At 41.0% G+C, this 72,089-nt stretch overlaps 2 protein-coding genes across 5 annotated transcripts; one reads left to right on the top strand and one right to left on the bottom strand.

Annotated features, from left to right (window-relative positions):
* The first annotated feature begins 30,113 nt into the window (after window positions 1–30,113).
* On the top strand, window positions 30,114–33,916 carry LOC105042423 (uncharacterized). Its single transcript, XM_010919624.3, has one exon. The coding sequence runs from the start codon at window positions 31,012–31,014 to the stop codon at window positions 33,772–33,774; it is 2,763 nt and encodes a 920-aa protein (XP_010917926.1). The 5' UTR covers window positions 30,114–31,011; the 3' UTR covers window positions 33,775–33,916.
* Window positions 33,917–38,925: 5,009 nt separating this feature from the next.
* LOC105042366 (disease resistance protein RGA2) lies at window positions 38,926–58,422 on the bottom strand. 4 transcript variants are annotated; one of them, XM_010919534.4, is made up of 2 exons: window positions 54,932–58,422; window positions 38,926–39,885 (listed from the first exon to the last, which is right to left on the bottom strand). In XM_010919534.4, exon 1 carries the CDS (start codon window positions 58,264–58,266, stop codon window positions 55,078–55,080), a length of 3,189 nt encoding a protein of 1,062 aa, XP_010917836.2. In that variant the 5' UTR covers window positions 58,267–58,422; the 3' UTR covers window positions 38,926–39,885; window positions 54,932–55,077. The 4 variants fall into 4 exon arrangements, with proteins under 4 accessions (XP_010917836.2, XP_029119563.2, XP_010917835.2 ...); XM_029263730.2 differs by lacking the exon at window positions 38,926–39,885 and adding an exon at window positions 53,443–53,621; XM_010919533.4 differs by lacking the exon at window positions 38,926–39,885 and adding an exon at window positions 53,668–54,098.
* Between the last annotated feature and the right edge of the window lie 13,667 nt (window positions 58,423–72,089).

Below are 72,089 nucleotides of genomic sequence, written 5' to 3'. Positions count from 1 at the left end.
GCCACTGAGTTAGCGGGATAGTTCAGAGCCTGAACTTAAATTGATAGTGAAGGGAGATCGAACTTTGAACTAGATCCTAGGTTGGCTTAAAGAGAGAAAAAGAGAGATTAGAGAGAGAGAGTCACATTTTCTCTGTCTTCTTTTTTTTTTTTTTCTTTTCATTCTTGGAAAAATGGGAGAAAGGTTGATGGTCAATGGTTCGGCAGGATACGATGGTATGGTCGGACATATAGCGATAGGTGGGAAGATATAATTGGTGATGGTGACAAGGAAGAGATAGAAACTAAGTCAAAAACAGGGCTGAACACTCTTTTCTTGATCTTTTTTGAGTCCCAACCCACTCGCTGATGGTTAGGGCTCTAGCTTCGACCAGCGGTTGGTGGGTTGAGGTAGTTGGCGAGGGATGCCAATAGAAAATGTGAGAAGAACTTGGTCAAAATGGGGTGGATCATATGGGCTTTCTTCTTAGTGGATTTCTAGCGAAACCGGCAGCCAGCAATAGTGCCTAAGGCCATGCAAAAAAGGAGAAGAGAAAAAGAAAATAAGGCCGGGGCTTTACCTTGATTCCAATGATGTCTCCAACTCCGATTTCCGACGAGTGCAAGAATGGAAACCGTGAACTAAGATGGGAGAAAGAGAGAGGAGGAGGCACAATGATCGCCAGTGGAGAGGGGAGAGGTGTCCTACTATAGAGAGCCCTGGGGTCCTCACAACCGGCTTCGCTCCAGACTCATTGGAGAGGAGGAAGACCGCCAAGGGGAGTCTTTCACTGCTGGTCACGCGCAGAGCACACATGGCTAGCCTATTGGAACAGGCATGGGCCGGTCTAGCAGACTGGGCCCAGGCCATCACACGGAGAGCAATGGGAGGCTCCTCTTCAACTGACCTTTCTCAGCGTGAAGAAGTTGTTGGCGAGCCGAGGTGCATCTCAAGTAAAGTCAGGCCTAGGGATGAGGACCGATGGGGATTTGTTGGCGAGCCTGATGGCACCATGACAACCAAATGGAGAACCTAAGATATAAAGAGGTGAGTAATGGTTTCCTTCCTGGCTCTATATAATGCACACCCTGTGCTTATGTTCCAACCTTCTTTTGGAGAACGGAGTCTGTGTACATGGGGAGATGGATCAGATGCTTGGTGCATGTACCCCTAAATAACATTGCCTTGTTTGATCTCAGACATGTGTTCATATAAATGCTTTTTATTAATATAAGCTCTTATTGGTTTATTTTAGTTCTGAGTTCAGACGATGGAAACAGCATGCTATTCTCAGAACATTCAAAAGAAAAAGAAACTTCAACAGAAAGGGCAACGACTATCCATCTCAAGTCCGTACCATTCAGTCCATTGAAATCACAGAATATTTGACATTTTCAGGTCAATGAAATGGGCACGCTTACTGAATCCAGTAAAGCTGCAGGCGGGGGAGTGGTGGTGAGTCACCATAGTGGTGAGACAGAAGACAATTTCATTGGGGATCTCTCTGTTGCCTCTAGTCTCGGCCCATCTCTCCTTGATTGGGGACGACCGTGCAGTGGTGGAGCTCATCAGCCGGAGGACTTGGGTCTGTGAAAGCTTAGAAGCCAGAACCCGAGTCACCCAACAACATCCCTTTGTCTATTACTAGTTTCGTATCCTTATCTGCTTGTATGGTAAGAATTAATATGACCCTTTCTGGGTTATAATATAAGAAAATGGGCGAACCCAATGCTGTCACGTCCTTTTGGAACGAAATATAGACGCATTTGGTAATGAGTGCAAGTTTAAGGTAATCAAATACCCCTTTTTGTACCAATCAAGTAACATGCAAAAGACCTTTAAATAAAATCTCTCCCCCTTTCAACAATCTCTTTTCCCCTCTTTCACGGGATATAGACGCATCCTCTTTACATAGGACTTCATTATCGGCACTCTTTTTCTGTAACGCTCCTAGATTTGGTGCACTGAACATCAATTCACAACATCACCAGCGTTCATCTGGACCACGCGTTTACGGCACATCAAATCAGAAAGTCAAATCAGAGATATCCAACCGTAGATTGGTTTGCAAAGCGCACAGAACTCTATTAATATGCAAGCTGAAAGGCTTCCTTGGTTCCACCAAATTAGAGTGCCAAGAGTAGGAGGAGCAAGGTAGGGAGGAGGCAGAGACCAATGGGAGGGTCCTCTTCCAAAGCCTCGTTTTACAACTGCTTTTCGTATCAGCGTGAAGAAGCTGACGGTGAGGCTGGGCGCACCACCGGTAAAGTCAGGCCCAGTTACGAGGGCGGCGATCCGGACATCGACAAGAAAGCCTCAGCCTTCATAGCTAAATTCTATGAGACACTCAAAGTGGCTTAGCTTCTGATTTCATATCCCTAGCTATCCTTGCAGCAGCTTATTACCATTTTATATATTTAAATGTTGCTTCCTTTCATTTGTAGTAGGTTGATGTTCTCCGTGTATGCTGTTATATTGTGAGATGTTGTTCTGTTGGCATATTATGCATTCGCTTTTAGACTCTGTAATAGGGAAAGTTTGGAAATAAATTTAGATACATGCTCCAACTGGTATTTCGTTTGTTAATTGGTAGCATCAGGATGGTGATCGCCTGTTGGACTTTTTTTTGGTTTTGATAACTTGATATAGTTGTTTTCATGATGTTGCTATCAAAAAGGTTGCCGTTTTTTGCATCAAGTTTGAACCATTTTGGCGAAGGAAGCAAAGGCTACTCGACTTACCAGCAAGCATGGTCGTTTCCACTAAAAAAAATCAGGTGCGGTTGTTAAATAAATAATAAAATGATGGAACCATAACAAGCACACATGGAGCAGCTAAGATACAAAGTACTTAATTCTCATCCTAAGCCGTATCTCCCATTTCGGATTTTCCTTTCTATACAGGTATTGGTAAAACTAAAGTTAATCGTTGCGTTGAAGAAGATGATAGTGGTATTGATAAAGGATAATAAATGATTGCATTCATAGTTGAATAATCCAGCATGTCAACTTCAAAGAAAATTCTGATAACTCAATCTTCACTGGATTTGCGGATTCAACATGAAAACGAAGCAGAAGATCTTTACTTTGAGACCGGGTCCATGGTTCCATCAACCTGACTTCTGAGCTGAAAGATTTGGTGAATCTTTTCTTGTGAGAAACAAATGATAGTTTCACTATGTGTTTTCTTTTTAAATCATAAGTTATTAAGACTCAGCAGGTGAAGCTCATCCAGTGTTTAAGCTGGCTCAGCCTATTGTCAGACTTCCATGAAGTTTGCATGAAATTAACTGTGATAGGGTGGTTTATAGGCTTTTAGCTGTAAGGGAGATCTTCATATCAAAACAGATGGATTAATTACTTACCTCTAAGCTTCAGGTTTTCCTGCTTTGTCATTTTAAATTAAAACTATTCGTCCTTTTTTGGCATTTTCTTCTTTCTACCAACCTTTGTCCTCTCTTCTCACTTGCTTTTCATCATAACTACTTTTATGGCTAAGAAAGAATCAATGACTTTCACCTACTCAGGAAAATCAATTAAGATATTTGAACTTTACCTTTCCAGCATGGCTTTGATCTTAAAATTACACTGCTCGTGCTGATTACAAGAATGCACGTCACAACTTTTTTTATCTTTTTTAAAATTTGCAGTGGTGGATGATACTAAAATGATTTTTGGAAGAACTGGTTGAAGACTTGTGGTGGGGTTGAAATCCCCACTTCTAATCCAAGGTGTTCTGAAAACCAGAGGCGAGTGTATCCCAGATGTTCCTGAAAAGGCCGGGTTGTATTTTTTTAATTCTTTACCGCAACACCAGAAGCAACATTGATGAATATGAAATATTGTTATAGCAGACATATTTATAGATATTTCAAATTCGTTGGAGCTTATATTTTTACAACCAAATCTCTACCTCATAAAATCATAACAAAAAAACAGGATCTCAGTAACAGATCGAAAATAGGTATATCAAATCACAATAATAAAGCCGTGCACATTAAAATGTTTTGCAATTCAGGGTGGACGATGGTCTTCTAACTGTTTTAAACCAACGAGCAACAAGCCAGGTTCTGGGTATTTCCATTGTTACACAAGGAGAAAGCAAACTTTTGTTTCCAGGTTTCTGTGTGTTATCTGCGTCCAATTTAACGATTTAATTGTTCCCACCCTAAAGGGAGGCTAGTTGTGAAAGAATTATGATATTTTACTTTTACCGAAAAAAGGAATTGTGATATTTTTTTTTAGAGATCCTCGTTTCGTCTTTGAACCATTGGCCGGTTAAATAAAAAATTTCTGTCTCTTTCACTTCGATTGTATGCCGGCCTGGAAGTTGGCCTGCCCATACCTGCAGTGATTATTGGATGGACGAGGTCTAAAGGAGGGGAGCCATCAAACAGAAAAGGTTCTCCTTTTCTTGTCGGGGTCCAATAATTTGTAAACTATGCATTACTTTCGTGAGAATCTCCATCAGTTTTACTTATTATGACATGGTTCATTCAGGTTCAGAATGGTACTAGAAAATTAAGAAATGATGATGACATCTATGCCCACCATCACGGCAACCAAGACATGGTAACTTCGATATGATCTCAAGAAGACTGAAAAGGCAAGCATTTTTTAATTATTAATTGTTAAGTCTGATTCAGCATGCTTTAAGATAAGGAACCTAGTTCCATCAAACTGGCTTCCTCTCAGCGAATGGATGAGATAGTGAACAGCCGATATGGAATTTTACATTTGTTAATGATATCCTATGAAAAGAAGAATCACCTCGAACGCTCCGCATGCATGCAAACATAAAATCCTAAAAACGTAGGGGATTATGGAGAACCAAAAGAATCAAGCTGACGGTGCGGTGGGGATATGTTGGCTGCTGCAATTTGAAGCTGAAAGTTGTCAGTTATCAGCTTCTGCAATTTTTGCTGGCGACAAATTTATGTCTATTTTGTTTTTTTAGAGCATGTTTGTTTTTATTTCTGAGAATTTTATGACCTTAATGAAAATTTAATGGTTCCCAATTTTGCGCTCCATCTTTCTCCAACGAAAAAGCAAGACTTGCTTGTGGCCTTTCCTGCTCAAGATGGGTTACGGGATTGTTCCCCAGACTTTAGCAATTTTTGATGGCATATATATATATATGGAAAAAAACTAAAAGCGAATAAATAGTGTCCATATTCCATAGGCTAATTTAATATTAATATATAGGCTAAAATTATCATCTGTATCCATATCAATACTCCCGCATGACTGATGTATATGGTAACAGAATAAAACGTGCAGTTTGGGAGTAGTAAACGATAACAAAAAACATTTAATTAAAAAAGTCACATTCAGTGAAGAAACAGGAAAAGGAGTTGAAACATATTCATCCTTCCAATGTTTCATTCTGCTTCCGTGCTATCAATAAGTGAAATGAAGGCCCACTTAGGGTTTGTAAAATGTTGTGATCAATTGAAGAGAAAATTGCATATTACATTGAGAGGTGGCTCTACGATAAATTTCAGGAGTATATATGCCTCTTTAGATGATAATTTTATGGCATCAATTCAATTCAACTGCAAGCAACTCAAATTCAGGAATATAATGTCATAAAAAAATATTTAGCTATCTAGGACATATCAATATAAGCAATAAAGATTGAGTAAGCAAAATAACACTTCAATAGGAGGAAGCATCCCAATAGCAAAATAATGGTGTGATAAGTATTAGAGGCATATGAATAGGAAAGGTAGAAGAACTAATTAGATATCACATGAGAAAAATAGAGTTTTTGTACATAGAGTAGGTTACATGGACGAGAGCTGCCCCCCTTGAATAACATTCCTCATATGGCAAATTTTTTTTGATTAAAAATAAATATGTAGAGGATAGGATTGCAAAGTGGATGATCTAAGAGAATTCCAGCATCGATATGGATCAGTTTAGCTACTGCGAGTAGGGCTGTATAGGATCTAGGAGTAAGATCTGTCATATTGGAAAGCCAAATCGCAAGCCAAACTTTTGAATGCTATAATTTAGTTTTATAATTTTTGATTAATGATCATTTTAAAAAAATCGAATATTTTTTGATATTTATGTTGTGATGGGTCCAGATCCCATCATTTGGCATCTAAAATGAGCCGATCAAATCTAAAACTTTTTTTGGATAAGATTTTGATCAGACATATTTGTTAATTCGAGAAAAAAATCATGTGAAGCGATAGAAGACAGAATTGATGTAGAAATCAAGATATATCTTCTAAAAATTTTATTTTTTTGAGTTTATTTTTATTATTCATATCTATTTCAATTATAAAAGTCCTATTTATAATAAAAAAAAAAATCTGATCCGAATTGTACAAGAAAAGACCAAGCAAATGAGACATGCACTACTTTCATAATTCTTCCATCTTCATTTAGTTTTTTTTTATAAAATTCGAGTTGAATTGGTTGAGAAAAATCTTTTTTCTCATCAATTAGATTAGTAGACATCCATATCACTTTAGCTACATAGTAGATATGTAGGAACATGATTGTAGAACCAAATATTCAAAAAAAAAGTTTTCAATTCAAATAGAGAATTTGGCAATAGACAAAATATTAAGGGCTTTATTTGAAGTTCTAACTATAGTGGGCATCTTCACTCTCATTACCTCAAAATCTAGAGAAAAAGAAGAAAGCGATTACACTTGAAAAGCCTCAGCAATATTGTAAACCTATATCTTAACCTAACAATAGTTATAACCTCTTCTACTGGAGTGTCCGTAAGAACACTGGTATAGCCTTATCAATAGTCACATGTAAGATGATGGTTAAATTAATAAAAGACATAATATACATATATCCAGAAAAAGTCGAAGTTGCATTGCCAACAGATGTGGGAATGCAGAATTTTTCATGTGATATTAAGAGAGAGGCATAGAAGAGGTTGCATTGAGTGACCAAGAGAGATTGCAAGGATGGCATGACTACTAGTTGCTTCATGGAAGAAGGTGGCATGGTGAGATGGACAACAACAGCACAACAGCATTTTGATTAGAGAAAGAAATTATCAATCGAAAAAAAAAAAAAAGAACCAGTGCAAATGAGAAGAAAACAAAAGAAGCCTATCTTGGTCTTTCCATCCCCTACAAACTTTTGATTCCCCGCATTCACACATGCACACAAGCATATAAGTACATACATAAACATACCAACAACTGTGATACTCCCATACTTGATATTACATAGTATATACTGGGGTCCATGGATTTGCTAGAGAGAGAAAGAGAGAGAAAGGAGAGGAAGGAGAGAGAGAAGAAAGAGAGGAGAGATACTTTACCATCTCTCTTAGATGGGGAAGGAGAAGCCATGGGTTCATGGTCAGTGGCTGGAACGGGTGAACAAACAGCAAAGGTGACCAATTGATGAGAAAAAAACCAAAGAAAATCATCAAACAAGGAATTTACTTGGCTTTATTTTGGGCATTGGGCCATTCATTGGCGGCCACAATTTCCAAGGAGCTCAACCAGGGTTCTTGTATTACGAGACAACAATAGTGCCCATGACCAAAATAAAGGGAGAGAAATCAAGTAAATCGAGAGCAAAACTGGGGCGATTGTTCTTGGTCACTTTCCCTAATTATTCAAGGCTTAAAAGAAGATAGAGTAAGCAAGAAAAAGAAGAATTAGAGCTTTATCTTTGGCTCTGATGAGCAGCACAACCCCAATTTTTGATGGCCACAATAATGGGATGCATTAAACTCTAGTGGGATAAAGAGGGGGGAATATGTGTTTTGCTCGGTGGTGAAGAGTTATGGAGGGCTGTAGAGGCATTTTTATAGTGGCCCTAGGACTCCTATTCCATTCAGAATCTTCGGAGAGGAAGAAGACGCTCTGAGTCTTCTACTGTCTTCACATATAAGCACGCATAAGGCTACTGATGGGCCAAGCATAGGTCGGGCCAGTCAAGTAGATGGGCCCCTAACTAGGCCTTCAGGAATATTATCTTACTTGTTGATCTTACTTATGAGTAATTCTTTGTGCACCGTATGTGGTGCAATAAAAGCGCATCGTCCAATAATATTGTAGTATGTAGCGTATTTAGATGGAATGGACATTTAATACCATTTAGCTTTTTTTAAAAATTTTTAAATAATAAAAATATCCTTCTCTCTATAGAATAAAGAAAGAATAGTATTATTACTTTTTGATATCTTATATGACTTTCTATGAATATATATGATGTCTTAAATGATGTATATGACTTTCTATATCTTTACGATATTTTAAATAATATATATGACTTCCTAATATCTTATATAACTTCTTATGAATATATATTATATCCTGAATAATATATATGACTTTCTGATACTTCATATAACTTCTTGTGAATATATATGGCATCCCGAATAACGTATATAACTTTTTAATATCTTATATGACTTCCTATTAGTTATAATAATAAACAGAAAGTCATACAATGCATCAAAAAATTATATATATAGTTCAAGATGTCATATATATTGATAGAAAATCATATGTATTATTTAAGATATCATATATATTAACAGAAAATTAGATAAGACATGAGGAAGCCATTTATATTATTCAGGATATCATATATATTCACAGAAAGTTATATATATTATTTAAAATATTATATATATATATATTTATAAAAAGTTATATAAGGCATTAGAAAGCTATATATATTATTCAGGATGTCATGCACATTTATAGAAAGTCATATATATTGTTTAGGATGTCATATATATTCACAAAAAATCATACAAGATATCAAAAAGTCATATATATTGTTCAAAATATTATAAATATGCAAAAAGTCATATATATAATTTAGGATACAATATATATTCATGAAAATTCATACAAGACATTAAAAAGTAATAATACTGTTCCTTCTTTATCATATAAAGAAAAAGATATTTTTGTTACTAAAAATTAGAGAAAGAAAAAGCTGAGTAGTATTAAATATCTATCCCATCATTAAGTATGCTACCTGCTCCAATGTGATTGGACGATGCACTCTACATCAATTTTATTGCACCGCATGAAAGACTTTCTCCTTATTGATGCCATAGAAAAGGCTAGTTAAACCTATGGCTGGAATAAAGCTCGAGCTGGTCTTGGACATATCATTGGCATATCACGGGCTGGAAATGAGAGAGAGAGAGAGAGATGAATGCAAGGTGGATTTGGCATAGCTTGTGATTGGCTTGTCTATATTTTGAATATAAAATTCTAGCTTAAGCTCAGCTAGTTTATCACATAGCCAAGCCTCTATATAGTTTGATCCTGCGTATAGGGATTCTCTCTATTCGGCAACGAATTGGCTATACCTTCATCTAGAGTGTTGGACTTAATGGTTTGTGAAAGCTTAGAAGCTAGAATCAAAGCAAGAATGGGAAAGGACTAACATCTTTTTTCTCATTACCATTTTCATACCCTCATCTACTTGTACGGTAAGAGTATAACTAATTTTTAAACTAAACATTTTTTGGGTTTTAATTGACTTTAGAGCCTACATGGACTTTTTTACAAGGTTAGACTGAGAATCCAATGGAATGTATAGATTGGACTTACACAACCAGCAAAATTATAAGTTATAGAGAAATTCTTTATGCACCACAGGCAGTGCAGAACCGTACACACCACTCGCAGTGATCGGCTCACGCATAGGGCCAGAAGAAATTTTTTTTTTTTATGCACCGCACCCCGGCTCTGCATGTGAGCCAATCACCGCGGGTGGTGCGTGCATTCTGCATCACCCGCAGTGCACAAAGAATTTCTCTAAGTTATATACTAGGTTAGACCTACATTCATAAACAACATAGAGATAGCTATGGAGTGGGCTGACCTAAATCCTAGAGAGAAAAAAATTTTCAGCAGATTGTTTTCTCCCTACAAAATTCAGGACGGCCCCATTCAGGACGGCCCACTCCAAAGTTATTTCTAGATATATTGTCTAGCCCAGCTTATAGAACATGATTTTGTTTATTGTAAGGGTCCAATCCATAAATCATATAGAATTTTCATCACAAAACCAAAACAAACCTTAAGTTTGATTCTGATCCCAGTTTTTTTCTTTTTCTTTTTTTAATAATAAAAGATCATGTTCTATGCCAATGCAGTCACGTCCTTTTGGAACAAAAAATGAAGACACATTTGGTGATGACTGAGTACCAAATTGATCACATGGAAAACACCTTCAGCAAAAATCCGTCTCCCCTGTTCAAGATCAGAGGAATCTCACAGCCCACAAAGATAGACCACACCTGATTTCATCTACGAAGTGGGTGTGTCAGACCATGGCTAGAAGACGAGTGAAAGGAGACAGCTTTTACTGTATTGAAGGGAAAGCGGGACCTTTCAACTACCCTAACGCTGGCTACTTTGCTACCAATCAGTGATCAAAAGCACAAATCCAACTTTCTAATCCTACTTATTCCCTTTTGACCAGTCCTGCTTATTCCCTAAGGTTTTGACTCCGAGATAATTAATTTTACGGTCAAAGCTTGAACAGTTTATTGTTTCCCACCGTCTTGACGTGTTCCTTGGTCGCCTTCTGCTGACTGATTGCAACCTAACAGTCATGTAACTTGAGCTTTTTTTCAGAATAATATAAAAAAAAATTTAATTATTAAAATAATTTAAAATTTAATTTTTTTATCAAAGTAATGCAAAAGAGAAAAACACCATTTTGAACGGCGATTTTTCCCCTTCCACGTCACCTTTTTTTTTCTAGGATGGAAGGTGGGAAAAAAAAGGAAACGCCATTTGGAATGGCGTTTCTAAAAACGCCATTCAAAATGGCATTTTTATTTTTCCCACCAAAAAAAAAATCGAAAAAAAATAAGAAAAAAATAAATTTTAAAATTTTAAATTAATAAATAAATTAAAATTTTAATTTTGATTGAAATTTAAAATATAAAAATTTAAATTTCTAATTCAAATAAATAAATAATTTTAAATGATTTTTTTATCGAATTATTTTTTTAAAAAAAAATATCTAAAAAAATTTTTAAAAAATAAAAAGTGCCATTAAAAAATAAAAATTTTAAAAAAATCGAGAAAAATAAGAATTATAATTTGAAATTTAAAAAAAGTAAATTTTTTAAAATTAATTAAAATAAAAATATCATTTCAAATTACTTTCTCAAATTAAAATTAATTTATTTAAAAAATATTTGAAATAAAAAAAATAGCCTAAAAAAATTTCATAAAAATAGAAAGAAATGAAAAAAATAAAAAAATAATATAATTGTAAATTTGAATAAAAAAAATTAATTTGACACAGGGGAGGAGAAGAGGAGTGCGAGAAGGAAGCAAATAAAATTAGCCAAAAAAAATTATAAATAGAAATAGTGTCAAATTATAAAATAGAAAGAGTGCCAAATTATAAAAATTATAAATTTCTATTTTATTACCATTTTTTCTCTTTTATTTACTTCTTTTATAAAATTTTTTTAATTTAATTTATAATTTTTATAATTTGAAATTATAATTTTAGTTTTCTTTCATTTTTATCTTTTTGACATTCTATTACATATTTTTTTCTTTATTTAAAATATTTTTTAAATGATTATATTTAAATTAATTTAGTTATTTAAATTGTTATTTTTTATTTCAATTACAATTATAATTTTTATTTCTTCAAATTGAAAATTATAAATTTTGTTTTTGAATTAGAATTATAATTTCTATTTTTTTCAATTCTATTTTTTCCTTTTTTTCTTTTTTAGGGTATTTTTTATTTTTTTACAATATTTTTTTTCTTTTCTTGAGATAATTTTTTAAAAAATATTTTGAAATTGACAACGTAATTTGAAATTATATTTTTTATTTGAATTAAAGTTAAAATTATTATTTTTTAAAAAATTTAATTTATAAATTTCTTTTTTTGACATTTTTTCCTCATTTTTTCACTTTTTTATGCATTTATTTTTTTATCAAATTTTACTTCAAATTAAAATTTTAATTTTTTTTATTCAAATTTATAATTATATTATTTTTTTTATTTTTTTCATTTCTTTCTGTTTTTATGAAATTTTTTTAGGCTATTTTTTTATTTCAAATATTTTTTAAATAAATTAATTTTAATTTGAGAAAGTAATTTGAAATGATATTTTTATTTTGATTAATTTTAAAAAATTTACTTTTTTTAAATTTCAAATTATAATTCTTGTTTTTCTTGATTTTTTTAAAATTTTTATTTTTTAATGGCACTTTTTATTTTTTAAAAAAAATTTTAGATATTTTTTTAAAAAAAATAATTCGATAAAAAAATCATCTAAAATTATTTTTTTATTTGAATTACAAATTCAAATTTTTATATTTTAAATTTCAATCAAAATTAAAATTTTAATTTATTTATTAATTTAAAATTTTAAATTTTATTTTTTTCTCGATTTTTTTTTTGTGGAAAAAATAAAAACGTCATTTTGAATGCCGTTTTTAGAAACGCCATTCCATATGGCGTTTCCTTTTTTTCCCCGCCCTTTGAAAAAAAAAAGGTGACGTGGAAGGGGAAGAAACACCATTCAAAATGATATTTTTCTCTTTTGCATTATTTTGATAAAAAAAAGTTAAGTTTTAAATTATTTTAATAAATAATTTTTTTTTTTGTATTATTCTGAAAAAGAGCTCTTCTTCTGCGTCTTTATTTCCGTGTTCGTTCCGCATGAAGCTCCAGGCCGCGCATTTCCTGCTCGCTTCGCTGTTTTGCCACGTCCGCACACCCGCGAGCCCAGGTCGCGTTTGCCAAAAAAAGAATGCATCCAGATCCCGTTCCAACACAAAGCCCAGCCTCCATTAAATGCCCTTGGACCCACACATCAGCCAGGGACCAGCTAAATTCATAATTTAACTTTAAATTCATATGATCCCATCATTTTAAATACCATCTTTTTCCTTATGGATCAAATAGTCCGAATTGAATTATAATTTAAATTTATTTTAATTTTTTTAATCTCATTTAATTTTTTTAAATTTACAAGTTGGATTCTTCATGTTAGTACACTTCTTTCCTACAAAATATATAAAAAAATATCAATTTTAAAAAAATAAAAATAATTTAATCTATAAAGTAATATTTTTATAAATAATTTTATGCACTTATCAGTGGTGCAGAGACTGATAGGCCTGAAGTGCTCTAAAAGTGAAGCGTCAGGCTGCTTTGGAATGAGGATAATCAAAATCCGCTTCTACGCCACTAGTGTACCCCTGGACTGGAAGGTCGTCTGCACTGCCTCCACAACCTCCACTTGCATAGACACCAAAAAAGAGCCAGAGCCTCCCAGACTGGTCCGTGACGACAAGAACCACCTACCGCTCACACCTATGGAAAGCATCCACTCTGACCAATCCATGACACCATATCTCCTTATCTGTTCATTTTATATGCCGATGCTTTATCCAGGGCTTTACGAGTGGTGGTTCAAAGGCAGACCCTAGAGCCGTATTGGCCTACCCCTGGTGCTCTGCCTCTCTCACACTTTCTCTTTGCAGATGCCTGCCTTCTTATCAGATGCACCTTGGCCTGAAATGTGAAGCACTTTGCCTCTATTGTCAGAGCCTACTATCGGTCGTTGTGCCAGCTGGTTAACATTCAGAAGTCTACGATCACCTTCTGCTCGAAAATGAAGTTCTAGGCTAGATTGGCGATTAGAGAGATTCTAGGGATCCAGGAGCAAACTGACACACTATCTTAGAGTTTCGATCACAGACCATCGACTCCGACGGGCTAAATGCAAACCTCTGGAGCAGCGGGTCCAGGAGCATCTTCAGGGTTGGCAAACAGACGCCTTATCCTTCATGGGCAGGACAACTATGGTGAGATCGATGCTGAGCTTTGTTTCGATATATCTCTTGATGAATATGATTGTACCAATTGCTTGTATCAAAGGGATGGAGCAGCAGTTTCATAATTTTTTGTGGGGTTCCGACAGCAATCGTCATCATGTTCATCTTCTCTCTTGGGATATAGTTTGCTAGCTTATGCAGGATGCTGGCCTGGAGATCCACTCCTTGGTGACAAGGTGGGAGGCTTTGATCGCGAGGCATGCAGTCAGATTCTTGATTCAGCTTGACCGTTTGTGGAGTAGAGCAATATTAAGGGCCCGCTATGGTGGCTAGAGCCTCGGGACCCCCATCCATGCTCTCCAGGGTTGCTCTTTCATATGGAGGGAGATTTGCACCCGTAGATCCGATGTTATGGACCAGATCAGATGCTTGATTGGGGATGGACGATCAGTAGAAATGATCCAAAATGCTTGAATTTCAAGCATTCCTCTCTCCTATTGGCCGACCATCATCATCATTGAGGTGGATGACCACATGAGGGTCTCTGACCTCATTACTGCTGATGGCTCCAACTGGAAAAAAGAGGAGATTACTTAGCTTTTTGGGGACCCACTTGCAGAGTGGATCCTTGCCATCCCCGCTCCTGTGCACCCCACTCAGGATGCGAGGGTTTGGGGGTGTTCCTACTGCCTCAAGGTATCCTTAAGAAATCTTTTTCAGTTGTATGCACTGGCACCTACTAGGAGGATCGACGCTACCTGGATTTGATGAGCTGCTGCCCACCCCAGGGTAATAATCTTTATTTGGAAGCTGGCTTGGAACCGGCTTTTTATTCAGGCTCTTCTCAAGGATAGGGGCATGGAGGCTCCGACCTCCTGTCTGGTTTGTGGGATGGAGGATGAATTCGTAGAGTATGCTATGTTGCGCTGCGCGAGGGCGAGGATCATTTGAAGACAGACGAGCAATTCTCCTTGGGAGACGAGCACTAGTACCTGATTCGATTCCTTCCTTATCTTGATTCATCAGAGCATGAGTGACAGGTTGATCGCTATTGCTAGGCGGCTGGCTTACATTGCTTACCAGATCTGACTGTCTAGGAACAGCCTCATCTTTGATGGTGATATGACTTCTGCTCATCGAGTTTTGGACATAGCTGACTGTCTTGCTCAGGAGTATTGTCGATTAGATACTACCACTCCAATCCCTGACACCCCGATCCCTGGAGCTCCTTGGCTGCTCCAGCAGCAATCCGTAGGGTTCTTTCTATCTTTTGGGAGCCCCCACCCCTGGGGTTTGTTAAAGTAAACTTTGATGGCAATGTCAGAGGCGAGAGAGATGGAGCTGGATTTGTTATCCGCAACTCTGATGGTAGATTTTTGACAGCTGGTGGCTCTCACCTTTTTGAGTCTTCTATCTCCAGTGCGGAGCTTCATGCTACCTGGGCAGAGTCACCTTTGTCAGGCAGTAGCTTCATACGGAGCGGATCTTCCTTGAAGGTGACTTTGCCCCTATTATTGTCTAGCTTCTAGGGGGTGTTAGGCAGCTCAGAGGCTATCCTATTATCCGAGATGTATGAACCTCTTTTCGTCATGCTACTGTAGTCAGAGTCCAGCATATTTATTGGAAGACTAATACTGCAGCAGATTGGATAGCAGCTTTTGTTGCTGACCACTCTGGCGACTGGATCTGAAGACATGGAGGGGAGTGCTCGCTGGGCTTATAGGATTTTTATCTTGATCTTTTGGACTACTCTCGCACCAGACTGGAATGACCATCCATTTGTACCAAAAAAAATGATGGTTATTTTTTTTATTTTATTATATTTTTCAAAAATTCATAAGAAAAGAGAACACTAGAGAGAAATTAGAGGGATTTCTTGAGTTTCGATTGGATTTTTCAATTGACCCACGTGCTCGGATATAAGTCGGAGTCATCGTCACCAACATGAGGACCGGCACCATCCCCATCATTGTCAACACCGTCGGCGGCATCCTCAAAATTTCCACTGATGCCATTGCGGTGCTCTAACGAGCATAATAAAAAAATAATTTTAAAGAAGGAGATGGCTCGGACAATTAAGATGAACTTTCAGACTTGATGCTAAGAGTGTAACGGAGATAAACTTTACTATATAAGATGACAAATACCTGGCATTTATGGATATGCATAGTCTCCTGCCTTCTATCTTTAATCTGCTCGAGGCATTGCCGATCATTTTTAGAAGATAAGTCCAAGGCCAATAATTTTTCAGGTTTGAGATTTTTTTTTATAAACTTTTATAAATGCCAGAAATAAGTCCGAAAAATTGCAGTCATCTTGGAAAAGCTTTTAAAATTGTCCCTGTGTGTGCAAAATGTGGGATTATTTTGTTTTTATCAAAGTTCTAAGGTGTTATATGATTTCTAAATGTTTTGTCACCATTGGGAAATAGCAACAAAGTCTGGCTATTATTTTTTTGAAAAACTTGGGCAACATATTCTATTTGTTTCTTTTCCTGGTGGTTGCCTATTTAAAGAGTGCTCATGTTTGAAGTTTGCTTTTCTTACTTTAAGTATGCCACCTATCTTTTCTTTCCTTAGGCTTTATCAAATTTTTGGTCCATTTTCCTTCTTATACATCAACCATGGCAAGCTTTCATCCGAAGATATCTGAATTTTAAATTAGTTATAGGCAAGTTAAACATATGTACGTCAAAGCATGTCTACAAATATTGTGAGAAATGTTTCTTTCATAGGTCTTCATGAAAATATTTGATAGAACTACAATAATAGGTTTTGGAAGATGGGGATTTTTATATTTCTATTTCAGTGAAAATTGTATTTAGTTCTTATATTTCTAGTCTCAGCAAACATGATAAACCTTTTCCTCCAAATTTCTGGCAAAACTTGAGGATGCACCACCAGAGACCATTCTGGAATGTCCTTCAAGGAGAGAAAAAAATTGCAACTACCAGGGCATCACCCATTTCACCACCAAAACAACTCATACCATTACATGAAATTATTGAAAAATAGACAGATCATTCTAAATCAAATTAAGTGTTTGGTAATATGGATGATTGGTCCAGTTTAGAAAGATTTATGTTATTATAGTGCAAGTATTTGATAATATATATGACTGATCCAATTAAGAAAGTGCTGGTTCTGGCCGATGAGAAGAAGCTAGCTTTGGCATCTCATACATTACATGGTGTTATAAACTAATATTATATGATAATTGTTGCGGCCAACTTCTTATCTTCTGTCATCGGTGAAGAGCACCTACAAGATCAAATCCTCACAAACAGAAGTTGTATCCGACAAGGACCCTCCGATGCTTAAGTCAGAGAGGAGTTGGTGAACAGTAGATAAAATGAGTAGCAGAGTCTTGGCTCAGAATTGCTTTACCAGTGCTGCTCATTTACCCCCTTTTTTATAGATGATTCTGGTGTAATTGTTGAGCACGTGGTCTCATTTTTTATGGCACTAAATTATTAGGCCATTATTATGGAGTTAGTGGGTCATTAATTCTCACTAATTGCCGTGACATATAGTTGATAACCATTCACAATGGTTAGGGTGTGTTGAACAGATAAGCTGATTATATGTCGGTAGATCCCAATATTCATCGGCTGGTAACTCTGATATGTTGATAGTCTTCGATCGGAGGCTTATTAAGTCATCTGTTGTTGGTCGGTAATAGCCGACTTTCGATCGATCAACTGATAGTAAGTCGGCGTAATATGTTCACTCGATCGATGTAGAGTTGGAGTCGGGGTCGGTTGTATTGTCTCAACAGTTGCCCCCCACTCCCAAGTTTAAGGTCGCTTGATGTGTATTACATCACGTGGCTTGTCATGTTGGACGAAGAAAGTTGCCACATGTCACCTCAAGCTCCGACTTGACTATTAGTCATTTGAGTACGAGGGTTCTTCGATCGTTTTATCATTTCGATGGCTGTAAAATCATTATTAGGCTGTTACATCGATAGAATAATTCGGTACCAGACATCTGTATCGGATGTCATTTCAAGAAGATATTTTGGCACCGAACGATATGATTCTGACTAGTAGATTTTGGTCACGTGTCCGAATGTCACTGGATCGGAGGTGTTTACGTGGATGATGGTGAGGTGGCATGATCTGAAGCAGATGCATTGAATCGTCCGATCAATGGTTAGTCCAGATGTTGCCACATGTCGTCATCTGATGATACTCCGATTTGATTGCTTTCATCCTGACCGTTGAAGGATCTTATATATATAAGATTGCTTTCGATCGAACCTTTATTTTGCATTTTGTCTTCATCCCTGTTGCTGAAATCCTGTCAGAAAGTCGCCCCAGCAGCAAAAGTCCTTTTCTTCATCTTCTTTTTGGTTTTCAAGTTAAGTCTTTTTTATCCTCCCTTGGGTCCTTTTTGATTTTGCTACCTTTTCTTCTTCAATTACTAGGGCCTCTTCTTTTCAGGATAATCAGTCGGAGAATCCGATCGATGACTCTTCATTAGGTCCGGAAGAGGAGGCTTATTTACTTTCAGAACCGAATGTTGAGCGGCTCCGAGAATAATATTGTATCCTCGAGCAATATCAACTTTTTACACTTAGTGCCGATGGTCAAATGAACTCTCCTCCTTCGGACCAGGTGGCCTTCTACGTTGAAGACCTCTGGGTAGGTCTTCACTTTTTGATTTCAGAGTTCGTCCGAAATATTTTAAATTACTATAGTCTTTGTTCTGCCTAGCTAGCACCGAATTTGATCCAGCTAATAATCAGCTTTGCTTTGTTGTGTCAGTTAATACCGATCGAATCTCGTTCCTCCCTTTTTCATTATTTTTTTTTGTTCTCCGTCCCCACCCAAAGGCCAAGGATTGATATTTTTTCAATCCAAAGAAGGGCCTTTCCTTCATTACCGATCTTCCATCATCTATCCATGGATGGAAGAACCAGTTCTTTTTTATTTCTTCTTCTCTTTCATGGGGCTTCCCATCCCGCTGGGATGATCCAAAGACCAGCCCCAACGATAACAGCTAGGTGGAGGTCGGCGATTGGGAGGACATCCATCGATTGAAAGACATGGTGGTCCCACCGCAGAGAGATCTATTGACTGAACAAGCTCTCTACGACACTGGTCTCAGTTCGATCACTTCTCTAGGTATAGCACATAGTCGATCATTTTCTTTTGGTCTTGTTCGTTTCTGAATTATGCTAACCTTTTATTCTGATCGCAGAAATACAGCCAAGGGCGTGAGTATCGACCGCTGATATTCACCAGCATACTATCAAGAAGAGGGCAGCAACATCCGAAGCTGGATCTTTCCGACCATCGAAGAAGGGTTGGGCATCTACATCCGTGCCGGTGAGGGAATCTGATGTACCATCGGTGTCGGTTCCTGAGCCGATTCTGGTGCTGTCGGCTCCGACAGCGCTTCCTAATGTGCTATCTGTAGAAGAAGGGGCAGCGAGAGAAGATGAGGCTACCGCAGTAACATCGTAGCTCCACCAACTAAGGTTCGGACTGAGGTGGAGGCCGCAGTCGAACCTGAACAGTCTACAGTTGCACCGATCGCTCCTTTAGCGGGAGTTTCTCGGGCGCAATCAAGTTCAAGCTTCCCCGTGCTTTCAATTGTGATGCCGCCGATAGGAGACCGAGGGAAGGCGTCGATGACTTCAACGGATGATGCAACATCTGTGGGTCACACAGTTCATTTCGACATCCGACTTTCTGAAGATGACTCAACTTTGGCCAATCCAATGTTGGCCAGGCAGCTCATCCAAGCTGCTCTTCTTTCAGTTGATCGGAAGAACCGAAAGAATAGAACTGTGGCTGAGATGTTCTCTTTCTTCTACCCGATGATACTCGGGGTAAGTCTTCTTTCATTTTTTTTTATCTGATCCGATTTATTTTTTGCTTGCAGTTGGTACATGATATGTTTGACCTGGAAGCCGGCTACAAAAAGATTGCCAACTTTCGTCGGACATGGATGAATAAGGTGGCGGCTGTCGATGCTGAGAAGGTGGCTGCCCTTGAGCAACTTCAGGTGACAGTCGAGCGGGAGGTGAAGCTTCAAGAGGAAGTCTCCCATCTGTCCACCGACCTTCAACTATCTGAAGCCGAACTTGATTCAGCTCGTCAAAACATCTCGACTCTTGAATTACGGATCAAGAACAAAAAATATTCCATCCACCGACTTCGACGAGAAAGAGACAGGTGCATTCTTGAACTCGAAGCCAAACATTAACGACATCGGACCAACTTAGAAAGGTTGGCACTGGCCGATGAAGAATCATCTTCCGCAAGAGCCAATGCAGAGTTGACGAGGGAGGAAGCAGAGTTGGTGAAGAAGGCTCTGAACCAAGCAATCAAGGACTTCAAGAATTCAAAAGAGTTCAAATAAGAGATCTTCGAAGGCGGGTTTGCCTCCTACTATGTCGGGTACGAAGACGGTCAGGATGCGATCGAAAAATTATATCCAAACTTTGACTTAAGCAATGTCAACCCTCTAGTGCCAGAAGATGGAGCTACCAAAGAAGATGCGGCGCCGACTCAAGAGAGGACACCGACAGCATCGGAAGTTGTCCAAGTCCCTGATGCCACTCTGAAGCAAAGAGATGAAGATGGCAACCAGTGATCGGCGTAATTTTTGCTTTTTTTTTGTAATCAAATACTTGTAATCGGACTTCAGTCCACTTGTAATCTTTCTTTTTAATGAAATGAATAAAACTTTTTACAATTCTCTTCCTTGTATGTGTATAATATTATAGAGTAATTGTTTAACTACCAAATATCGATCGGTAAATCGAACATTCGATAGTAGTTGTAGAATCATCAGTTAGTCGTATATCCATTTAATTATCGAATATCAATCAATAAATCGATCGTTTGATAATACTTGTAAAATCATCCATAGTCGAATATCCACTTGATATATTTTTAAGCATTAAGATAAACGGTAATAAGCTGAATACTTTGTGCCCGACTTTAGTTGGGTTAGTACGTCAAGTTATTCGATAATCGATGGCAAGTTGAATATCCTTCGACCGATCATAGTTAAGTCAGTATAATTTCAATCCGATCTTGGTCGTATTGGTATAATGTTTCACTTAGTTAGGATTAAATCGGCATAATAGTCTTTTGACTATGACCATTTTTATAATGAAAAATCGAGATATGTTTGGTACCCAGACACAGTCAGTATCGTGACTTTTACAGTGAAAGTCAGAATATAGTCGATGCATTGGTTTTTACAGTAAAAAATCAAAATATAGTCGATAGTCGATGAATTGATCATCTATTCATTGGTCCATTACTACTTTACAATTGACTGAAACTTATGATTCTAAAATACAATATTTCATTTCGAATAGTGTATATACAGACAATTTTATCGATAATATATTTTCAAATTATCAGCATTCCATATTTGGGGAATAGCTAATCCTTCAAGAGTTTCCAACCAATATGGATCCGATCGCAATGTCTCAATTATTCTGTAAGGTCCTTCCCAGTTCGGAGATAATTTTTTTTGATCGAGAGGTCTTGAGACTTCTACTTTTCAAAGGATCAAATCTCCAGGACGAAAGACCTTTGGTTTAACTTTTGCATTACAATACCGTGCTACTCTTTGCCGATAGACTACCATCCAAACTTGAGCTTACTGTCAGACTTCTGAAAGTAGATCTAAATCGGCTCTCCGATATTCTGAATTGCTCGACTTACTGTATCGTTCCACCCTTGCTGATGGTAATTCGATCTCGAGTGAGATCATCATTTCTGTTCCATAAGCTAGATTAAATGACGATTCTCTCGTTGGTATGCAAGGAGTCGTTTGGTATGCCCATAAGATCAGATATAGCTCTTCCATCTAGAGGCATTTAGCTTCATTCAGTCTGGTCTTGAGTCCATATAAAATCGTTCAGTTTGTTACCTTCACTTCTTCATTAGACTGTAGATGGCCGACTGATGTGAGTTTATGCGTAATATGAAATTTTGCATAGAACTTTTTCAAGTGAATGCTAACATCTTTACTTGATCGGCTTCTGATCCAAATCAGTGTGAATCTTAAATCTGGCTTAAAAGAGAGATTGATTAATTTTCTATGAACAAATGCTGACATCTTTACTTAATCGACTTCTGATATACCTAGCATCCCAATCGAGGTGATTATTCATAAACTAAATGTGGATCCAAACTTTAAGCCGGTTCAGTAGAGAAAAAAAAAGTTTCACCCCGAAAAGGCAAAAAGCTATTTATGAAGAAGTTGATAAACTTTTAAAAGCAAGATTCATCAGAGAAGCTCACTACTCGAAGTTGATAGCTAATGTTGTAATGGTCAAAAAAGCTAATGACAAATGAAAAATCTATATTGATTACAAAGATCTCAACAAAACTTATTCAAAAGATAGTTATCTTCTTTCGAGAATTGATCAGCTTGTAGATGCTACCTCTGATCACAAACTCTTCAACTTTATGGATGCTTTTTCCGACTATAATCAAATTCAAATAGCTCCAGGAGATAAAGAAAATACTACCTTTGTCATCGAAAGAGGTTTATATTGTTACAAAATGATATCTTTTAGTCTTAAAAATATAGGTGCAACATTCCAGCACCTCATCAATAAGATTTTCAAACAACAAATTGGCCAGAATCTGAAGGTCTATGTTGACGACATGATAGTAAAGAGCATCAAAGAGGATCGGCATATTATCGATTTGAAGGAAGTATTTGGAGAACTTAGAAGGCACTAGATAAAGCTCAATTCCAACAAATGTGCTTTTGGAGTTGGCTCAGATAATTTTTTTGACTTTCTCATTAATCAAAGAGAAATAGAAGCTAACCTGAAAAGATTAGAGCTTTATTAAAAATAAAATGCCCAACTTCTATTAAAAAAATCTAGCAGCTCATCAGATGGATGGCAGCCCTCAGTCAATTTGTCTCCAGGTCAGCTGAAAGATACCTTTTATTCTTTAAAATATTGAGAAATATCAAAAATTTTAGCTGGACAGAAGAATGTCAAACTGCTTTTGAAGATCTTAAGAAGTATCTTGGTACTTCACCTCTTCTTTCTAAGTCGGTCGAGGGTGAAGAACTGTGCATGTATATTTTTGTCTCACCTTTTGCAGTCAGCTCGATTCTTATCCGAAAAGAAAAGAGAATTCAAAGGCCTATCTACTACACCAGCAAACTATTACGGAATGCAGAGATCCAATATGAAAAGACTAAAAAAATGATATATGCTTTAATCGTGGCAGCCTAGAGACTCAGGCCTTACTTCTAAGCTCATACTATGACAGTATTGACAGATCAGTCGTTCAGATCGATTTTACAAAGAGTTGATATTTCAGATCAGATCGTCAAATAGGCCATTAAACTCAGTGAATTCGATATCCACTACCGACCTCGAATTGTAGTTTAAGACCAGGTGTTAGCAAATTTTATCATGAAATGTACTGTCTCAGATGATGGGTCAATCCTGGCAAGCTCTAAAAGTGATGATTCATTCTGAATTCTACATGTAAATGGAGCTTCAAATTCTCAAAAAAGTGACACCGATTTGATTCTGACTAGTCCTAAAGGATTCGTAACTGAGCAAGCCCTGAGATTCAATTTTAACACTTCTAATAATGGTACTGAATGTGGGGCCCTAATGACGGGTCTCAAGATGACAAAAAAACTCGAGATTAGAAAATTAAAGATTTTTACAAACTCACAACTTGTGATCGACCAAGTCTGAGGTCAATTTGAAATCAAAGATTCTACAATAGCCTGTTATTTACAGAATGTCAAAAAGTTATCCAAAAATTTTAAAGAACTTGAAGTGCTCCAAATTCTTAGGTCAGAAAATATCCAGGCTAACGCTCTATCACACCTCGCCACTTCAAATTTTTTGAAATTAAATCAAAACGTATTGATTGAATAGTTGGATAGGCCTAGTATTAAAGTGCTCTCCATATTTCAGGTCAGTCATGAGCCAAGTTAGATTGATCTCCTCATGGATTACATATCTAAAGGAGTTCTACCCAATGATCCGATTAAGGCCAGAAGCATTAAAAGACAAGCTCCGTGGTATGTTCTCTAAGAAAGCCATTTATATAAAATATCTTATTCTCTTCCTTTACTTCGTTGCTTGACACCATATAAAGCTAATTACGCACTTCGAGAAGTGCATGAGGGTATATGTGAAAACCATCTGGGGGGCAGGTCACTTGCTTATAAAGTAATCCGACAGGATTACTACTGGCCAACTATTCAAAAAGATGCAGCTGATCTTATCAATAAGTGCGACCAAGACCAAAGGTACGCTAATATCCAACATCAACCTGCTACTGAGCTTATTTCTATTACTGTCCCTTGGCCTTTTATAATTTAGGGGATAGATATATTGGGGCCTTTCCCATAGATGGTAGGTCAAAGAAAATTTTTTATAGTGACTATTGATTATTTCACAAAATAGGTAGAAGCAGAACCATTAACCCAAATCACAGAGAAAAAGATATAAGATTTTGTCTGAAAATCTATAATCTGTCGGTAGTTTGACAATCCTAAATTTAAAAAATTTTACTCCAAATTTTATATTGATCACCGACTCACTTCTGTTGGACATCTACAGTCGAATGGTGAGACTGAAATAATCAATAGAACTATCCTTCATGGTTTGAAGACAAGGCTCATTAACGTAAAAAGCTTATAGGCTAAAGAGCTATAGAGTGTACTGTGGGTATACCAAACCACACATTGGATTCTGACAAGAGAAACTCCTTTCAGGCTCACTTATGGGACTGAAGCTGTGATCCCAATGAAGATTTGCTTATTGTCTGACAGAGTCAAAATTTTTTAGGAGGCAACCAACTCTGACCGATTGAGGACCGACCTGAATCTTCTTGATGAAGGAAATAAGCCCATATCAGAATGGCGACCTATAAGTAGAGGATCGCTAAATATTGCAATGCTCGAGTGAAGCTGAAGTCATTTCAGAAGGATGACCTCATTTTGAGACGAGCTAAAGTTTCAAAGCCTATGGAGCAAAGTAAATTGGCTCCCAATTAGGAAAGGTCTTATCGAGTCACTGATATAGTTCATCCAGGGGCTTATAGAATTGAGAATTTAGACGGACCTATTATTTTTTGTACTTAAAATTTTAAAAATTTTAAAAATATTATCAATAAAAATACTCTAACGAGTTCTTTCTTGTACATCATATCCTCCCATGTATCGAAATTCAATCCTTAAATTGGTAAAACCTCATAGGGCATGATATATCAATCCGGATTCCAATCTGGTAAAGTCCCATAAGGCACAATATCTTAATCCAAATTTCAATCCGATAAAGTCCCATACGGCACGATATCTTAATTCAGATTTCAATCTGATAGAGCCTCAAAGGGCATGAATGTTTATCCAGATTTCAGTCTGGTAGAGCCCCAAAGGGCATGAATGTTTATCTAAATTTCAATCCGATAGAGCCCCCAAGGGTATGAATATTTATCCAGATTTTAGTCTGATAGAGCCCTGAAAGGCATGAATGTTTATCCGGATTCAGTCTGATAAAGCTCCGAAGGGTATGAATATTTATCCAAATTTCAATCCAGTAGAGGCCCGAAGGCATGAATATTTATCCAGATTCCAATCTAGTAGAGCCCCGAAGGGTATGAATGTTTATCCTAGATTTCAGTCCGATAAAGCCCTGAAGGGCATGAATGTTTATCCAGATTTCAATCCGATAAAGTTCCAAAGGGCATGAATGTTTGTCCGAATTCAGGTTCGATAAAGTTTCGAAAGGCATACGTATTCCTTCGGATTTCAATCCAAAAAAGTCTTAGAGGACTTGATCCCCCCCATCGACTGACGACTTATGCCAGGTACAAGACCAGAGAGATTTTACATCGATTTCTTACCGATATGATGTTACATTGATATCTAGAGCAAGATTATTTTTGGATTCTCTTGAAAATATCGACTTTCAGATCAAATTTTAAGGCTTGATCCATCCACAGTCATGCAAATAAAGGTACATTCAGTCTATTTTTAATTAATTGGCGATGGGTGAATTTAAAGTTACCAATCTTCGATTCTATTAAATTAGTTATCAATTTCTGGTTCTGCTGATTTGCAAAGATACGTATGATTATTTCATCCTGACAAGTGATGAGATTTGCTAGACTACATGACTCAAGTATGCTTAGAAAAATATCCTTTGCATTAATATTTAAAGAAGTTACAAAAGCAAGAACCCACATTGGGCTTACAAGTTTCAAAAAAAGAAAAAGAAGAAAAAAACAAGACGACCTGTATTATATCGGTACATCCCGAGAAGAAAAAAAACTATTGAATGATCATCGATGCATCGAAGTTCTCCTTGGTTGTTTCTTTCTTGGGTTGCTCCAGCTTCTCAGTATCGATAATGGCAGGCTCCGCGGCTAGGGTGGGCTTCAGTTTCTTGCCAGCCTTGAGGACTTCAGTCTCTGCTAGGGGTACCACAGATATGGGCTACGCAGCGATAGCTTCAATTTTCTTCTCCTCGATAGGAGACCGACTAGACTTCTTTGCTGGCTCCTCTGTCGCTTCGGAGGGCGACTCAAGATCCCTTTTCATGCCCATCTCGACAGCCACCTTTTGAGTAACCTTAGAGATGTCTACCTCGAGATACAACTTTTTGATCAGGTTGCGACATTGGTAGAAGGCGTAGTCATACACAGCTTCAGAGCTTTCAGACACTTCATCCTCTAACTCCTCAAAAGCCTTGTACAGTTCCACTGCCGTCTTATCTTGCTCTTTCTTGATTTATCTTTTCAAGATCTCGATGGCCTTCTCGTGAGCTTTATTGGCCTTTTCCACTTTTTTAAGCCTCGGCTCTAGTTCTTTATTTTTCTCAACAACAGTATGTAGATCAAAGATCTTCTTCTCCTTCTCGTTTACTTTTTGCTGAAGGTCCAACAAGTTCTGGTTCTTCTCCTTCAAAGCCTTCAGCTTCTCCTCGAGTCGATGTTTGAGTCCGATTGCAAGCTTGGACTTCTTTCTCCTTTTCTCTTGAAGGTTGATTAACTTGATGTCCATGGCCTCTTTATTCTTAAGTAGGTAGACCATATTCTCATACATGACTTTAAAGTCAACAGCGATCTGCAGGATAAAAGATTCAATTCGGTCATTTACTGAAGTGAAAAAAAAAAAAAGAAAGAAAGAAATACTTACATGCATGAGTTGCTCAAATCCATGGTTAACGATCTCCTCTGACTTATTCTTCCAATGCACCTTCGGATTGACGGTCGGCATTACAAATTCAAGGAGATCTCAACCTAGTTAAGGTCGCTCTAGAAGTGACATTCTTGTTACAGCATCCCCCTCAGTCGAACTTGATGGGGCCCCAGAGATTGTAGTCGGTTTGTACTCGGGTTCCTTGGAAGGTGGTGTGGGTCGGGTGTTATTGTTCTTGATACTCACCATGGCTGGTTGGTGAGGTGGGTCCAATGACAATGCCCAAGGAGAATTTTGCAGTCTCCGGGAGGCTTCACTTCTCCCCAAGGTGATTGGGGAGGGAGTCACTGATGAAGACTGGGATGATGACGGAGCAGAAAGAGGGTTCGCACCTTTAACTCTTTTGGGCACGAGGATAGTGGCAGACGATTTCGGTTGATCCTTCCTCTTCCTCTCCTCCATGTTTACCAAATTGAACCTCATCTCTGCATCAAACAAGTATTTCAGAACAATGAAGACAAAGAAAAGAAGAAGCTAAATAGTAAAATACTTTGGTCTTACTCCGAAGAGAATACAGACTGATACCGACACAATACAACATCTGATCGTTTATCAAGAAAGAAAGTTTGGGTGTTCTGGTGGTGATCAGGGTTGAATGAGCCATCTCATCTCCAAGAAGAATTTCATTATGAGAATTATGTTTGGTATCCGAACGCCCCTAAAAAATTCTAAAACCCCAGGAAATGGGAGTCCGGACAAAGAAGAAATGGCTTTTCTAGCCGTGAATTGAGGAAAGAAGGCTAGATTCAAATTTACAGTCCTTCCGAGATGAGAAGTACCACCAACTCTTCTCACTCGGATGCCTTTTCAACAGAACCAAAGATCTAAACAAAGAGATCCTAAGGTCTATATGGAGAAAGTTGCACATAATGATGAATACTATGATCATTATAATGGCATTTGGAGTTATCTGAGTGGGGTAGACCCTATAAAAATCAAAAACATTACAGAAAAATAGGTGCAAGGAAAACCACAGGTTGGATCAAAGGGATTCATCATAGAAGGCTATGCAGCCCTCAGGAGGTTTAGAGACCCAACCTTTCCGACCCGACACTATCATTTTATATTCGTCGGGTACGTCATCTTGTCTCTAAGGACTATGAGGTTCTCCTCGATCAAAACATATTTTTCTGTTTTCGAATCGAGGTAGTCCGTAAGATCATGCACGAGAGATTACGCACTGTGATTCGAACTCTCCTCACCTAACAGGCTGGTTTCAGGATCTTTTTGGGGTGCATTTTCTACCTCCATGGCCAGTAGGGGCTGGGTCGACCTAATCTGTGGTTCATCTGTGGTCTCCTTCATCTTCCTACTTCTATGGGACATGTTTTTTGAAAATAAAGTACAAAGAAAAAATAATAAGACTCAAAAGAAGAAGAGGGGCTACCCTACAGTTGAAAGAGAGCGAATGAGGGAGAACTGGTATCTAAAAAAGATAGATGAAATCCTCCCAAGAGATGAAATAGATACCTCTCTCACTTCGGCAAAGCTCCTCACTGTCTCCAACGATTGTTCGACATTGAGAAGCTTCTGAAAATATTTTGACGGCACCTCCACATGGTCACAGGAAAATAAACAGCGATCGGAGGGTAAAAAATCTTTTATAAACGAACCGACGGCCAAGATTAATCAATCTCCTTATCGATTTGTGCCACCTGGTGCCAATCCAATGCTTGATCAGACAATGATTAGGTGCACCTCTCCTTCGATTCTACCACGTCGGACCAATCCATGCCCAAGTTGATAAGCCAACCGGGCATTGACATTTGTCGTGCTCTTATTTGATCTTTTTAAATTGCCCATCCAAACAATAATGAGGGAAGATATGACGGATCATTTCTTGGAAGGTCAAGTTTCTTCGTTTTCAATCAAACAATTAATTTTTATGCTCTTGAGGCACAATGCATTTATTTCAGATGGCAGCGACATCAGTCCGAAAAATTTTAAGATAAAACATAGAGATAAGATCTCCTGACCGATTAAAATCAAACCGAAAATTCAAGCATGAAAATGAGATCTCCTAGTCAGTAAAAAATCGAGCTAAAAGTTAAGTGCGGAGATAAGACCTTCTGTCCGATGAAAATCGAATTGAAAATTCAAAAATAGAGATAAGATCTCTTAGTCAGTCAACGACCAAAACGAGACAAATATGGAGAAAAGATCTCCTGAACGGTAAATATTCGGGCCAAAAAAGGTTAATTTAGAAATAAGACATTCCGACCGATGAAATCCAGCCTTTATGGCAAATACTTCTCAAATTGGTAAAAATTCTATTTTATGAAGATACTCTTATTTTCAAGTCCAATCAGAAAATTATCACGTCGAATATAAAAAGTGAGGGACAAAGTGTTGGTGCATTAAACCAACCTCGAGATATGTGGCATCATCATATGAGATCAAATCTTAAAGCGCTAGATCCCAGTATACTTATCTGTAAAGCGGATTCAGTTCGGTATTTTATTGAGCTAAATAAAAGACATCCTTATACTCTCTGGATGACGTCTCTACTAACAAAAATGTTCAGATCGGGTATATGCTGATCTGAACTCTGATCTTTTCTATCCTGGAATGTTACGGCATCCTTATTTCATCCCGATCTTCTATCGAGGTGAGCTATTATTGTGACGGACTTGACTATTCTACAAACACCCATGCTGGTTTCCTCAATCAGGCCATAGCTGGCCACGATCTCACGTCCAGCTCATATGCACAGCTGTATGCTAACTCATTTATAGGTGGCTCTGTAACTATCTAACAAACTCCTCTAACGGCCTAACAAATTCTAGAATGGCCTCCTCAAACTCCTCTATAAATAGAGGGTCAGAGATTCTCTATGGGTAAGTCCAATTCTTGAAAATTAGGAAAAACTCTGTCAGTAGGAAATTAAGTCAGATTTTTGGCTCCTACTCGGTTTCCTTCTAGTTTCATCCAATTTCTCTTGTTCTTTCACTCTTTTCAACTTTTATTCTCAAAATTCCAACTGATTTAAACATCGAAGGGCTAAAAAATCAGAAGATCTTCATCTAACTTTTTAAACTAATTTTATATATTAAAAAAATTTTCATCAAATCGAAAAAATTACTCCAATTCAACCTCATCCAAATCGATTTATTTTGCTTCAGACTTCGAGTCTTACTGCAGTATAATGCACACCGCTGAACCCCAAAGAAAAATATGCATGAGAGAGAAAACCCAGAGGATGCATCTCGGATTAGCAGAAATAGAAAAAGAATCTGAAAAATATTAAAATATACCTAATGGCGTGAGTAGAAGACGGAGAAGACTGATAAGTTCCAGTTTGTCTCCGGAATGCAGCAGATCTTCAGCTCCTCTTCCATTTCATGTTCTTTTTTTTTCTTTTTTTTTTTGCTTTTGCACAGTTGCGAAAAAAAAAATTCCTTCTCGAATTTGATTCCAGTCTTCTCAGTTCTCAATCCATGTCCTCCCATCTTCCCTTTCCTTTTTTTTCTTTTCTTTTCTTTTTCTGTTTTTCCAAAATTCATAAAAATCAATTTAGAGGAGATGTAATGATGCAGGAGTCCAGGTTGTCAAGATCTCTCTTCTCAACCTAATCAGATATTGTAACTATTTTTGGTGATTCCGTATTGGATTCTGATACACTCGTAAAGTTTTGGTAACTAGGGATAGATGGAGGAAAGGTGAAGAAAATAATTTCTTAGATTACGAAACCAACCGTAGATATTGAGAAATTTAATGGCTCCTACCTCATGTATGAGGCTTCACGGATTCCCTAAGCTGAGAGCAATCAGCAAGAAGGACAGCCCTAAAGAATGGAGGATTCATGTTTCAGATGTTCGGAAACAAGCGGCGCATACTAATCTTTGGGCTTCTGTGCCCCTCGTCAGTTTCCCGCTCTCTTTTCCCCTCTAGCCAGAAATAGTAAGTAATGAGAACATAGAATCTCTAGTAGATTTTTGCTGGATACTCTCCTGCCATGGCCGCTTCTTCCCCTTTTTTCTTCTCCTTCCCCCGACCTCTCTTTCCCACCACCGCACCTACTTCATGGACCGCTCGGCGCACAATCCTTGCGCTCCATCAGTCTCCCACTCGGCCATCCAGTCTCCACCGCCGTCATTACTCCGTGAATCCCCCCTATCCGACACCCCGCCTCCTGCCCAATTAGGAAATCCCCCACAACCCCTGTATTCACTTTCTTTGAGTCCTTTTGCCGAGGGGCTTCCGTGCAGTTTGCCAATCGACTCTGATGGGATCCCCTCCGACGAAGCCTTGGATGAGGATGTTGCTGATGAGGAGCTTGACCCCTTATCCAGCTCTGCTAGAGTCAGGAGTTGCGATGTGTACCTTGGCTTCACCGATCGGAGGGCATCGATCCTTCGCCTTGTGAAGTGGCTCCGTGCCGAGTTGGAGATGCAAGGGATGATGTGCTTCGTCTCGGACCGGTGCAGATGCAAGGATGCGTATGCTCATAGCATTGCTCGAGAGGCGATGGAGGCGGCCTCCTTTGGAGTGGTGGTCATCACCCACAAGTCCTTGTCGAATGCTTATAGCATGGAGGAGATGGCAATTTTCTTAGAAAGAAAGAGGCTGGTGCCGATCTTCTTTGGGCTTTCTCAAGGTGACTGCATCGCAATGGATATAGTTCAGAGGAGGGGAGAGCTGTGGGAGAGGTTTGGTGGTGATCTTTGGACAGCATATGGTGGCTTGGAGAAAGAATGGAAAGAGGTGGTGAATAAACTTTCTCGGGCAGAGCCAAAGTGGGAAGTGAATGCAGGCAACTATAGGGACAGTATCATGGATGTGCTTCTGCTTCTAGGAAAGGGATTGAGAAGGAGGTCTGTGATAGAGAAGGTCGACAGATGGAAGGACTCGGTAGCCAAGGAACTCCCTATATCTCGGAATCTTCATTTCGTCGGAAGAAAGAAAGAGCTGATGGAACTTGAGATGCTGTTGTTCGGAGATGTCGAAGGCGAGCATCACGATGATTATATCGAGATAAGTACTCGCAAAAGGCATAGAAGGAAGATGACAGGGGGAAATAGTAGAAGAGATAGAATAGCAAAAGCGAATGAGGAGAGGAGGAGCAAGGGTAAGGAAACAGTGGTGTGGAAAGAAAATAAGAATGATATAGAAATGGAGGGCATTGAGAGTGGGGAGAGACCTTTGAGGCTTGGAAAAAAGAGTAGTGCAACGGACTTGTTGTTTGGCAAGGGTGTTGCATGTGTATCTGGTGACTCAGGTGTCGGGAAGACTGAGCTGTTGCTCGAGTTTGCATATAGGTTCTCTCAGAGATACAAAATGGTATTATGGGTAGGTGGAGAAGCAAGATATCTCCGCCAGAACTTTATGAAATTACTGCCTCTGCTTGGAGTCGATGTCGACATGGACAATGAGCTTTCTCCGGAAAGAAACGAACCAAAGAGCTTTGAGGATATGGAAGAGGAAGCTATCCGCAAAGTGCATAAAGAGCTCATGAGAGACATACCTTTCCTTCTAGTGATTGATAACTTGGAACGCGAGAACGACTGGTGGGATGGGAGGAATGTGATGGAGCTTCTCCCTCGTTTCAGTGGGCAAACCCATGTTTTAATCAGCACCAGGCTGCCTCAGATACTAAACATCAAGCCTCTGAGGCTGCTATGCTTGTCTGGTTCAGATTCAATGTCTCTAATGAAGGGAAGCTCGAGGGACCTTAAAACTGAAGAAGCTGATGCTCTGAGGATCATTGAAGAGAAACTGGGTAGACTACCTCTAGGTCTCTCCCTAGTTGGGGCAATCCTTTCCGAGCTCCCGATCGCTCCATCCAAACTATTAGACTCAATAAATAGAATACCATTCAGTGAACATACATGGAGTGGAGATGATCTTATTCTGAGACGCAACCCTTTCCTTGTCCAACTTTTAGATGTTTGCTTTGCCACGTTGGATCAAGCAGAGATGCCTAACAAATTGGCAACAAAGATGGTGCAGGCCAGTTACTGGTTTGCCCCTTCGGTGATCCCAATTCCCCTGTTGGCTCGTGCTGCACGCGAGACACGCAGAGCGCATCGTGGCAGCCAGTTTTGGAGGAGATGCCTACATTTGATCTCTTGCACATGGATGATTTCAAAGGCACCAAACTCAAAGGCTGATGCCTCATCTGTGCTGGTTAGATTTCGGCTAGCAAGGAGTACCAAAAATGGTTATATCTCTTTCCATGACATTATTAAGCTTTATGCCCATAAGAAAGGTGATGTTCGAATTGCTAGATCTGTGATCCGGGCAATCCGCACTGAAGGTTCTCTCCTGCAGCACTCAGATCATATTTGGGCAGCATGCTTACTGCTATTCAAATTTGGCAGAGATCCAGTGGCTGTCAATCTTTCAACTCGTGATCTGTTATCGTTTATCAAACAGTTTGTTCTTCCCCTTGCCTACCACAATTTTACGAGATATTCATGGTGCAGTGCTGTTATGGAGCTTCTGCGCCTGTGCACTGAAACACTGGAATCTCTGGAAAACTCTTTCCTCAATGAAGTCAACAATACTCGAAATAATTCTTCATCCATGAGGAGACCTAAGGGTCAATCATCTGTACAGTCAGATCCACAACTTTATCAGGATCTTGCACATCTGAGGGCAATGCTTTTGGAGACAAGAGCAAAGTTTATGCTAAAAGGTGGGCAATATGACCTAGGGGAGCAGCTTTGCAGGACTGCTGTTAGCATCAAAGAGGTTATATACGGCTGGGACCATCCAGAGACACAGGCTACTTGCGAAACATTGGAGCGGCTCATGAGGTTTCAATCAAACTTCATGATTTCTTAACAATGATAATTCTTCTGGCTTGATGCAGTACTCTAACATACATTATTTGATCTTTAATGAGACTCTGTGATTTGACAGCCTCATTCTTATATGTCAAAAAGGAGATTTGAAGTTCCCCTATGGTAAATTGGAGATTTGTTCATATGTTTGTTCTGATTTTACCTGTTCTGTAGTTATATGTGGCAATATTAATTTTTTTCATCAAAGAGTATCAGATGTTTGTCATTATCAAGAATGTATGCAGGACTTTGTGCATTTTATGTTATGGCTGAGGATGACTTTCACGATTAAGGCATTTTAATTTTCTAAATTATATAAGATATGATAGAAAAGGGTGAAAAAAAAACAGTTCAAAAATAAGCCAACAACACAACTTGTCATTCATGCATCTCAATAGCTGTCTTGCATTCAATGATGAATGGCTTCGCTTTATGGGCATATGCTATCACTGTACATAATTAGAGCTCCTTATGGAGTTGAATGAGGTGTTGCTGCAGCACCACTCATCGCTTCAAGCAAGAAAGGAAAAGAAACCAACAAAAATATACTATTTTGATATGTGTGTGTGTCTGTGTGTGTGTGTTCATATTCCACTGGTACCAGAATGATATGCTGCTACCACACTACTTTGATGAGAGAACGGTATCCAGAAGTCTTTTAGGACACTGGTTTGCTTATGAATTGAGATGTCTCGGCTTTCCTGGTTGGTACTGATCAAGGCAGGCTGGTTTGCTAGTCAGTTTGCTCGGTTCCAGCTGGGCTCTCTTGCGTAAGAAGAGAGCCATTGATGGTTCTATTTTTTTTTTTTGGTTCTATTTCAAGAGGGAGCTTAGGGAAAGAGATATAGAGAGAATTACATGAAGGAAAAAGGGAAAAATGACAGAAAGAAAGGAGAGGAAATGCTGAATATGGCCTCTTCTTGCTTGCAGTCAGCCTCATCTATCTTGGAATTGTCATGCATCCAGTAGGATCATTCCAGTACCATACCTATTTAAGAAGCTCAAAAAGCCTATTTAAGAGGCTAAAAGGATCTTAAATATCTTTAAAATGAATAAAAATGTTAGATAATTGAAAGACAAATTAAAAAAATTATGTTTTGGAGGTGTCTTAATGCCATATCGTGATGACAGCCCATTGTATTGGGGCATAGCATCTCAATACTTTACTGACCAAATCAGAACCAATGCCAGTGCCAGTTCTTGAATCACTGTATGAGCTATTAATGTATCACTCTCAGCTCCCAAAATGTCCTCTCACATTGAGCCCATGGAATGGTCTAAGTTATATCAAGCCATCATGCTCGCTTTAGTTGTATTTTAGCTTATTTTTACTAGATTTTGAATTTACAAATTGAGCCTTTATCTACCTCTTCTGCAATGCAACAAAGTTATGTGCGAGGCATGTGAAGATATTATGAACAATGCACATTTAGCAGTCCAGGAGCAGCAGAAAAGTATCCTCCAGGAACATCCATTTATTGTAACAAATAAATGATATACATCTTCCACAAAAGACACACGTGCACACGTGTGAACTCTAACATTCTTTTTGATCATATACTTATCAGATATTGCATGCATAGTTTCTAAATTTTCTGTAACCAAAAATGCTTCCCTTCTTCTTCTTTTTTTTTTTTTTGTTGCCTTGATTGAATGGTATGTTTTACCACCCAGCTTTTATTGATAAGTGTAAATTACAGCTTGTACTACAAAATAATTTACAAATGGGTCTGTGTTGGTTGAGGTTTATGAAGAAAACCTGAGTCTCCCTGGACCCCAATATGCAGGTGACCAAGCAAGTAAAATTCTTCAGTGTGGTTAAAATCATTTTGTTCTCCTCCTTAGCTCTTCCTAGGGCCCACTGCCAATGTATCTAGCATCCATTGGTAGCTGATTACACCTGAACTTGTACATTTTTTTTTTTTCCCTTTTAAACTTTTTTTTAGTGAATCTTATCATCCACAATACCATGTTTGTAACATTAACAATGGTCTGCTTGATGGTAAGTTCAAGTGAGAGGACTGATATTTAAGAAAAATAAGAACAGATCAACATTCGTGACTTTAAAAGTCTAAGTTGAGGTGTGTTGAAATTCCCCTTATGTAGGACTTGTAAAACTTTGTTGTTTTTGTTTTGAGTATGGTTTTAAAATTTGGTTTCAGTTTCGATCCCCTTGGAAGAGTATTGGAAGTTTTGCTTTAAGCTCCAGAGTTCTAGCCAAAAAATTCAGCTAAATTCAAAAAATAAAACAGATATCAGGGCAAGTTATTTCATATTATTATACTGTATTGTGAGTTATTGAAATATTGCTTGCATAGTTTGGCATATATATATATATATATATATATATATATATATATATATATATATATATATATATATATATATATATATATATATATATTGCACTTGCTTAGAGGGCATTCTTTAGAAGAATGATTTGAAGGCTGCCTTTATCTTTTTCTAGTTACTCAAGAATAGTAGTTAGAATTTAGGATGCATTTGGTTCGCGACTAGAATCAAAATTGGAATGGATTGGAATGGATATCAAAATGGCCATATTCTCCGATGCATTTGGTTCATGATTGAAAGTGAATTGGAATGGGATTTGAATACTAGAGGAGAGTAGAAATTAGGTTTTAGGAGAGTTGGGGCACTCCCATTCTCCTCTAGACTTGGAAGGGGAATGGAACTCCTCCCAACCAAATGGCTGAAATAAGAGTCACTCATTTCCATTTCAGAGCCTAACTCCTCCCAACCAAACATGCCCTTAGTTTAAAAAGGATTTTCATAGCTATTGTAAAAGCATGTCAAACGATGCAAAGATGCAATTAACTAGCTTCTATTAGAAGCTATACTATATGGGGAGGATTTGGCAGTAATATAGAATATTCTGAGTTAGGAAAGTGACAATCATAATCATTCCATGAGTCTGATTGATCCATTGCACCACCATGAGACTACCATACAATTCTGGGAACCTCGTAAACAAGGATACAGAAAAGCCTTCCCAAGCGGCTCTGAGGTCTGCATCTGGACCAGTACAGGAACATAATGATCTTGAGGCAGCATAGATATGGTTGCCTACCTCTGATTCTATGTTGAAAGCAATCATCAGTTTTATCTATCAAAGTTTATCTTCACTACTCTGCAGGGAAAAGATTGGAGAGGGGGAGGGGTGGTGCGTGTGTTATTTTGTATCAAAGATATGGTTGAAAACCCCTTCATTTCTAGACAGAAACAGCAATCAGCCGGTGCATAAGATAAACACAGAACCCAATATTTTCTGCCCAAAGTGGTTCACAGAATCCAATATTTCAATGATGAGAGCATTATATCTTTTGTAGCTATTGAAAGCCACGACTTCTATTTTCATTGATGAAAGCCATAGCTTCTGTTTTCGCTAATGCATCTTATTTATCTTAATAAGTTTAATAAGTGGTTTATGGATGCTGGCTTCCTATCATATTATATAATTGTCTTAATAATTCTATTACTTTGGTGGCACCCCTTGGAAACCCGCTCTACCTCTTGTGCTCCCATTTCGCTAATATCTTACAATCAATGGCCATTTTCTTCCCGTAATGCTCAGATAATAATAGGGGATCCTAAAGGGAAAGTGAAAAAAATGATGATTGAGGATCTTCACGCTCTCACTAGGAGAGTTTCCTTTCCGAAATTACGAAGATTGTAAAGGAAACTATAATGAGTTTTCTAGTGATGTGTATCAGCTTAACAAGTCGGGCTCTTGAATAATAGGCATTTTCTAGTGATTCAGAACCCTAAGCAACTATAATAAATCACCAAATGTCAAAATATATATTGACTCTTGCACTCAGATGGCAGGCCCTTCCTCAACGATGCTTCTTAGGCAGCAGACTTTACAGTAGTCCGCCTAGTTCATACTTCTACATTCTCATCTCTTTTTACTTTTTCTGTTTTCTGAGGGACTAGTGGTGCAGAGAACCAAAAAACTTTATTAACAATCAAGAAGGAAGAGAGTTCCAAGAGTAGGGCGGGGGAAAAAAAGGGAAAACAAAAGAAGCAGCAGCAGTCCAAGTTTTACAGAGACTATAAGCCTCCTCCAACTCTTCGTAACAGCAGAAACCTTTTTCTTCGACCATTCCTTTCCATCCAAGCAAATAATTATTGTGATATGGACAATTTACTGCTCAGGTCATGCCTTCAGGTTGGGTCGTGACAAAGACTTCCCATTTTTTTCAACTTGTGCAGCTACTTCCTTTTACTGACAGAAATTAAGACTCTTCTTTTTGAAGAAGGTGGTCAAGGGCTTCTTCGATGGATGGATGATAAGTGATAGAATTGAGACATGTTTAAACAAGAGAGAATCTCTTTCCTAGACCGTGCTATTTGGATTAAGAAAATAAAAATAAGGGAGAAGGCAAGTTTCTATCATTTCATTGGAAAAATAAGTAGAGAATAAGAAAGAAATCACTATTCTCCAAATCCATAATTCTCTCTCTAACAATAGAGAGACATGGAGAGAGAAATATACATTGACATAAAAAAACTATTGCTTCTCTCGTCTGCATAATGCATCCAAACAAGAGGAAAGAATGTCTCATCTCGTTCACTAATGCAGCTTCTCTACCATGCCAGCGTTTTCGGAGTATCAGAAGAGACCCGCTGCTTCTCTAATTTTAGCAAAAGCTTCCTCTAAAGTCATACCAGACTGAAGGACGAATGGAGAGATTCTTCAATTCCAAAATTGACTACGTGCCCTTGTATAGGGCAGTATATGATTTAATTCCGAGTGTCAACAAGTAATGAAAGAAAGCACAGCCACGAGATGACGGGAAATTGCAGGGGCCAAAAAATTTAATTAAAAGAAAAGAGGAAGAATGGGAAAGCAAGTCCATGATTTTAGAGCCAATGCATGTAACTAGCTGCGATGCTTCAAAAATTATTAGGACATGGTTATTCATGATGGCCTTGAACCGAACCTCTATAGGATCCTTACAATTTATTCAGATGGTAACAGGTTGACTAGGTGAGCACCACACGGTTTTCTAATGGCTCTTCTGCACAACAGATCCCGCAAGCCAAATTAGCTGGGCATCGGCAAGGACTGCAACGAGTTACACTGCAACTAGCAGGAGAAACCCCAAAAACACAAACTCTCGTGATCCAGTTACTGAAGAACTTCCTTAGTTAGATTTATCCAATGATAACAAAATCAGAGGCAGCAATAAAGCGGTTTCACACTGCAAGGTTCTGCATTGCACCTGTGCCATGTAAAGTTTATGACTTACAAATGTGCACTGGTTGCAAGAAAAATTTTGGGAAGTGATGCCGCTGAAACCATGTTATTCCCTTTTTCTTCTTTTGCAAACTTTTAGAAGTATCACCTCTTTTCTTTTGTTTGAATAGGCACTTTTAAGATACATGGAGTATAGACCTTGGCAGTGTGCTAGTGATATGTCGTGCTTCTGTTGCCTGAGGGTGGAAAAGCCTGGCGGCGCCGAGGATGCTGAAAGCCCTTCACTTTTTCTTCACCTCGAGACTGACCAGACGCCAAGCCTTTATGCATTTCTCCCGAAACTGATGAAGTTTGAAGCCGATTATCACTTTCAGCTATGTCCTTTTCTCCGACCTCTCCAAACTTCATATTTTTCCTAGCAGCAGCATAGTCAAATGGCTTCAACTGATAATTAACCTCCGGCTCTTGAGACGGCTTATGGTTCTGATGAGAGCTTCTCCTCTCATTGATTGACTGAAAGCATTTCTCAAAACTGGAGGAAAGATCCAAGGATGATGCTAGCCCCTCCGCATTATCAGATTCTGATTGAAAACTTCCACCACTGCCATTTTCTTGTAGAGGAGGGAACCATTCCCTGTGCTTCCTACTATCATCAGCCTTCAGGCTATCTGCAGCAGACAGCGAATTGTCTGGCTCATTCTCCAATGGTATGACCTCTTCCAATTTCATCATCTCGGTGACATAGCCAGTATACTGCTGCTGATTCTCTACCCGTCGATGGTTGAGGTTCACCTCAGGACTCACCTCCAAAAGCTTTTCTCCACCAGAAAAATGATGGAATGGAAGGGCTACTGTCGATTTTATCTGCTCTACTTTGTTCTCATTCTTGACCTGCAAATGTAAACCGACAAAAATGATCAATATATGCCACCATGGTTGTAATTGTGCATCCACAATGGACTCCCACTTTACAAAGGTCATGGTGACAATTTGCATAATATGATTTTTTTTTTTATCTTTTTTAACTGAGGCGCAAACCAAACATACAAAAAAAATTTAAACATAGAACAGTATTATTTTCTGTTTCATATTATATTTATCTACATTATTAATGTGAATCAGTAAACCATTTTTCTGATATATCTAATTATTGGGAAACCTGTGTCCTGAAATAAAGCTTATTGACTTTTCTTGTTTCATGCATTAATTTCCAATGCCCAGACAGATTACAATCCAAATGCAATTCAGTTTCTGCTACTGTTTCTGAAAAGTGTCTCATCCTCATGAGCTTTGACTTCTACAAATGAAAACTGCAACGGTGTTGCAACTATGTAACTGAGAGTGTGCTTTGAGATCATGATACCAACCAACAAATTAAAACTTATAAAAGTAATCACATGTTTAAGCACTTGACTAATGGAGAGTGAAAAAGGAAGGCTGTGTACAAGAGAGTGAAAAGTGGATAGTAGATAGTACTCCAGCTTCATGCACAATTCATAGTAGGCGAAGAAGTAGCCTGACTTTCTATTTGGGGCATTTTCAAAGTCCTGTCGGTCCAAGTCATCTGCTTCCTTATTAGGACATCAAGCTAGTGCTCATTGCTGGAGTTCACCTCGGCATTTCAGTCGATCCATAAAGCATGTCCAATGATGAGTCTCGAGGACAATGGTCAAGGATTGTAAGGATTGTATGACCCCATAATACTTACCCCTCACTTCCAAGTTCAAGGCATTTGTCTCGGATGAAGAAAATAGTAGTCTTCGAAATGTGTCCTCGGAGCATGTCCGAGCAGGCAAATCCGAGTTATATAATCTTCAGGTGAACCATCGCGTCGCTTCACAAAATTCGACACTGATTGGACAAATCACTTCGCAAATCACATCTTAATCATTTGGGGAGATTCGGCACTTCACGGATCTCAATGCATTTATGAGAGATGGGCAGCTCAAGACAGATCATTATTTCAACCTCGAACATCGAGAGTCAGTCGTTATGGACTAGCCAAACAGAGGCTACCACCTGTCTCACACCAATTGGCTTGATGCCACTTTGCACAGATCGGTCTACGTGGCCGAATCAGAGCAGTGGTGTGTCGAAGAGTCACCTAGTCGGATGGCCCTAATCTGTGCCACGTGGCTGACATCCGACAGCTCGAGAGTTTGATCTACACCATCGATGGATAGTGTATATAAGCCTGCTCTCCCTCCATTCTTATCTTTTTCAATTGCTATTTGCTCCAAGTGTCCCAGCTTCTAGTCCGTCAAAGGTATCCCTGCTATCGTGTGCTCCGTCTCTTTCTCCGCCATCAGCTGATCAATCCCCCCATTTTTTCGATTGATTTTCTTGTCTCCTCTATTTCAATCTCTTTCCATCTATATTTTGCCAGTCATCTTCTTTCTTCCTTTCAGCCTTCTTTTCGTTTCAAAAATGCCTTCCAGTGGTGAGGATCAGGATGAAAGTCGTCAAGGCGGTCCAGATTCTCGGCTACCTTCTCCCTCGCCTCGAACTAGGGGTGTAAGTGAACTAGAGAAAATCCAAAATCCAAATATATCCAAACCGAACTAGAGGATTGGATCAGATTTTTGGACTTTGGTTTTGGATTTGGAATCAATTTTTAAAAATTTTAAACTTTGGACTTGAATTTGAATTTAATGTTATAAAATCCAAATCCAATCCAAAATCTAAACTATAGGTTCAAACCAAATCCAATCCATTCTTCTAGTTTGGACTTTTGAATTTTATATACACACACATATATATACATATATACATATACACATATACACACACACATATATATATACACACATATACATATATATATATAGATATATACACATACATATATATACATACATATATATAGATACATACATACATACATATACATATATATACATATATATGCACACATATATATATACACATATACATATATATATACATATATATATATACACATATATATACATACATATACATATACATACATATATACATATATACATATATACATATACATACATATATACATATATACATATATACATATACATATATATATATATACATATACCTACATACATACATATACATATACATACATACATACATGTACATACATATATACATATACATACATACAAATACATATACATATACAAACATACATACATATACATACATACATACAAATACATATATATATACATACATACATATACATTCATAGATATATATATATACATATACATACATATATACATATATAAATATATATATATATACATATACATACATACATATACATATATATATATAAATATATAGATAGATACATACATATATACATACGCACACACACACATATATACATATACACATATATATACGAGCGTGCGCGCGCACATACACATATATACATATATATATATAGATATATATATGTATATATATATATATATATATAGATATATAGATGTATATATGTGTATATATATATAGATGTATTTATGTATGTATATATATGTATGTATGTATGTATACATACATATGTATGTATGTACATATGTATATATACATATGTATATTATGTATATTTACATATATACATCTATATATATGTGTGTGTGTGTGTGTGTGTAGATATATAGATATATATACATACATATATATATACACACATATACATATGTACGTATATATATATGTACGTATATATATATATATATTTACACATACATACATACATATAGATAAACATACATACATACATATACATATATATATATATATATATATATATATATATATATATATATATATATATATACATACATATACATGTATATACATACATACATATACATACATACATATATATATACACATACATACATATACATGTGTGTGTGTGTGTGTGTATACACATACATACATATACATATATATATGTACACACATACACATACATATATATATATATATATACATATATATACATGCATACATATATATATACATATACATATATATACATACATACATACATATACATATACATATGTATATACATACATGCATATGTATGTATGTGTGTGTTTTAAATTTACTTTCTTTTAAATATTATAGAATTTATTATGTTTTGACGATGTTTTCTTGAAAATCTAGAACTTATATTTTTGACATGATGCTATTATAGCATGACTTGTTGAGATCCTTGATATTAAAATTTATATTTCTTATTTCTTATCCAATACTATGATAATATTAGTTGTTAAATGTAGGACGATATTATAGAGTACCTATAAGTAGTATATGTTTTGAATTCATATAACTTGCTTTTGAATTATAATCTAAATTGCGGTCTAATATATGTAAAAGTTCAAAAATCTAATCCAATCCAATTTGAACTTTTTGGATTGGATTGGATTGGACTAGTAGAGTATTTGGTTCAATTTTGGAGTCAAATTTTCTAGTCCAAAATATTTCGGAATGAAGTTGGACTTAGGTATAATCCAATCCAATCTAGTCTATTTGCCCCTCTACCTCGGACCACCGTCGAGCTCGCCTCATCTTCTGGACATCGAGATCCCAAACCGTGTAGGTCGAAGAGTCCTATACGAGGATTTGAAGACTTCTTCAATACAAGGAGCAAAGAGTCATCCATTACTAGGGCTGATCTTCGAAGATTTCGATCTCAGTATTTATTCCTTCTGCTTTTCGACTCAAAATTTTGAGTCGTAAAGATCATCTCAAGAGCTCCAGAGGGTCGAGTCGCTCTATCTGAGGAGACTCTCCGAGCAGGTCATCAACTACCTTTTCACCCCTTTATCTCCAACATCCTTGACTTCTTTAGAGTTCTTCCAATCCAGATCACTTCAAACTCCATTCGGATGATAACCATCATCATCATATGTGATTGGCTTCGTATTTAATCGAGTACTTTGCTCTTTAGAGTGTTGTTAACCTTGAAGAAGCACCTCCATGAAAGAAGATGGTGATACTTCAATCTTCGATATAGGTGCAAGTTTATCACCGACCTTCTTTCCTCCATTCAAGATTGAAAAGGCTGGTTCTTCTTTGTCTCTTCGGATGTCCCTTGGGGCTTCAGTTAGATCTGGAGTGATCCTCGACTCTCTCCAAAGAAGGAGAAGTCAGTCCTCCCTAAGGATGAGGAAGACTATCATAAGTTGATCGACGTCGAAGTACCAAAGTTGAGCGAACTGATGGCTGAGTAGACACTCTACGATACCGGCCTCAGTCCGACTCTTCCTTGGGATATGCTCAGGTTCTTTTGCTTTGTTAGTTACTTGATTTTCTTTAATTTATTGCACTAACTTTGGTCTTCGATTTTACAGTGATGAGACCTGATTTTGGATCAGTCAAATTGGCCTTTCTAAAGAAGAGATCTAGCTCCACCTCAAGAGAAGGTTCATTGAGGAAAAAGACGAACTGACAACTCCCTCGACTCCAGCTCCATCAACCTCCAGTAGATCAATCGAGACCTCCAGCACGACCCCAATTGAGATCGACGGTATGTAAAAGGTCATCGTCACACTATCCTTGAGGGAGCTCTCCCAACTGCTTTAGAACCTGTCCGAACAGTGACTCCACCATCACCTCCTCGAGCCTCATTACCGGCTCAGTTTGATTCTTTCTTAGTCTCCTCGATAGCTCGAGCCCCCATAACTCAGCAAGAAGTGGGGCCCCCATTGGCGATCAAGGAGGATTTCATCACTTTGGTGGCAAGATTTCAAAAGGATGACTTAGCTCTCTCCAATCAGTAGCTCATCCAAAAGATCATAAAGATGATACTGTTACCGTCTGGCTGGGCCATGACAAAGGCCAATCTCTAGATAAGGCTCTGTCTTCTTCGTCTAGAGATCTCCTAAAGGTAAATCCTAACTTAGCCAATTTTCTTCCTTATAGTTGAGGTTTTTCTGACTTCAGTTTCCTCTTGCAACTGATGCATGATATAGCTCACCTCAACGAAATGGTCGTCGGCCTCAACCAAGTAAAGAGAAAACTCGAAGGGGATCTCTAGGCGATAGATGCTTGGGTGAAAGCCTCGGAGGGAGATGCTTCTCAGGCCAAGTCCGACCTTCTGGTCACCAAAGAATGGGTTATACATCTTAAGGATTTTCTCGCTGTGGAGCATGGGCTTGTGGAGGTGCAGCAGAAGAGGATCACCGAAGTCGAGGACTGGCGAAGGTCGTCGAGAATGAGATGAAGTCGACGGAGATCAACAAGACAAATGTGATCATGGAGGCTAAGTTGAAGACCATCGAGGAGTACAAAACTTTATCGGAGTTCGAGGCCAAAGTCACTGAAGCCTCCTCGATGTGTTTTGGATACGGCTTTGATGCTTCAAGGTCTTAGTAGCGCACCTCTTTCCTAAGATTGATGTCGATCGACTGGACCCGCAGTAGAGGTCGAGCAAGAAGATCAGCTGAGCTGACTGCCAACGCTAAAGCTGAAGTATCTTTCTAGGAGTTTTAAGCCTCTGCACCTTATTTCTTTTTTGGCTCCATTTTTGTATTTTCATTTATCCTCTGCAATTTTGTAATGAAAGCTCTTTAACAAAATGAAATGAACTACTTTTTTATCCAATGTGAATGCTTACTGTTTGAACCGAGGTGAAATGAATTGTCTTCAAACTATTTTCGATGTTGCTGTACGAGGCTGACTTAGGGTTATGTTTAAATTTAAGTTTTGCCAAGTCGCAAGCATTGGTCGAAGTCCGATCTAGTTTCACGTCATCAATACATTTTAAAAGTTTCATCAATTCGCCCAAAATTATTTTTTTGGGCAAGATGTGACTCCAAGGTTATGTTTTTGTCTATGTAGATTCTCGAAGTCTATTTCGATAACGTTGGACAGAATTTGCCAAATCGATGACTTCAGTTGTTTCCTTGAATCTATTCTGAGAATCTCACTCATGGGATTTCTAACTTTGATCAGGATATATCCCCATCATCGGTGCCATGACGAATAGAATTTCGGAGATCTCAATCAGGGCTGAGATATCTCTAAGAGATTGATCCTCTGATCCAGTCGTCGAGGTTCAGTTTGGTATGTGAATATTCTACAATCATCATTGTCATTGGTACCTCGCCAAACACAATTTCAAACATCTCGACCAAAGCTAAGATATCTTAGAGGGATCATACGTCAAAGCCCAAAAGATTGTACTAGCTAAGAGCCTAGGAGAGTGGGTTATTTAATTTTATCCCTTTCTGACAATGATAATCTGTTAGGAAGGACAACTGAAACTCTATTTTCTAGGAGGTGTGGTCCCCAAGACCTCTCTCATGATGACACCTATCATGAGGTCCAGGGGTTAGTTGGAGGCACCCAAGTCCAACTTGTTTATAAATGAGATCCTATTGCTTGAGGCTGATACCCCTCCAGCAGTCTTCCGTAATGTCGTAGTGGCACAACCTCATCCATCATCATGAAGTCATTGGCACTTTCTTTTGCCGAGGAGTCTTCTCCAACCTCCGATCAGCCATAGGACACCTCAAGAAAATGTTCTAATAAGCATTCTAGTTTGGCATGAAACGTATTGAAAAGACCCGCTGCTCTAGCCATAGAGTTGCAGCAGTAGCCATCGGAGGCTATTTCAGCATTATGCTTCACCGAAGGGCCTTGGACCTTTGTAGGGGCTAGTTGTTCCCCCTCAGCAAGTTAGCTTTTCAGGCCTCCTTGAAGGAATATTCCGGAGATGGACAGATTTCTGAGAGGTACCCGCAATTCCATCCCAAATGTCCTTTATCGAGGACCAACCATCATTAAAGGGAAAGGTCTTCATTATCGAGGATGTCGCTAAATGTAGTTCAACCTTGCGGTCAAGAAAAATGACTGAACCCGAAGATGTTGACCGAACTCAAATCTTATATTTTTTCTTCCTTTAGTTGTAATGAACTTTGTCCTAATGACGTCATCTTGTGACAAACCTTTTCTGGAATGTGTACAAATCTTTTAAATGTACTTCTTTGTTATCTCTTTCGTGTGTTTGGTGTGGCCGCCGGTAGTGTCAAATTTGTCGTCATTCTCTCGATCTGACTCTCATGGGGATATTCAAGAGAACTCCTATGAGGTATCGCCCGAGGTCGGTCCAATCTTCGTCGAGTTATCGTAGGCCTTCATTCGACTCACCCATGGATAAGGAATACTAGGTGGCTGTGTGGATTCTCCAGAGGGTTCACCCATTCATAGTCGTCCTTAGCTTCCGCTCAACTTGAGGAGCACTAGATGGCCTTATGGAGGGATGAGGCTTGATGCGATTATCTCAAGCTTATGCTTTGGATGTCTTTTTAAGATGTGTACTGTTAGTTTCGGCAATTTTGTTTATTGGTCGGATATGGCTAATTTTAGTTGAACCATTCACTTGGTTGCTTTGATAAAAAATCTATATAGATTCGAAGAACAATTTTATTGATGAGGGTGATGTGATTATATCTCTTATTGATAGTACATTTGAAGATTCTCGAAATTGCACATCTGAGAAATTTGAGTGTCATTAAGGGTCTCCAACCTGTCTGCTCCAAGTTGGATGGCTTCTGTGATCCGATATGGTCCTTTTTGATTTGGAGCCAATTTGCTTTGTTCCATGGATCTGAATACTTTAGCTCATCTCAGGATGAGGTCTCTAGGCTGGAAAGTATTTGTTTTGACCTGAATATTGTAGTAGTGGCTTAATCAGTGCTGGTACGAGGTCATCCTGATCTGAGTCCTTTCTCTTATTTCTTCTAAGTCAAGACTTGTTCAAAGCCTATTGAAATTTTTTTGCTTATCGTACAGCTCCAATTTGATCAATGATATTCTGATCTCGACGGAAATGATTGCTTCAACTCCAAATGTGAGGTTGAAAGAAGCCTCCTCGATGGCTGTTCGAGGCATAGTCCGATATACCCATAAAACGTTCTAGAGTTCTTCTACCCATATTTTTTTTACTTGGTCGAGTCTGATCTTCAGCCCTTGCAGAATAGTACGATTGATCACCTCAACTTCTCTGTTGGACTGCAAAAACCCTACTGAGGTGAGTCTGTGGTCGATATAAAATTTTGAGCAAATTTTTTTGAATTTCTAATTGTCGAATGGGCATCCATTGTTAGCGATGATAGCATGTGGAAGTCTGAATCGACATATGATCAACTTCCATACGAAGTCTTAAACTTTCATCTTGGTACTCTGCACTAAGGGCTCGGCTTCGATTCATTTAGTGAAGTAATCAATCGCTACAATCAAGAACTTTCTTTATCTAGTAGCTTGTGAGAATGGTCCAAAAATATCGATTTTCCACATAGCAAAAAGACAAGCGATGACTAACGTGAGCTCGATTGCCCATCTCTTTTGGATGTTGGCGTACTGCTGACACGGCTCCACCATTTGACCAACTCGACAGCATCTTCCTGTAGGGTCAACCAGTAATATCTTTGCTGGATAATCTTGCAAACTAAAGACCTACCCCTTCAGTGGTTACCATAGATCCCTTCATATACCTCTCAAGAGCATAATCTACATCGAAGGGGCGTGAACAATGAAGTAGAGGCAAGGAGAAAATTTTCTTATAAAGTCTCCCATCAAGATATACATACCAAGGTGCTTGTTATTTGATTCTTCGAGTCTGGATAAGGTCGGTTGGGAGCTCTCTTTTAAGCACATAGTTGATAATCGGATCTATTCAGCTCGACTCGTACTCGATTTAGAGCATCGTGAGCTCTTCAATACTTCGAGTCTATAAATGCTCGATGAAGACTCACTTATTATGGTCAGTCAGCCCCAAGATAGCAAGATTAGAAAATGCATTAGCTCAAAATGTTTTTGATCTGGAAAACTGCTAAATCTTCATAGTTCGCAAGGCTGTCGATATTTCCTTGAGTATATGCAGGTATTTTGCCATTATAGGATCTCAGGCTTGGTATTCACCTCGGACCTATCCGACAATGAGCTGAGAGTTGAAAAAGACTTTGAGAACCTTCACTCCAAGCTCTCTCGTGAGTCGAAGTCCAGTGATGATGGCATCATATTCGATGTCATCATTGAAGGTTTTGAAGTTGAATCGAAGGAGACATACTATTACCATTCCATCCGGCCTGATACAAATAAGCCCGGCTTCGCATCCTTGTGTGTTTGAGGCTCCATCGATATGTAGAATCTATTATAGAGATTCTTCGGAGTCATCAAATCTTATCGAGGATGACTCTCCAACATCATCGAATCTTGTCGAGGACGGCTCCTCATTGGAGATGGTGCACTCCATAAGGAAGTCGGTGAGTGTTTGAACTTTCATGATGGGTCAAGATTGAAAGCTAATGTTGAATTCTCTAAACTCGATTGCCCATTTTGCATGCACCCAAAGGTGTCCATCCTTTGGAGGATTGCCTTCAAAGGCTGATTGGTAAGGGCAACCACCGACTGGATTTGAAAGTAGGGTCGAAGATGTCGCACAAAGATGATAAGCATATAGATCATCTTTTCAATCTTGGAATACCTCATTTCTGCATCTCAATTAATCTTGCTCATATAGTAGATCTATTTCTCGGTTCCTACTTTTTGGACTAGAATCAAGCTAATAACATGAGATGAAATAACCAAATGGAAAAGTAACTACTGACCTTCCAGCTGAGAGAAAAACGGAGGGGATCTGAGGTGCCACTTGAGATCCTCAAAAATAGTTCCACATTCATCCGTCTACTCAAAATTTTTCATCTGCCTCAACATCTTGAAGAAGAAAAGGTATTTCTCGACCGATCTAAAGATAAAGGGCTACAACCTGACCTAATAGGCTTTGAATATCTCGCTTGGTGCTCAAGTGTTTCATGTCAATGAGTACTCAGATCTTCTCTGTATTGACTTCTATTTCTTGTTGGGTCACTACAAAGCCAAAGAATTTTTCGAGATAACTTCGAAGGTGCACTTATTCAGGTTGATGTCGTTGCAGCTTGTCGAAGGCTTTCTCCAGATCGATAATATGCCAATCTACTTTCATACTTTTGATAAGCATATCATCGACATAGACATTCATGTTGTAACCGATCTGATATTTAAACCAAAAGACATTATTTTATAATAATACAAACCTTTATCAGTTATGAATATGATCTTCTCCTCATTCTCGGATACCATCTGAATCTGATAGTATTCCGAGAAAACATCCATGAAGCTCAACAATTGTGTCTCGAGATAACATCAACGAGTTGATCAATCTTCGAAAGTGAAAAATAATTTTTTGGATAAATTTTGTTGAAATCGGTGTAGTCGATACGAATTCTCCATTTGTCATTGGCTCTCTTAATCATGATGACGTTGGAAATCCATTTCGAATGGTGCACATTCCGAATGAATCCCACCGTCATCAGCTTGTCCACTTCCTCATCGATGGCTCACTGTCATCTTGGAATGAAACTTCTCTTTTTTATCATACTAGTCGATAATCTGAATTCACATTCAATTTATGAATGATAATATCAAAAAGAATACCTAGCATATCTAATGCCGACGATGCAAAGACATACTCGTTAGCTCGTAGAAAGGTCATCAATCGATCTTTGCAATCAATTGTTAAATGAGAATCGATTTGCATTGTCCATGTCGATCATCTCCAAAGGGGATGGTAACGAGCTCCGCTACTGGCTCTCCTTCGGATTCTCTTGTCTCCTTCCTATGATCTTCGATTGACAAAGCCTTCATTGGCTTCTTCCTCTTGATGTTGGTAAGTATTGTCAAGCAAGTATTTGATCTCCTCTGATTTCTCCTACTCCACTTCGGATTGAAAATCGAACCAGCAAGTGATATGTGAAGATGATTGCACGAAGTGCATTAAACCCTGATCGTCCAAGAATTGCATTGTAGGCAGACGATACTCGGATGAGGAAGCTTAGCTGCATGGTTCACTGCTTAGGTTTCTCTCCGATGGCCACTAGTAGAGCGATCTCTCCTACCACCACAAAATTTTTCGAAAATCTGACTAAAGAGATATTCACTTACCTTAGTTGGTCAGTTAGTAGTTTCATTTGTTAAAAAGCATCATAAAGTAAGACGTCTGTGAAGCTTTTATTATCAATAATAATTTCTTTTACATTATAGTTAGCTACATCATAGATATGATGACAGCATCATCATAAGGAGTTTAAACTCCTCGAACATCATCATTAGAAAAAAAATAATGCCTTCAGTTCTCTACCTCTTCAAACTTTCGGTGTAGTTTTCTGTCCTCCTGCTGCCATCGAGGCCCGAGATCATGTTGATCACATCAACTGTAGGTCGATTGTTATTATTCTTCTCATCGGTCTGGCATCAAAACAGATCCTCGGATATTTGGTTCTACCGCTTCCGAACATATTTTTCGAGATAGCCTCTTTGAATGAGAGTCTTGATATCATCCTTCAACTAGAGATACTCCTCGATATCATGATCATGGTCATGATGGAAGCAGCAGTACCTCCACTTATTTCATTGAACCGAAAGAGATCTCATCAATGGAGGTCAGTGGAGGTATCCTTCATCCTCGATTTTCATCAGAATTTAAGTTCGAGGGACGGTCAGTGAAACGTAGTTATAGCACCAAGGTGAGCTCCTCGATCAAGGGCTTTTGCTAGTTAGGGGATCAAGCTTCAGACTCATTTAGGTGTGTATCCTCCCATACAAGCTTCTTTTATTGGGAGCCTGACCTCTCTCCTACCGATGCATGACTCGGCACTCCTCGACCTACATGTATATGCAGGCTCAGATAAGAGATAAATGTAATCCTTCGAAAAAATCTCATCAAGGAGTAGATGAGGTGCTTATCGCGGAGGCCTCACTTCAAGGCCGACATGACGATGACCTCGTCGAGATTGCGGACTTCTAACATAGCCACATTAAAACGCACCACAGTCTTGCAAAGATTCATCCTCTTCCTGATGGATGGAGAAGAAGCTGTCTAAGATCTCGATAGATCCGATTGTTGTCAAAGTAAGCAATGAACTAGTATCCATGTTCAAAAATGAAGACGGACTCCCATTGAAGTCGGAAGCACCAGGTCCATGCCGTCTTCTTCAAAGTTGCTGGGACGGCAAGACAAAGGACATTGAAAGCATCTTGGAGCATCATGAGGGCCTTATAGCCCTCTAAATGACCCAATGGATCGATAGAGCCATCGTACGACTCTACCGACAGCATCTTGAATTAACATGGGACGGTATTTGGATGGAGTGGGAGAAGGGCGGCCAAGTAGAAAATCCGACGTCGTCGTTCCACTGTCTGCCGAAATGGATATTACCTAAGTGACGCTTGATCTTTCAAAGCTTCCTCTTGAGATCATCCTCTCAATAAGATTTTTCAGGATGAGTAATCCAAAGTAGTCTTTGTTGAAAGAGGTGAGGGAACGTCGACATCTTTTGGCATGGCCAAATCCACGATAAGACAATGATCATTGATCCACCATGGCGGATCGATGGAACCCCAAGGTGGGCTCTCTAGGATTGGGGATTGATCCCGATAGCTATGCTGAGATGGTGCTATCCAAGGAGCATGCTGAGGTAGCTGTCGCTACTTCATAGTCTGCTGCAGAAGTTGGACGACGTTAGTCAACGTCTAAACCTGATGGACAAGATCGTCGAACTGCTGTGGATCCACCGTCATGGGCAGCTACTCCGGTTGCACATGCCCGTTCGGAGCGTACGGTTGGATGGCTCCATCTGACGAAGATAGACGACAGACGAAGTAGTTGCATCTCGCTATGCTTTCTCTCTCCTATTGGGTTGCCGATCCTTCCTCTAACGTCAAAACTATTACCGCAAGACTCGGATGAAGCTGATATGGCCGAGGATAAAGGACGATCTAAGTGTCGGGACATCAATGAAGACCTGCAAGAAAATTCACATGCTGTAGAATTCTCCACTTGGAGATCCTCCGATGCCTAAGTCAATCGGAACTTGAGAACAGTAAAAAAGAGAGAGAGAGGGCAAGAGCACCCAAGAGTCTTTCCTCCCTGGAGTTTAGCTTAGGTTACCTCCCTCAAAGATCTTCTTTTTACCTCTTTATATAGAAGTGGAAATATAGGCCATTAGACTAGGCCACGATCTGTTAGGCTGTTAGAATAGGGAATCGACCCACTAGCCTGCAAATCAAAGTTTGTTAGTTGTGGATAGTGCCCATGTTCTGATAGGTTGTTGAAAGATTCCGATAGGTTGCCCATCTGATTGAATAGGCTAGTGATCCAAGGTCGACACACAGCCGAGGCCTCGCCTTGGATGTACCCATGTCGGTGACGGTCATGGGACTTCATCCCATGTGGTCTGCACGATCCTAACCCTTGGGGTTAGTAAGCAGCTGAGGCCAAAAGGTCGGACGGAGACCGATAAGGTCGTTTCAATCCGGCCCTCCGAGGCAGTCTTGATGAGTCATCGACCAACGTCGGAGTCATCAGTAATAGTTTGATAGCTGGATTAGTGGTGGTACGTTGATGTCGTCGGCATATGGCCGAGGATGATGTAAGGGCCAAGTCGGTTGGAGTCGTCCACTTCTATATCAAGACATCCCACTGGTGCTCATTGCTGAAGTTTGCCACGAATTTCAATCGATCTGAAGAGTATGTCCGAGGACGAGTCCCGAGGACAATGGCCAAGGATTGTATGACCCTGTAACAACATGATTGTAGAATTATTTTATTTTTTTGAAGGTTAATAGAGGCCAAGTGAGCCATCCAAATTTATTGAAAAATCAAAAGCCAGGTTTTACATGAGAGTATGACAGAAAACAGAATCCCTCAGCATACAATAAGGCAACATAGCCACATACAAGAGATTGAAAAGTGGATAATAGATAGCATTCCAGCTTAATGCAGAATTTATAATGGGTGGAAAAGTAGCATGGCTTTCTGTCCGTGCCATTTTCAGAGTCCTCAAACATGGAGGAGTACAAAAACTGTGCCGTGCCATTTTCCATACCCTGTGCTGTGGCACTGTCTGTGTCAAGTGCAAGTGATCCAATGGGATGGTGAGAATCAGGTGTCAGCCAAAAATCTGTCAATATGCTGAACCCTAGTCCAAATACCACCGAACTCAGCAAGAACACAATGGTTACAATTGAAGACCATTCAATGAAAGCATGCAGTCCTTCAAAAGCAATTGCAGCAATAAGACTCATGCAAATAAAGTTCTTTTCAAATGGCAAAAAATGACATGAAGAATCTTTCAGCAGCGTGCTGATTATGCAAGAAAACCTCCTAATTCTGTTTTTCTGATGGAAAGGGAGAACTAAAATCAGCCACATTTATTAGATACAAAAACTCCTACTAATTCCAGTCAAACATTCTTTTTCCTTGAATCAGGCAAACAGAAAAGAATCCCAAAATATAATATCTGCAAACAATTTAAAGAAATAAATAAATGCAAGATTCAAGGGTGGTTCCTAGTTCCTCCACCATTTTCTTTAGATAATCCCCGACCGGAATTTTGAACGAAAGGAGTTAGAGAGATACCTGAGGTGCATTTATAAGGTTTCGCTAACACAGCTGCTGAGATCAACAAGAACATTCCCGAACAACATACAAATCTAAGTTTCATTTAGGGATAAAGAAAATCACAACATGACTTGGAAATAATGGCAAGATTCCATGGTGTAAAAAATAGCATATCTTAACAACCTTTGACAGGATTCAGATCAATGAGCTAATTAATTAGGAAACAGAAAAAGCCAACTCAAAATAAAAGAAATAAAAATAAAACATATGTAAGAGGCATCAATCAGTTTGGAGACAATATTCCTCAAATTTAAAAACAAGAACACTCAGAAAGATTTAGAAGTTAAATAAAGTTGATCGTTGGAAAATGATCTAGATCTCAGGGAATGCAGAAACAAACAATAAATCCAAAAGTACAACATTTCCTTGAAGTTGAAGCCAACAATTAAAAAAAAAAAAAAAAGCAAAGAGGAGCATGACACGCACCAAAAGAGTTTACTTCCATGGAATGTAGCTGCTACTGAAACCTCAACTATGATCAATGCAGCATCCTTAAGTTAACCGGCTAACAAATTTTGTGGGGAAGCTAAATTCTTTGCTGGTTTCTTCTCTATATTCCTCCTTTTCTACTCCTATGCTGATATTTGGGATGTGAGCAATCTTGTGCCACTCCTCACCTCTCCCCTCTCGCATCGCCTTGCTAGAAGCGGGCAGTTCTTAATCCACAGCTCCTGAAGCACAGGGAGGTCTGGCAGGATTGCGAGGTTGTCACAACACCTAAGTGATAAAAACTGAAGCGAGGTGAGGCCCCCTACCCACTCCGGCAAAGCAGTCAATGCAGGGGAACCATCTATCACCAGACTGCAGAGGGCAGTGAACAGAGGCTCCCTTCTTCCCCATTCTAGACTCTTTAGATTTCTGTTATTCTTCAAATGAAGATTTCGGAGTGAGGACAAGTACATAACACCCTCCGGCAGACAATTCAGCTCATCACACCCTAAAATATGTAGATACTGAAGGGCAGTGAGGTATTGCAGCCCATCCCACCACCCAGACTTTGATGATACTCCACAGCAACAGATGCACAATTGTTCAAGTTTGGACAACACTCTAATGCTTGCTGCCGATAACAGCATGTGATTGCTTGATATCATAAGATTCTTCACTGAGGATGGGATGCATGGCTGCACTATTAGTTTGGGGCAGAAATGGATGTCCAATAATCTAAGATGAGGGAACAATTCTGTTGTTGGATTTACATGCCACTCCTCCAATTCAGGCATGTCTGATAATCTGAACTCTTCTAACGGAACAGGCATGGTGCCACCCTCCTCTTCTATTTTCCTCAAAGCATGCATTCCAGCTATATCGAGACGCTTCAGAGAGCGCAATTGGCTGAGTGGTGGAAGATGCTCACACCTCCTCAGATCCCACAAACTGAGCTCGACCAGATTTGAAAATAAAGTTGACACTACTTCTGCCCTTGCCATCCAAGTGGGTAATCTGATGCCCATGTAGCCGCTTATTGTCACCTCCTTTAAATTAGGATGAGGTTGGAGCCTTTCAAACACATCCTCCACCATTTTTGTAGAAGACGGTGTCGGTGCCCAATCCGAATGTCCGTTCCATGACAATGTCAACGACTGCAGGTTTGTCTTTGCCTCCAAATTTACTTGCATTGCTTCCTTCGGATCCTTCACTTTATGAAGATTTCTGATTTCAAGAGAGCTACCAATCAGGTTGAGATCTTGCAGTTCCACGATACTGCTTCCATCCCTCTCGCTCACAACAAACACTGACAGCGTTCGAAGATTCCTCAGCTGCCTCATTTTAGGTGGCATCTGAGTCAAACGAGGACATCCGATGATGCATAGATGTCGTAGATTTTTCATTTTTCTCATGTCTTTGGGCAACTCAAAAAGATTACCACAATAGCTAAGGTTCAACACTTGCAAGTTGTGGAGAGAAGCAATTGAGTTAGGTAATGCCTGAATTAATGTATTTGATAGGTCTAGGAACCTCAGATGTTTTAACCTTCCTATTCTGTTGGATAACTTTTCAAGGCATGTGTTCTGTAGGTCCAATACACGCAAATAAGTAAGATTTGACACCACATAGAAGACAAAATTTTTGACATTTGCTTCTTCAGAAGGAAAATGCAAAAATATGAGTGATCTCAATTTCTTTGTTTTGTAGGCAAGCTGTAAACATTCTGAGGATTTGTCCTTATTAAAATCAACAGATGAATAGCGACATCGATGGGAAATGCTCGTGTCCTTGTCGACCTCCATGATGACGGCCTCATCACCTATGACACAGCAAGCAAGGTCATGGACTAGATCATGCATCTTGCACACGGTCACGTTACCATCAGAATCCCTTTCTGCATCCTGAAAAAAAGACCTCCATAGCAAATCATTGAAAAACTGATTGCCAATGTTCTCCAAATCCATATTACTATCTGATGGTTGAATGAACCCTTCTGCGATCCACAACTGAATCAATCTCTCTCTATCAATTCTAAAATCTTTTGGGAACAACGAACAGTAGGCAAAACATGGCTTCAAATGAGATGGCAAATGATCATAACTCAATCTTAAGGCAGGTAATATTCCAGTCTCCTTCGCAGGTAATTTCCAGATTTCACTATTTTTGACAGCTAACCACTCCACCTCCCCTCTCTTGGAGCTTATTAGGCTTCCAAGAGCCTTTGCAGCTAACGGCAAACCTCCACACTTCTGGACAATCTCCTTCCCTATTTCTGCCAATCTTGGGGTCTCTTCTCCTCTCCCCAACCCAAACGCCCTCTGCCTAAACAAAGTCCAGCAGTCAGCAATCGATAACCCTTGCAATCTCAGTGGTGCAGAGCTACCCATTATGCAAGCAACTCTTTTACTGCGGGTGGTTACTACGATTTTATTTCCCTTCTTGCCACCCCTCAGCAAAGGTTTTAGTCTTTCCCATTCAGCTTCCTCCTCATTCCACACGTCATCGAGAACAAGTAGAAATCTCCGCTCTCTTAGTTTTTCTCGAAGAAGAGACTGCATCATCTCTATGTCAGACAGCTCGCAATTTGTTCCCGTCACTCGTTCAACAATTGCTCTTATTATCCTTGGAATGTCAAAATTCTCGCTAATACAAACCCACATCCGAAGTTCAAAATGTTCCCCTATCCTTCTATCATTATAGACTAACTGAGCAAGCGTGGTCTTCCCAACTCCACCCAAACCAACTATTGGGAGAACCGAGACATCCTTATCGGTATCCACATGAACCAAGAAATTTATGACCTCCTCTTTATCATCATCCCTGCCGTAAATTTCAGATTCGACCACAAATGAGTAGGTCTCTCGCTCTAAAGGTCTATCCGGGATGGATTTCTCGCTCAAATGAAACTTCAATCTCTCTTCTGAAATTTGGTCCAATCGCTCTCTGATCTCTTCTATTTTGCGAGCAATCTTATGATGAAATATAATTGGGTTGTTGAGGGAAAAAAAGTCACGCACCTTTCGGATGATGCAATTGTTTTCCTCAATCTTTTGTCTTAGTGCTTCAGTTTGGAACTCGTCCACCACATCATCTGCATCAAAAGCAGCGTCTCTGAGCTTCCTTAGCCAGCCGTGCAGAGCTTTGTCGCTGATGGATCTGCTCTCAGCGTCATAAAGAACATCATTAATAGTTATTAAGACGCTTTGTAGGTTCTCCACATCTTTCTTGACGCTGCTCGCAAATCCCATCTCCTTCCATAGGCCAGAGCCCAGCTTCTGGATCACAATCTCCAGAATGGAGGAGGCAATTGATACCGCTGCTGCTTCTGCCATAACGTTGGGTTATTGCTTCCACCTCTTTTCCTCTCGAGGCTTTAGTGTATGAATTAGGGCCGGCATGAAAGGATGGATGTGAGCTGCAACGCCAAGGAACAAAAGTTCGCACCCTACCACCAAATGGCGGTGAGAAAGCGGTGGTATTCCTTAGGATGGACGCCACGGCACGTGGTTCGTGCGCCACGTCAGTATTTTTTCAGACAACGTCCGTCATGTGTCTGTGAGACGGTGTTTTTTGGTTTTCTTGCGTCGCCCGTCTCTGCATTTGTTTCCGTGACTCTGACTGCAAAGCGAGAGAACGCGTCCCCTGTTCCTTTCTCGTTCCAATCCATCGTCTAAGCTTCACTGTTCGGCCGCTCCTATCCTTAAACTTTTTCCATTTTTTCTTCATTTTCGTTTATTTTTTCTATGTTGTCCCCCGTTCTTTCTCAATTTTTTCCATCCTCGGTGGGCTTGTGCGAGAACGACAAGCACGGTGTAAATCGAATCTTATCACCGCGGACGCTTCAAATGCTGAAGGGTTTATTGCCAAATAAAAAATGCTAGAGGGCCAGTCGGACAAGGGTTCTCAAAAACAAGGAAAAGTTTTATGTTTTTACACCGTGCTTGTCGTTGTCCAGGTGGCAAAACACAGCCCTCCAACGCAGTTTGTAATCCAATCAATCTATCTATCCCCAAATCCAGCTCATGTAGCATTCATCGGAGGAAAAGCCAATACATCCGATTATAAGCCGCTCCATATCCAATTTGATCATCATGAGGAATTTGATCATCATGAGACTACGATGACATGACGCTCTCTGAAGATCATACATAAATTTTTGGACCAACATAACATTATCGGTGATAGATCGACCTATAACAAAAATATCCTGCTTGGGACTAATCAGACAAGATATCAATGGCTTCAACCGCCTCACCAGGACCCTTGTACACATCTTATAGAAGGTGATTGATAAGTGCATAAATTTGTCCATAGAAACATTAATTTATGGATTAAATTATCTTTATTCTCTTAAAATTGATGCTTCTTCGTGTATTTTGCAGGAAAGAGGTATACCAACATGAAGAACCCAATCTGTAGAATTAAAAAGATCAAACGAGATCAAAAAAGAATCATGACCATCATCATATCAAAGTTACTGACCGATGCTTATTCGAATCTCCTCGACTACCAACATACGATCAATACACTATTGTTATCGATATATAGTCGGTTTACCTGAAACTGCCAGCACAGAAAATGCATGATGACCAAAACATGATCAGTGGCGGGTATAACCATCCATCCCACAATCACATAATATCAGAACGTACGGGACTCACGTGTCTAACCATTACAAATGGTTACCAGCTATTCGTCTATAAAAAGAGACAAATGAACAGCACTAGATGAGGGCAATTCTGGACTGACACTCTGTCACTTTGAATATTCTATCTGTTATTCATTACTCCCTACTAACTTGAGCATCGAAGGATCCACGTCGGACAATTTCGATCAATATGGACTTCTTTTGCATGTGCTCTTCTCCGACGACGAACGCAACAAGAGATTGGCAGCAATAGATTGGCGCGCCAAAAAGGAGGGAATGCGAGTAACTATGGAGAAAATCAGAGCTCAACATTCAACAAAATTTGTGAGGCAGTCTTCCTGCTGAGAAAATATTCTTCTCCTACGTCCTCCACGACGTTCATCCTCCTCTCCAGAGTGGCGACCGTCTCGACACTCTCATCGAGATGGACAATTGCATTCTCGGTACTCGCATCGTGCTGCCCATTCTTCACGACGTTCTCCCTCTCCTTCCTGTGTACATAGTATCAAGAAGGGAAAAAAGCCGCGTACACCTACTATTTCTCCATCTTCATGCTCTTCAGAGGATTCTACCCCTAGGTTTTTCCAGCAACGACGGCTCGATGACTACGAGCGCAAATTCAAAGAAATCGACCATCAACTTGTCCGACTTCAGATAGAAGGTCGGAAGTCTTCCAATGACCACGACTTTCACACTGTCCAACCTCTCTCTCAGTGCATCCTGGATAAACCGATTCCATCTCAGTTCAAAATACCGCAGATGGAGCCATACGACAGCTCCACCAATCCAATCGATCATTTGGAGAGCTATAAGGCTCTCATGATGATCCAGGGGGCAACCGACGCCCTCTTATGCATCGACTTCCCAGCGACTATTCGGAAAGCTGCTCGGACCTGGTATTCTGGACTGCAGTCGAGAAGCATAAATTCTTTTGAATAGCTCGAACATTCTTTCGTGGCCTATTTCAGCACTAGCCGAAATGTGCCACGAACATCAGACAATCTCTTCTCCATCAAATAAGACGAGACATAGACATTGAGAGATTTTGTATCTCGCTTCAATGCGGCCACACTTGAGATCAGAGACCTCAATGAAGATATGGCCATATCAGCTATGAAGAGGGTCTGAGAAGATCCAGATTCACTTATTCTCGTGATCAGACTCTCTCCCGGACCTATGCTAAACTTTTGAAGCATGAATACAAGTATATTCGTGCAGATGAAGGCGCTTCTGATCGGCATCAGGCAGAAGAAAAATATCAGAAAAAGAAGCAGAAGAAAAGTGATGCTCCGATCGAGTCAGATCGGTCAATCACCAATAAGTAAGCTTCACCACGACAATGGAGTCTCAAGTCGAACAGTTATGGCAGGTATAACTCCTATATTCCTCTTTCTGCTCTCCATGCGCAGATTTTGATAGAGATAGAAGGAGAGGAGTATCTTCGACACCCTCCACCAATGAAAGCACCATCAAGGAGCCGTGACAGGAAGAAGTACTATCGATTTTATCATGATCATGGACACGATATCGAACAGTGCATCTTACTCAGAGATGAAATAGAGGTCCTGATTCGACGAGATTATCTCAAAAATTTCGACGAGATTGCCCAACTCAACCTCCCACCGACCAACAGCCTCAGCCATAAGCTGAGAAAATAATCACCAATCAACCAATAATGGAAGTAATTAATATGATCTTCAGGCAACCGAAGGACTGGGGGGCAACTTTCGAAGAAGAGTCAACGAAAAAATGATGACTTGACAATATAATTTCTTTTTCAAAAGATGATGTCCAGAGAAGACAAACTCTCCATGATGATGCTGTCATTGTTTCAACGACGATAGTAAATTATGATGTAAAAAGAATGTTAGTTGATAATAAAAGCTCAACTGATATTTTTTTTACTCAACTTTTTTTCGAATGCAACTACCAACTGATCGACTCAAAAGAATCTCGACGTCATTAGTCGATTTTACTGGAGATGCAGTTACTATAGAAGGAGAAATCACTCTCCCACTAACCACAGAAACATATCCACAACAAAGCACTATTCTCCTGACATTCACTGTCGTCTAAGTTCCATCAGTTTACAATGCCATACTTGGACGATCTAGACTGAATGCTCTAAGAGCAGTAGTCTCAACATATCATTTACTGATCTGATTTCTAATAAAAATGAAGTTGGAGAAATACACGGAGATCAACAGCTTGCTTGACGCTGCTTCCTGGTCTCCATACAAAATAATCAATCTGAAGACTCTTTGTCCGTCGATAAGTTAGACCAAAGAGAAAATAAAGAAAGGAGTGAGCCTATCGAGCAACTGGTTTCCATCTCACTGAAAGAAGAAGATCCTGAGAAGATGTTCTGAATTGAATCGTAGTTATCTGATCCAGAGCGGCAACAACTGGTGAATCTACTAAGAGCAAATGCCGATATTTTTGCTTGGTCGGCAACGGATACGTCAAAAATTTCTCTGAAAATAATAATCCACCGGCTAAACATTATCTTAAAGTTAGATCGATAAGATAAAAGAAAATATCTTTTGCTCTTGAAAGACAGAAGATCATCGATGAAGAAGTCGACAAGCTCCTCGCGGCTGGCTTCATCAGAGAAGCTAATTATCCCGATTGGCTCGCCAATATAGTGATGGTGAGAAAAGTCAATGAGAAATAGAGAATCTGCATCGACTATACAAATCTAAATGAAGCTTGTCCGAAGGATAATTTTTCTTTGTCGAAAATCGATCAACTAGTTAATGCAACTTCAAAACACTGACTTTTAAGCTTCATGGACGTCTTTGTAGGATATAATCAGATTCAAATGGTATCTGAAGATGAGAAGCACACAGTCTTCATAACCAACAAAGGCATCTACTGTTATAAAGTAATGCCGTTCAGTTTGAAAATACTGAAGCTACTTATCAACAACTAGTCAATAAAGTATTCAAAGCACAAATCGAGTGAAATATGGAAGTCTATGTTGATGATATGCTGGTGAAAAGTCCTCAAACTTCTAATCATGTTTAAAATTTGAAAGAAGTCTTCAGCACACTTCGACGATATCAAATGAAATTAAATCCAACTGTGTACATTTAGAGTAACTTTCGAAAAAAAATTAGATTTTTTATGTCACAACAAAGAATTGAAGCTAATTCTGAGAAAAGAAAAGCAATCATCAATACGAAGCATCCAAGCTTCAAGAAAGAGATATAACAACTTAATAAAAGAATCGCCGTACTCAGCCGATTCATCTCAAGATCAGTAAAAAGATGCTTGCCTTTCTTCAAGACCTTAAGACAAGCAAAAGACTTCTCATGGTCAGACGAGTGCCAACAATCCTTCAAAAATCTAAAACGATATCTGACAGCTTCGCCACTACTTACAAAACTGACAGTAGAAGAAACTTTGTATCTCTATTTGGCGACTTCGATGGAGGCAGTTAGTTCAGTACTCATCCAAAAAGATGAAAATCAAATTCAATGGTCTATTTACTACACCAGCAAAATGCTTCATAATGCCGAAATAAGATATTCAAAGATGGAGAAGATGATCTATGCTCTAATCATATCATCACAGCGACTTCGCCCATGCTTCCAAGCACATCCCATTGTTATCTTGACAGATTAGCTATTGTTGGGTATAAAATACCCCCCAGCCGGAGTCCGTGTCAGGAGTGACTTCTCAGGGATTCTACCGGCGTCCGACCAGCAGGGCGACTTCAACTACAGGTAGACCCCATCCGGACTCCTACGGGAGCCGGACTTCATCCCCGACTTCAACTGCTGGTAGACTCCGTCCGGACTCCTACGGGAGCCGGACCTCATCCCCGACTCCAACTGCAGGTAGACTTCGTCCGGACTCCTACAGGAGCCGGACTCCGCCCCCGACTTCTACAGCAGGTGGACTCCGTCCGGACTCCTACGGGAGTCGGACCTCGTCTCCGATTCCAACTGCAGGTAGACTCCGTCCGGACTCCTACGGGAGCCGGACCTCGTCCCCGACTCCAACTGCAGGTAGACTTCGTCCGGACTCCTACGGGAGCCAGACTCCGCCCCCGACTTCTACTGCAGGTGGACTCCGTCCAGACTCCTACAGGAGCCAGACCTCGTCCCCGACTCCAACTGCAGGTAGACTTCGTCCGGACTCCTACGGGAGTCGGACCTCGTCCCCGACTTCAACTGCTGGTAGACTCCGTCCGGACTCCTACGGGAGCCGGACCTCGTCCCCGACTCCAATTGCAGGTAGACTTCGTCCGGACTCCTACGGGAGCCGGACTCTGCCCCCGACTTCTACTGCAGGTGGACTCCGTCCGGACTCCTATGGGAGCCAGACCTTGTCCCCGACTCCAACTGCAGGTAGACTCCGTCCGGACTCCTACGGGAGCCGGACCTCGTCCCCGACTCCAACTGCAGGTAGACTTCGTCCAGACTCCCACAGGAGCCGGACTCCGCCCCCGACTTCTACTGCAGGTGGACTCCGTCCAGACTCCTACGGGAGCCGAACCTCATCCCCGACTCCAACTGCAGGTAGACTTCATCCGGACTCCTACGGGAGCCGGACCTCGTCCCCGACTTCAACTGCTGGTAGACTCCGTCCGGACTCCTACGGGAGCCAGACCTCGTCTCCGACTCCAACTGCAGGTAGACTTTGTCCGGACTCCTACGGGAGCCGGACTCCATCCCCGACTTCTTCTGCAGGTGAACTTCGTCCGGACTCCTACGGGGGCCGGACTTCACCCCCGACTTCTACTACAGGTAGACCCCGTCCGGACTCCTACGGGAGCCAGACTTCGTCCTCGACTTCAACTGCTGGTAGACTTCGTCCGGACTCCTACGGGAGCCGGACCTCATCCCCGACTCCAACTACAGGTAGACTTCGTCCGGACTCCTACGGGAGCCGGACTCCACCCCCGACTTCTACTGCAGGTGGACTCCGTCCGGACTCCTACGGGAGCCGGACCTCATCCCCGACTCCAACTGCAGGTCAACTTCGTCCGAACTCCTACGGGAGCCGGACTTCGTCCCCGACTTCAACTACTGGAAGACTCCGTCCGGACTCCTATGGGAGCCGGACCTCGTCCCTGACTCCAACTGCAGGTAGACTTCGTTCGGACTCCTACGGGAGCCGGACTCCGCCCCCGACTTCTACTGTAGGTGGACTCCGTCCGGATTCTTACGGGAGCCGGACCTCGTCCCCGACTTCGACTACTGGTAGACTCCGTCCGGACTCCTACGGGAGCCGGACTCCGTCTCCGACTTCTACTGCAGGTGAACTTCGTCCGGACTTCTACGAGAGCCGAACTTCGCCCCTGACTTCTACTGCAGGTGAACTTCGTCCGGACTCCTACGGGAGCCGGACTTCGCCCCCGACTTCTACTGCAGGTGAAATTCATCCGAACTCCCACGGGAGCCGGACTTCGTCCCCGACTTCTGCTGCAGGTGAACTTCGTCCGAACTCCTACGGGAGTCGGACTCCGTCCCCGACTTCAATTGTAGATGGCCCTCGCCTATAGTACTAACGCTCAAGGCACCCAACGGTGGACGGCCCGCCAGCAACAACCGAGCTCCTTCCAGATGGATAGCCACCACTCTCCGCCAGACACTTCAACCGAGCTTCGACCGACGGGCCTGGACTCCCTGACAGGCCACAGTAACAGTCACGACTCTGCTCCACCTCCTGCGACAGATTCTGCGCAGCTCCATCACTCCCCGCAACAGGCTCCATGCGGCAGGCCGCAGCAACGGCCACAACTCTGCTCCACCTCCTGCGACGGATTCCACACGGTTCCATCACTCCCTGGCAGGCCGCAGTAACGGCCATGACTCTGCTCCACTTCCTGCGATGGATATCGCACAATTTCTCCATCCTCTGGCAAGTCACGACAACGAACGCCGCTCCACTACTCACGACAGGCTCCACGTGGCAGGCCACAGTAATGGCCGCGATTCTGCTTCACTACTCTTCGTAACAGACCCCTCCTGGCTCCGAACGGTGCACTGACAGACGGTTATAAAATGTCGCCATCAGTCTATTGCACCCTCCACCTATAAAAAGGAAAATCCCAGATACGTTATTCTCTAAGCTCTCATTTTTTATCTAAAAACTATGCTAAAATTTTCGTTCGAGCACTCCATTCTTGTTGAGGCAGAGAACTGACTTGAGCGTCGGAGGGTCTTGCCGGAGCAACCCCAACTCCGGTTTAGACTTTCTTTGCAGGTCCCGACGGCGACTGCGACTCCCTCGACTCCAGCTTCTCCGGTGCAGGTGGATTTTTGCACCAACAAGATTGGCGCTAGAGGAAGGGGCTGTGTCTTCGCAGTACCCTTGTTCTTAAAGGAGCGCTCAACGGGACCATCTCCGACACCTTCCCCGGCATCCTCTTCTCCTTCCTCCGCAAGATTTTCGCCTGATGCCGCCCCGCAGAGCGTCCACACGACGATCTACGGCCTCCGCGGCCAGATCTCAGGCTCTGGCCTCACCTCCAGTTTTTCAGCCTCCTCCCCCTCCTCCGGCAACGGCAGTTGGCGCGGAGCAATTTGACCTACTGGTGCAGCAGGTCAGAGGCCTCACTGAGGCTGTGCAGGCCATACAACAGCAGCAGCCGCAGGCATCAGTGCGACTGGAGGGAGCGTCGTCAGAACCCCAGCATCCGACGGTAGGACGGGCCACTTGGGCCAGCCGCCCCGTCTTTCCCGGAAAGATGAATCCGAGGGTGAAAAGCCCTCAGTCGGATCACGATTCTACCCCTGGAAGGTCTCTACCTCCATTCTGCTAAAAGACCCTCGAGACCCGTAGTCGAGAGGATTTTCTGGACCGGAGGTTCCAGGAGATGAACCGACGGATCGAAGAACTCCGCCACGCTCTCCTCGCTCATGGTGAGGACATTTGTACTGACCCTCCCTTTTCTCAAATGATCATGCAGGAACTGATCCCGCCAAACTTCAAGCTCCCTCAATTTGAAAGCTACGATGGGACTTCGGACCCGGTTGACCACCTGGAGGCCTTCCGGACGATGATGCTGCTTCACTGCGCCCCTGACGCCATCCTGTGCCGAGCTTTTCCGTCCACCTTGAAGGGAGCGGTGAGAAACTGGTACTCGGTGCTGAAGCCGGATACCATCTTTTCCTTTGATCAGATGAGCCACCAGTTTGTGGCTCATTTTGTTAGCAGCCGACGTCTCCGGAAGGGTTCGGAGTCCCTCATCAACATCAAGCAGAGGGAGGGGGAGTCCATCAGGGCCTACATCAACCGTTTCAATGGCGCAGCGTTGGAGGTCCGAAATTTGGACCAATCGGTAGCTATGGCCGCCCTGAAAGGCGGCCTTCAGAAGAACGACCGTTTATTCTCCCTGGAAAAGAAATACCCCAGGGATTTTGCTGATCTGTTGGCTCGAGCTGAAGGGTACGCCCGAGTAAAAGAAGCCTTCAAAATGAAGGATGAGAAAACTGTGAGAGAGTGGCAGGCGGGAGGCTCGAGCAAGCCCGCAATCGAAAAAGGGCCGAGGGAAGCTCGACCACGATCCCGAACCCCTCCCGGGCATAAGCGCGCCCAGACTCCTCCCCGGGCACGTAGGCAGAGAAGCCCGGAGCGTCGGGTTCGACGGAGCTCTCCCCCAGGAAGATTTCGCAGCTACGCCCCCCTCAACACATCAAAGGCCCAGGTATTGATGGAAGTCAGGGAGCAGCTCCCGAGGCCCGAAAGGATGCGCACGCACCCCAGGAAGCGCAATCCCAATAAATTCTGCCTCTACCATCGTGACCACGCCACGATATGGAGGAGTGCATCCAGCTCCGAGACGAAATCGAGGAGCTCATCCACCGAGGCCGGCTCGACAGGTTCATTCGACGCTGGCCTGAGGGTAGAGAGGACTGACCGAGGGCCCTGTCGCAGCCCGAACCACTAAGGAGGGAAGAGCAGCCCGGAGATCGACCTCCAATTGGGATCATCAACTCCGTCTCTGGAGGACCTTGACAGAAAGCAGACCTTCCACAGTCCTAGGGTTTGAAAACTTATAAATGTATTACGAACGATCCCGCTTTAAATCAAGATTTCTTTCAGACTTGCACATCTTTCCCTTTTTGGCATAGACTTGTAACAACGGGGACGACCCCGTCGGATGGCAAAACAAACCCGGCATAGGCAAGGTTGAAGGCCCAGTTATTTGTAGACCGGATGGGGGGAGAGGCCATACAACACCCATATGTGCCCCCACAGCCATGTTAGGGACAGGAGGAGAACCTCGCCCTAACATGAGCAAGGTCGAAGGCCTGGTTATTTGTAGATCGGATGGGGGGAGAGACCATACAGCACCTATATGTGCACCCACAGTCATGTTAGGGACAAGAGGAGAACCTCGCCCTAACATGAGCAAGGTCGAAGGCCCGGTTATTTATAGATCGGATGGGGGGAGAGGCCATACAGCGCCCATATGTGCCCCCACAGTCCCGTTAGGAACAGAAGGAGAACCTCGTCCTAACCCGAGTTGAAACCGATTACATCAGAGATAGAGGAAGAACCTCGTCTTGACACCAATTAGGGTCCGGCCATTTGAGACCCGACAAGAAAGAAGAAAATCTTCTCGGCGACCCTTCTGCGCTACTGCGACTCCGTAAAAAGCCAGGGAGAAACCTTGCCTAAAAAAAAAATAGAGAGAGAAAAAAAAATAGAGAAGGAGGAAAATGTGAAGGAACAGCGGCGGGCTACTCCAACGAAAAATGGAGGTCGAACTACACTAAAAGCACGAAGGACCTCGTCTCTATGAAGAGGAAGGTAGAGAAAGCAAGATCTACAGTCGCGAACAAAAGGCAAATCGACACAGCGGTGACCAGGAACCTCCAAGCGGCGTCGACGCCAAACTGATCAAAAGTACAAGAAACTCGGCAATGTAAGGATGAATAAGGAACCTTCGAACAACATCTACATCGCACGGGACAAAAATAAAAGAAGTCCGGCACACGATAATTCGACACGACGTACGGATAAGATAACAAAGACCTTTTCATTTCATTAGCAAAATGTGCATTACAGAGTCTGAAAGACCGAAAAAAAAAAAAGAAGAAGAAGAAGACAAAAACAAAAAAAAAAATAACAATGGTGACGACGACCAAACAAGCGACAAAAGAAGACACTAGGAGGGATGAAGGACAAAAAAGCCCTAAGGGGGCCCGGCTTCCTCCGACTTCAAACTTTCGACTTCGGCCCTCATCAGGGAGTGCCTTAAGCTCTCGACTTCTCCTTCCAATTCCTTCTCTCTCATTAATATCTCCATATACCTCCGGTGAAGTCGCTAGCTTTCGTTCTCTGCTTCTCGATGCCTTTTTCTCAGGACCTCGGATTCCGCCTCCGCATCCTTGACTGCCCGCTGCTCGTACACCAGCTGGATCTTCAATTGCTGTACTTTGGCCTTCCCCTCTCCAAGGGCGACGGATAGCTCCTCTACGGTTCTTCTCAGGGATTGGAGTTCGTCGGAATCCCGAACGGGAGCAAACTGAGCCCCTTCAGCTAGCTGCCTTTGAAGGCGGGCAACCTCGTCGGTTGCCATCCTGAGCTTCCCCCTGTATTCGTCCACCTTCCTGCACCAGCCGGCCCGGTATGCCTCATAGCTCGCCTCGGCATCCTGAAGCTGTCGCTGGAGGTCGGAGAACTTTTTCGACCATTCCCGGTCGCAGTCGGCCCAAGTCGGAAGCCGGGACGAGCTTCCTTCCAGCTGGCTAATCCTCTCCTGTGCAGCCGACAGTTCCACTCTGAGAGAACTGATCTTGGCAGCTTGAGCCTAAGATCGGTCGCTGGTGCGCTTCTTGTGTTCCTCGAGCTCCTTCTCGAAGTTCGCTTTCCTCCGGCTGTAATCCATAATTCCCTTCACGTGGAGGTTCCGGAGGCGGGTGGCCTCCGTAGTGGCTTCAGAGTGGCTCTTCCTCAGCCTGCGAAGCTCGCCATCCATCTCCTTCGACCTTTTTGTTAAAAGATGGACTTTCTTCTTCAGACGCTGGATCGTGGACTTCAGCGAAATCTCCTGTGGCAGGGGGAGCGCTTCGGCAGGACGCTGCCATCGAAAGATAAAGGCGTCAATGCGCATCTCGTTGCATAAAGCAAGAAAAAAAAAAGAGAAAGAAAAAAGAGGAGCGGAATGGAGAAGCCCTCCAAAAGGAGAAACTCAATTTCATTGACTGAATGTTTCTTAAAGACAGGAGGAAAAGAAAAAATTGTAATGAAAGAAAAATACAAGGTCAGAGGTCTCAGATCTCTAGAATAGGAGTTGGGGAGCTTGATGTTCCCGGAAAAGGGGCTACGACAGCAGTAGTGTTGGGAGAGGGCCCAACTTCGTCTTCAGATGCCTCGTCCAAGAAGCTGAGATCGAGCTCGGAAAATTTTCTGATCACCTTCTCCTGGCAGAGCTCAAATCCCTTGATAAATGCTTCCTAGCCGAACTTGACGTTCAAGTCCCTCATCTCCGCAGAGGCCTTGAACTCCTCCACCACTAGAACCCTGGCCTCCGCGACCAGGATCGGGATTTGCTCTGCCAAATTTGTGATCTCGGCCTCCGCCTTCCTCGCCGTCTCCTCCGAGGTCTGTTTTTCTTTCTCCAGGGCCTGCTTTTCCTTCTCCAGGGCCTCTTGGAGTGTGGCTACCTCGGTGACCTTTTCTTTGAAGCGGGCGACTTCGTCCCGATGACTCTCCTCCGCCTGGATGGCATCCCTTCTCACCCGGTTCGTCGCCTCGATGTTGGCAAGGAGCTGGTGTCCGATCTGCAAGGGCGGCTAGGAGGTCAGAACGAAGGTTGAGAATTAATAAAACGAAGGAGCAAGGAAAAGGGAGAAGGTGAATCTGTTTACCTCGAGAAAGGACCCTAGGAGTCCCAAACCCGCTGTTCGAGATCGGCGCGATCAATCCTCTGGATGACTTCGGGCAGGATGCAACCATCGATCAATCGCTTTATCAGGTCTCCGTCATTAAAGGGATTCTCCCTCGGCTCTCCTTCAAAACCAGGGGACTCTTCGATGGCGGCTCGACAGCTACTCACCCTGCGGGCCACCGACTTCCTTCTCCTCCCCCTCTCAACCCCAGGCACCTCCTCGAAGTGAACCCCCAAAGCAGGAACCTCAGTGGGGGGGCTCCTTGAGGATGCCCGGGGAGCCAGAGGTTCGGCATCCGAAGGAACGTCGACTGTGGGGGCCGCCTGGGCAGGCGTGGCCGAGCTCGTCTCCTCCGTTCTGGCTCTCTTTGCCGATTCGGAGGTTGCGATGCCTTTTCTTTTGTGGGCCTTGAGACCCCTGGCGAGCATCCATGCTGCTTCGGCGTCCATTCTTATAAAAAAAAAAAGAAGAGAGAGGAAAAGAGATCAGTAAAAAAAAAGAAGAAGAAAGAAGGAGGAAGAAAAAGAGAAAGGGAGAGGAAGAGTGGGAGAAAAGAAGAGGAAGGGAAAGATGGGATACTCGCAGGGTCCAGGGGGCTCAGGCCGATATTGAACAAAAACTGCTCCCTCAGAAGGTTGGAGAGAAAAGGAGTTGGGTAACTAAGAAGTTTTCGGGCGGCCCGAAGGTCGTCCTCCCCCAGGCTGAGAGCCCTGCGGGCAGAGTCCCTTAAGGAGCCCCAAGGGGGCAGTCCCAGCCTCAAGGTCGAGCATCGGACGAAGAGGTACTTCTCCTTCCAGTTGTGGATTGAAGAGAGAGCACCTTTCAGCAACCCCTTCTTACCAAACTGGAGGGAGAAATACCACCAGTCCTTCATCGAGGGGTGGCACTTGAAGGTGTAGAAGTACCTAAACAAAGAGAGAGATGGCTGAACTTCGACTACATGGCAAAGGGAGAAGAACCCTATCAAAAATCTAAAGGAGTTCGGCGCAACCGAGGCTAAAGAAATGTCTAAAAAATGGAAGAGGGCGACGACGAAGGGCGGAAGCGGAAGCCGGAGTCCGGTGCGGAAGACGTCTTGATACAGACAGAAATGGCCAGGTGGGGGGGTGCTAGCCCGGTCGACGGGATCAGGAAGCTCCAGATCATACTCCAGAGGAACTCCATACTGAATCCTTATCAGTAGAAGTTCATCCGGAGTCAGGGAACAGAGAATGGCCCCCGGTGCAAAAATCGGGCCAGGCCCAGCCCTAGGCGTGGATTCGTCTACAGTGTGGGGATTCTGGGGAGCTGAGGCGGACGAACTCCTGGAACCACTAGAGGTGGAGGTGCTGGAGGACATTTCAAACAAAGGCCCTAAAGATCCTGGGGAAATCAAGCGGGACAAGAGGCGAAAGGTTCGCGGGGGACTAAGCCAGAGGAATGCGACAGAAGAAAAATAGAGGAGAAAGGGCACCATGATGGCAAGAAGAGAAATGAAGGTTTCGGGACTAACCTAGATCGCTCCGACGGATGCAGAGGGGCGAGGACAGGGATGACTCGAAGAATGCCTAGGGCCAAGGAGGACGCCAAAGAGGGTCAGGGCTCTCGGAGAGAAAGCAGACACCGACAGAACTCTCAGGAAGAATGAGGCTCCTGAAGGCGGAAAGGCGGGTTT

This window comes from Elaeis guineensis, chromosome 3 (assembly GCF_000442705.2).
Source record: "Elaeis guineensis isolate ETL-2024a chromosome 3, EG11, whole genome shotgun sequence".
Taxonomy (NCBI): domain Eukaryota; kingdom Viridiplantae; phylum Streptophyta; class Magnoliopsida; order Arecales; family Arecaceae; genus Elaeis; species Elaeis guineensis.
The sequence above is the reverse complement of the archived record's forward strand: the minus strand, read 5'-3'. Positions and strand labels throughout refer to the sequence as shown.

Bases quoted from the DNA above. Each gene is read 5' to 3' on its own strand.
- LOC105042423 (XM_010919624.3), top strand. From the start codon at position 31,012: ATGGACCGCTCGGCGCACAATCCTTGCGCTCCATCAGTCTCCCACTCG.
- LOC105042366 (XM_010919534.4), bottom strand. From the start codon at position 58,266: ATGGCAGAAGCAGCAGCGGTATCAATTGCCTCCTCCATTCTGGAGATT.